The sequence below is a fragment of the Nuphar pumila genome, chromosome 17 (assembly GCF_984573655.1).
Source record: "Nuphar pumila chromosome 17, dmNupPumi1.hap1.1, whole genome shotgun sequence".
In the NCBI taxonomy this organism is placed as follows: Eukaryota; Viridiplantae; Streptophyta; class Magnoliopsida; order Nymphaeales; family Nymphaeaceae; genus Nuphar; species Nuphar pumila.
This window is the reverse complement of record NC_143265.1, coordinates 13,321,994-13,382,941: the sequence shown is the minus strand read 5'-3', so window position 1 is coordinate 13,382,941 and position 60,948 is coordinate 13,321,994. Positions and strand designations below refer to the sequence as shown.

The window sequence follows — 60,948 nt, the reverse complement described above, 5'->3', positions numbered from 1 at the left end:
ACGGTGATGGGCTCAGTCGTACAAAAGCAACCATGCAAAAAAAATGGCGGATGGAGTAGCAACCATCCTTAGCGCATTACCAAGTGACTCATCATGGTGTAACTTTCTCAAGCAGGATTTGGTCAGTAAGGGCATGTTTGAAAGCGAGAAAGATGTAGAAAAAGTTGTGTAAAATGGAAAATCCATATGGATTTTTTTACCCTTCAAAACAAGAGAGACTTTTTTTGCTGAGAGAGCTTTTCTAAAAAGTACATTTTTTGATAGAAAACATTCTTTCATAAGAGGTAGAAGAATGTTTTCTACCAAGAGAATTTATTTTTACACTCCCCACCACCGCCACATATCACCATCATCACCACCCTCCTCTTCCTCTCTCTCATTTTTTCACATTTTCCCACTCTATTTTTCTCATGCTACACAAACAAGCGAAAAACTTTATTTTAGAAAACTTCTCATGTCAAAAACTCTTATAGGAAACACTTTCTTTTCCCACGAGAGTTTTTCTCTCTTCCAAAGGTGTTGTAAAGGCCTTCAAGACTGAAAACCAGAGTCTACCAAATAAGATATCCAAGTCCTAGGGAAAGATAAAGAAGTGACACAATGAGTCTAAGGTATTTTTATCTAATGATTCTCGTCCATGAGTCTATAAAGATGAATTATATGAGCATGCAATTATTATTAATGCATGAATGTAGATTCAATAGAACTTACCTAGGCAACCAACTCTATAGGAAAAAGAGTTGAGTGTTGAATACCTTCACTACTAATCTGCTTTACAAGTTGGCTTCTTGAGGAGTCTTTTTCTTTTATCTCGATAGAAAAAATATTAAAACAGCATGATAAGAAGAAAACAATACAAAAAGAAAGGAAAAAAAGCAAAGCACAAAAAAAAAGCAGTGCATTTGGCTTGACACCAACTCTGAGCCTTTGGCGAGGTGACAGGTTCTAGTCATTAGGTTGCCTTAGGAGTAAAGGTTAGTATAGAAAAATGTGTACTAGAAGAAAACCAATACTTACCTCTAGACCTATGACAAGGTGGTAGGCTCAGATGATATGACCTTTGGAGGCAGAGGTTGGATAGCTAGGGGCATTCCGCGTGTACCGAGAAGCCATAAGACTCATGGTTGTCAGGCTTCATGTCAAAGGATGACAAAAGTGAGGAATAAATCCCTTTCGAGCTAATGGCAAAGACTCTAGAAAACTTACCTAGGGGTAAGATATGTACTTGAATGTATTCTCATCAAGCTCTAGTCCTTCAGGTCTTAGTAGGAACCATCAAACATAATAGAAATACCTTTAAACTTAATCGCATATCCTTATAACTAGTCACTTGAAACCAAAGTAGAATAGAGAAAAAAAATACCAATGGAGCCAAGTGTCACTATCTTAGACCAACTAGAGAGGAGAAAAGTCTCATCAACCTTATTCAGTGAGACCACCAAATGGTCTCAACAATCCAACTGTCCATGCACTGGCACAGACCTCGCTCGACAAGACTACAAAACGGTATTGGCAATCCATTTGTTTTCGAATTGATCTGACCTCGCTCTATGAGACTTAGTCTCGACAGTCCAACTCCTCTCTTGAGATGCTGACACCAACATCGTTCGACGGGACCAAGCACTGTCTCGACAACCCATCTTTTCTAAAAAAAGAACACTCACCCGACCTTGTTCGGTGGGACCCAAATGGTCCTCAAAACCTAGTGGTTTTCAAAAACTGGCAACCACCTTGTTCAGTGAGACTAAGCACAATCTCAGCAACCCAGGTGTGTTTCAAAATTTGGGCATGTCTAGTTCTTTATCATAAATTGAATCACATCAATTAATGACAAATGGGGGCATCTGTAGACACTCAATTCTTTCAAGATGCTCAAATAATAACATTATTAGAAAATGCTTTTTCATATCCTAAGTAGAAAATCCCAAAATTGAGCCATTTTTACCCTAGTGTAGGAAAAACCCTCAAAAAATTAAGTATAACGCTTAGAATTCTAGAAAAATCCCATAAAAATAAAAAAAATACCCAAAATATGTTAAAATCTCTAAATTTTAGTGATTGTCGTCTACCAGGATTGTTGTCTAGTAGAATTGTCATCCAGTATTGAAAATGATAAAATGTCTCTATCGTCCAATCTTGTCTAATCTGCCTCATTTCTACAACTTAGGGTACGGGAAAAGGGAACACAATCTGCTATTGGGGATGACGAAATAGGAGTGTCGTTCGTTATGGGACGACATAAATTCTTTGTTGTCTGTTGCACTGAATGTGTGGATAAGCCATTTGGCTTATCCTTATCTTATCCCTAACTGTCTCTCCCCTCTCTATGAGTTTTCCAAAAATGAAATATTGTTATATATAGGTCTTATCCCCATTTGGGATAGGCCTGAACTCATCTAGCTTGGATCCAGATATGAGAATCCAGTAGTCCATAGCCTATCCAAAAACTATAAATAGGTCACCTTCGCTAGAGCCAGAGGATATGAAAATTATATACCTAAGTGTTGGCCCTACAGAACAAGCCTACTCCAGCTCTGCCTGCACTGTGTCCCGAAGTCATTGGAGAACCATCGTACCTATGCAGAGGTGTTGGCAGACTAAAAAAAGCCAAAAGGAACAAAACAAATCCTTGAGTTCAAAAAAGGTACTTTTTTAGATCAATTTATCCATATTTATTTATTTATTTATTTCAATAAATATTTTTTTTTATTATATTGCAATTTGGTATTTCTCGATAGTGTTATTCATGCTTTGGAAATTGAGAACCTGCCCTGGCTTTACCTTTTCTTTGAGCAAAGGATGATCAAACTTGCATACAACGTCCCCACATTTCTGAAAATAGATTTTGTGTAATCCAGCTAAGTCAAATCTTTCCCAACCTTAAAAAAATTTATGAACATGGCCTAAGTGCACTTCTCTTTCCTTTCTGCATTTTTTTTGGTGCTTTTGTGTTGACATAAATATGAACTTCTCCTTCCTCTCCCTTGCTTTGTGCTTTTTGTGCTCTTTCTCTTTCTTTCTTTTTTTCAATCTTGTGTTTTTTTTTCTTCTTTATTTCATAAATTTTTTTAACATGGTGGTTTCAATACTAGGATTTTAAGAATTCATTGTCTTTTATTTCTTAAGTGTATAGAGTTGGTCATTAGCAAGGTTCCTTGGCAGGCTTACATCAATAGCTCAAAGGTCAACTCGAACTTCATAAATGAGTTGTTTTTAGCTTTAAATTAGTTTGAATGAACTGTGATTCTCTGCTTCACATCGAGTTAAATTTTCCACAATGATGCAATTCATTTGGATTTTGAGTAGGATTGATTGAATTTAAGAATCTTTGTTCTTCGAAACTATAGAATGAAACCTCTTTTCATGCAAGTTGAGATTATATATATATAAATTTTAATAGTTTTCCAAAAGAATTGCTCATACCCCTAGTTGAGGGATAAACTTTTTTCAAACTCGTTATATTGATTGGGTTTAAGAAGCTCATCAAATTGTGAGGCACATTTTGCCCCATATGATGTTGAAACAATTTTCCAATCATATATTTTGATAAGTTTTCACATTCCCTTGAGAGTTTTGAAAGTGCTCAAGATTGCAAAAACTTTTTGGTTAGATTTTGAAAACATATAATGAGTGTCATTGTAAAGATTCAAAACACTTGGGATACTAGGATTTGATTGGTTTTATGAGATTTCTACAATATCAGCTTCTTTAAGTTTTTTTTTATAGATTTTTTTGTATTTCAATTGTTTTTTTGAGTTTTTCAATTTTATTGGGATTTTTAGATTTTTCTTTTTTTGATGGAATTTTTAGTTTTTTTCATTTTTACTGAAATTTTGGGTTTTTATTTTTACTTTTTAGTGATGTTGGGAATTTTCAAGATTTTTTATTTTTAGGGGTTTCTTGTTTTTCAGTTTTTAGGATTTTTGGTTTTAGCATTTACATATTTACATCCCTTTCCCTCAACAGGGTAAAGGGAGATCCAATAATTGACCCAATGGGTCCTCTTAGATCAAAATAAAAAGATGACGAAGACAAGATTCCCCTTCTTGCTTCTAAAGATGAGAGTCCAATCCCTCTCCCTTTTGGGTATGTGAACCCTTGGGCTAAAGAAATTCATACCCAGTTTCCAAGACTTCTGCGAAGATCCAACTTCCCTAGGAATTCAAGAGATTCCCTGTACTTTTTGCTTTCATTTGCTTTGCAATTTTAGCACTTTTTACCGTTGCCCTTATTGCCAAAATGTTGGTTGTTTTGTCAAACCTTTTTCACTGCTAATGACACCTCCTCTTGTGAACATGGCCTAAAAGTGCTAAAATTGCAAAGCAAATGAAAGCAAAAAGAATAGGGAATCTCTTGAATTCCTAGGGAAGTTGGATCTTCACAGAAGTCTTGGAAACTGGGTATGAATTTCTTTGGCCCAAGGGTTCACATACCCAAAAGGGAGAGGGATTGGACTCTCATCTTTAGAAGCAATAAGGGGAATCTTGTCTTCGTCATCTTTTTATTTTGATCTAAGAGGACCCATTGGGTCAATTATTGGATCTCCCTTTACCCTGTTGAGGGAAAGGGATGTAAATATGTAAATGCTAAAACCAAAAATCCTAAAAACTGAAAAACAAGAAACCCCTAAAAATAAAAAAACTTGAAAAGAGGCACTGTTGAATGGGTTAAGATTTGGGAGACTAGGAGCTTGAATCTAAACTTCGTTTCTTGGAAAATGTCCTTTTGTGGATAACTAGGAATTTATGCCATATAGTTTTTAAAAATATTTATACAAATAAATCTTTTTAAATCAAAATTTGGAAAAGATGTAGAAATTTGGCTTGCAAGTTTATTATCTTTCTTTCCCAAAGTGGCCAAAGGTCAACTCTAACTGGACCTCCAATTTGTTGATTTGGTTATTTCTGTATCAAGGACTTTGTACCTTTTTTGAACTCCTAAAATGGAAAACGAGCCTTTAATGGTGCAAGGCGCCACTAAAGCTTGAGACAAACTAGAAAAACAAGAACAACACATGACACATTAGACAAAGCAATTGCAAAATAAAGACTTAAAATGAAATAATAAATGAGAAAAGATAAAGAGAGAGGGCGTTCACCACAGGCTAAGGTAGTCCTCCTAAGATGATAAGGATGAACGTAACATTCGACTACACATCCGCAGAGCGTGGGGTCTAGAAGGCTTGGATTTGGCATAATGGATCCTAAGACAGGTTACTAGGTTTAATAGGGTGAGGGTTCCTAGGTTAGGATAGGCTCTCATAATAGCAACACTTTGACACTCAGGGTCTAGATGTTGTAGGAGAAAGTCTAGCTTTCTATTTATAGTTTTTAAGTGGATTTGGATCCGAATTCTATTAGGTTTGGATTTAACTATCGAGATCTAGTTGTTGCACAATAACCAACACCTAATTGCTCAGATGGTTTGCTATTAGGTTGAATCCTATTGGTTGGATTTTCCTAACTTGGAAATTAAGAAATCTTAGATTGTATGGGTTCATTGAATGACTTTTATAATAGAAATGGTGATTTAAGATGAGGCTTATCTTCATCTCCCACGCGTTTTGGCCAAATGGTGGCAAAATCATGTTAATGACAATTCAATCACGACAAGACATGTTAATAACAAATTGTTAATGATAATTGACAATCTTAATGACAATGTGACAAATTCTAACAACAAGTATACCCCTAGGGTCAAGGATAATGATGATTCATTAAGTCATAATGACAATTTTCAAATTCTTAACGAAATCCTTTTAATTCATAATGACAACATTAAACCAAGACTTTATCAATAGATTGATTTGTTTTGGTCATACATCTCTAACTGGGTGTTAGATTGAGACATGATTTGATATGTTGGAAACCAACATCCTCAACTTTAATTTATTTTTTGATAAAAAACTAAATTCATTTAATTTTAAAGACAAAATCACACTCAAAGTGCGCCCAACCTAAAAAACATGATTTTAGTCAAATAAGTCACATTATTTTGGTCATAACTTCTGGTTTCAATGTCAGTTTGACCTTATTTTTGTCACGCTGGAAAGCTAAGGCTCTCTAATTTAAATTATCTTTTGGATATGAATCTTAAGAATGCCATTTTAAAGGTTAAAAATATAATTAAATAAAACATTAGCTAAAAAAACTGAAATACCTTCTTTTGAATTTGAACTTTTTACGAAAACTAGTTTGGTCAAAATTGGGGTGTCTACACCTTTCAAAATTGGTTTCATTCGAGAAATTTAATGTCCATACTGACCTTTGTCGTAAAAAAATAATTTTTAATGCTATTATTCATCTTAATGTTTTTATCGGGTTTTATGTCAGATGTCAATGTCTGAGCCTCAACTCTCAATGTCAATGGATGACTATGGTTGTTTTGATAAATAATTGGTGGTGGAAACCTTTATGTTGAGGTTATTTAATTAGAGTCATAACTAGGTGGCATTTCCATACTTCCCTTCGCATGGGATTTGGTATGGACAACTTCATGTAGCACTCTCAAGGTTGGTTTTTAGAATTATTTGTTTGGGAATCCCAAATGAATCTTCTAGTAGTAGGATCAGAACAAGTGACATTGGGTTTAAATTATGATTTTGACGCAGGCTCTATCCTGCTCAACAAGATCTTCTTTAGGAATTGCAAGGACATTTGGAGAAGGGAAGTTCCCATTTGATAAATAGTTTTCATCTTGGGAGGAGGGCAATTCAATGAGAATTGCATTCAAAGAAAGACTTTTGTAATTGCAATAAGTTGGTTAGGGAAAGGAAAGTGCTCATAAGAAGCTTCCAGTTGGATTGCAAAGCACTTCAATCAGATTTTAAAAGTTGGAAGTTTCATAAGTAGAAACTTAAATATCACATGAAGAAGGAATTCCATGAGGCAAGGATTTACCAATAATGAATTTATTTTGAAAAGTAAAAGTTTATGGGAACTTTATGAAAATTCACTCATTTATGAAGTGCTTGGAAAAAATATTTCATAATTTGGATTTTCAAAAATGTCACTCGGATTGGATTATTCAAAGAAAATAGAAGTTTCTCTCGAGAAGTTCTCATTAGGAATCACAATTTTATTTTGAGGAAACATTGTTTCAATTGGATTTAATTGGTCTAGAGATTCAAGAATTTCTTCTGTGAGTGTGGGAGTCAAATTTGAGGAAGTAGATTTAGAAATTTTAATTGATTTTGATGAAAAAAAATTGTTGTCATTCAAAAGGCATGACTTCTATTTAAAGAAGGAAGAGATAAGATCTTCTTTGAACTTAAGAATTTCTATTTTGATTGGGATTCCTTAAAGTAAATTTTTGTTGGGGAAGTCATTTTGGTGACCTTTATTGAAGAACTTATTTTCAAATAAGGTTTCTGCATCATAGTATTGACTTGCACTTCTATGGAATAACCCTTATTTTTGTTGTCTCCATCTAAAAAATAATTCCTTTATATAACCCTCTATTCATATCATTTTTTATCCATTCTACCCTTTCCATTAGCTCTTTAAAACTTTCTACCTAAATTGTGCTTAATAACCTTTTGAGAGATTGGGTGAAGTTATCCTAAATAATGATTAGAGCATTCATTTCTAAAATTGGCATTGCCAACTTGTTGTAGGTGGTCCTTCATTTATAAATTAAATTTGTTGCGCTCCCACCCTCCTAATTAATTCAAAAAAGTGGTTAATGGTTAGGAGTGCTTCAACATTGAATCAAAATCTTTCAAAAAATAACTTTGGAACTCCTCTCGTTGGTAGAGTTAGCAACAAGGTCATCCATGGGCTCATCAGCTTGAGAAGTCTCGACACATGCACTGAACTCATATTGATCAACTCTACTGTAAAAAACAACTTGAATGAAAGTTAGAAGGAAGGGTTCTTATCAATCGCCCATAGTGGATATGATGACAGGCATGGAGAAGTTTGGGTGAGTCCATCGCAGAAGTTAGAGCACCAACCAACCAAGACAAGAAACAGAAGATCCAGAATTTTGACGAAACAAGACTGGGTACACAACACATATTAGTATGGTAAGAAGTTCAATTTTGATTGAAGTTAATCTCGTGGGTGGGTCCGAACAACAAAACTGCCATCTTACACAAGATGACAATCTTATTTTTCTGTCTCAAATTTGGATGACAAAGTGAGTTTGTCGTCCAGAGACTGGACGACAAAATGTCTTTGTCATCTATAGTCGAGACGATAAAGCATCTTTGTCCTCCGCAGTCAAGATGACAAAGTGAGTTTGTCATCCACAATCAGGATGACAAAGAGTCTATGTCATCTGTAGTCAGGATGACAAAGTGAGATTGAGGACGACAAAGTGTCATTGTCGTCCAACATCAGGGATGACAAAATGCTTAATGTCATCCAAAAGCTTCATCACTTGTTGCCCTTATCTTTGCTCACCCTTTTTGTTTCCAAAACTGGCCCAACCTTATTCGGTGATAACCAAATGTTCTCAACAACCTAGTTTTTATTTTTAATTTGGCCTTGCCTTGTTCGGCAAAACTCAAACGATCTCGATAACCTAATTTCTATTTTCCAACTAGCTTGACCCCGTTCAACGAGTCCAAGTGGTCTCAACAATGTAGTTTCCATTTTCAAACTGGTCTGACCTCGTTCGACGATATCCAACCAGTATTGACATCCCAATTTTGATTTTCAAATCAACCTAACCTTATTAGATGAAACCCAAACGGTCTCGACAACCCAATTTCTATTTTCAAATTGGTCTGGCCTCATTCAGCGATACCCAAATAGTCTAATCAACCCAATTCCTATTTCCAAACTAGTTTGACCTTGTTTGACAAGACCCAAATGGTATCAACAACCAAGTTTATGTTTTTAAACTGGCTTGACCTCTTTCAATGAGACCCAAACGGTCTTAACAAGTCAACTCCTATTTTTAAGGCCCGACCTCATTTGGCCAGACCCAAACAGTCTCGACAACCTAGTTTTTTTTTTAAATTAGACTGACCTCGTTCGACAAGACTTAAATGGTATCGACAACCCAATTCTCATTTTTAGGCTGGTTTGCCCTCATTCGACGAGACCCAAATGGTCTTGACAACCTAGTTTTCATTTTCAAAATGGGAACGACCTCATTCGACGGAACTCAAACAGTCTCGACAACCCAATTCTTTTTTAAAACTGACCCAACCTTGTTTAGCGAGACCCAAACGATATTGACAACCGAGTTGTTTCCATAATCGAATAATCCCACCTGGGGGTATCTATTTCTTTGTCACAAATCAAATAACATTCGATTAATAACAAAGAGTCATGTGTAGACACCCATTTTTTTTTGCATTGCTCAAACGGTATCATTGTTTGGAAAACAAGTTTCTAAGTTTTAAGGTGAATATCTCAAAAGAAAAACCATAATTACACAAAAACCCAAAATATTTTTTCTTTTTTTCGTGGATGTCAACACTTTTTCATCCAATCAATGGAATGGCAAAGGGCTTTGTCATTTGGTCTCTCGAATGACAAATGACTTTTGTTATCTGGTCTCTGGGATGACAAATAATTTTCCATCAATTTTGTGGTTCAACAAAAATCTTTGTCGTATGGTCTCTGGGAGGACAACACTCTTTGTTGTCTAGTATTTGGGATGACATTACATTGTGTCGTCCGATCCTTGGGATGACAAAACACTTTGTCATCCGTTGTTAGGATGACAATCCGCTTTGTCGTCCATCTCGTCGAATATATGAATAAGTCCTAAGAGACGTGTCCCTATCCTACCTAAACTCCTCATGCGAGTTTTCTAAGGACTCTTCTTGGACGAGTTTTATCCTTCTTTAGGATAAGCATATATTCATTTGGGTTGGATTTGAATCTAGAAAACCTTTAATATGTATTTCATCCTTTATTCATATAAATAGAAGTTGACCCATAGAACCTAAGGCATCTAGAAATCCCATATATGAGTGCTAGCCATAGAGAAAACATATACCTTACACTTGCCCTTATTTTGTCTCTCTTTTGGTTTGATACCTAAACTGCTATACCTACATGAAGGTGCTAACAGAGTCATTGCAACAACTATAGGTATTGCTAGACTGAAAGAGGTGCCTAAAAGATAAAACATACCCCAGAGTCCGAAAAAGGTAATTTTTCTACATCGATTTGATAGTTGTTTTTTTTGTTTTAATATTCTTCACGTTCTTTTCTATTGTTTACCGCGTAAATAATTATACATGTGCAATTTTATTGCATATCTCACAATGCAGGGAGTTGGAATTTTAAATTTGAGTCTTCTTATTGAAAAACTTTGAGTTATAGAGGTCAAAACCGACTTTTGCTTTACCTTCTCGTGGAGGACAACTCAGGCTTAAAATGAATGTTTCATATCTTTTAAACGAATTTGGAAAGGGTTTTGTGAAATTCAGGTAAATCCTATTTTTTTTACCACAAAATTTTTGTTAATGACAAATGTTTGCCCAATATATATATATATATATGTATTTAATTATGTAAAATTATCTAATTAAAACATTCTCAACATCAACAACAATTATTAAATACATAGATATCAAAAGTACTTAAGTAGTAGTAAAAAAATACTTAAGTAGTCAAGCATAATGGCCACGTCTTTTCAAGAGAGAGAAACATGAGGAATTTGTTTTTCAACAATAAAAGACACTCTATGCCAAAGTTTCTTATTTACTTCATTCATTAATACCTTGCCTTGAATTGTTTGTTGATTATTATGTATATTTATGACAATAAGCCTATTAATTCATGGTATATGATGTTTATAATAAAAACTTCATTCTTGATTATATGAACGGGTGTTCCTACTCCCTTATCTATTACCGTTGGAAACACTTTAGATGGAGTTTAAATTTTGAGGGTTTTTCTTTATAAAGTATTTTCAAAAAAATAAATGAGGTAGGAGTGACAGTTTACAAAGATGAAATCGATGCGTTCCTCTCTCCATATGTAAATGTGGATATGAATGACAATAATGCATAAATGGATGAATGATGGACATGCAGACAAATATCCTAGAAAACATGCTCCTCTTTGTCTCTCTTTTATGCTTTATAAATGGATGCTTGGGCATGAATGCATGAACCAATTGCAAACAAAGATGAAAGAATGCATGATGGATGATGAAATGGATGCATGCTTTCTCTATCAATAATGAACATTGATGCATGATGACAACTTGATAACTATGAGAGACAGAATTAATAAGTCAACCACTTATTTAATTCATAACTTTGAAATCTACCCACACCACCACTCACACATTCATTTAGTTTTCAGAAGGTATTAATAAAGGAAAATCATTGAAATTAATGCCGCCCCTTTCATTTACTTTTTGGAAGCCATTAAAGACAGCAACGTATACAAATTTCAATCTCATTTAAACCGTTGGATTGGAAATAATCCAACGGTATATATATATATATATATATATATATATATATATATATATATATATATATATATATATATATATATATATATATATGGATAGTGGCCAGGGTAAGGGCGTCCTGAAAATAGCCAACCATGACGTGACTATCTGACCTCTTTTATGCAGTTTCTCCTCTCCCCCCAACTCCTCTCTCTCTCTCTCTCTCAAGACTCCTTCCTGCAAAAAATCCTTTCCAACCCTTCCTACAAGTGTGCAAGAAACCAAAAAAAACTTTAACAATTCAACTCAAAATGCTATGCACAAATTGAAAGACAAAATAAGCTAGCTCATAATTGGCTTGTTTTGTCAACGAGCCAAGCCAAGCACCCACTAGTCATGCTTGGCTCACCAAGCCAAACGAATTGGCTCATGGCTAGACTCACGAAACATATGGGATGAGCCGATTTGAGTTTCTCGCAAGCTGAGCTTTGCCGAACAACCAGATGCTTATCTTGTTTCTCAGCCCTAGTAAAGAGAATTAGATATTATGTTGGTGAAAATTAAAATTTGGGTCATGTGATTGCAATGTGCAAGGAGGATTTTTTTTTTGTTACAAAAGCCAACAATTAACAATGCACCAAAATTTAGTCCATAAATATACCATCTAACCTACCAATGTGGGGGTGGTGGGGGGCTCGGTTTGTCTGGCAGGAGCAGTTATTGCACATCACCTTGTATTGGCACGTTGCAAGTTCGAATCCCAATAGTATGGTTGTATAATTTGTAGGGGCCGACCTAACCCCCAACTTTCTCTGTCTAAAAAAAGGATACCATCTAAGGTATGATCCTCTTCAAGCTAGTCTCGTTGAACGCATCTAAGGTGTTAGATTGAGTGAGAGAGGTTTTGTTGATCTAAGAACACAATTAATACGTGTGAACATATATGTAAAGATCTAAGCAAGGCACCATATTCATGCACGCTTTGTTCGTACCGTCAACATAGTGACAAACATTTTTCTCGGCAATCTCGCAAGTTTTTCAAAAACTTGCGAGAAATTGAAAAAATTCCACAAATCTCACATTTTTTTGGCAAAATCTTGGCAATAAAAAAATAAATTTAAAAATTATTTTTATAAGAAAATATTAATAAAATTTATTTAAAAATAAAAATACATGATTTTTTTGGTGATAAATAATTATTTAAAACGTAAATATAGTGTTTAAATTGCGGAACTTATGATTTTTTCATAAATCTCGTGATATTTTGAAAATCTCATGAGAAATTGCCGTTTTAAACTTTCTAGCAATGTCACACTGCCGTCAAAGGGGTAATTACGAAATTAATAAATTATTGAATTTAAAAAGCACACTGTATCACGTGGCAACACAAAATTGCAACACCTGTTTTGGAAGTAAAACAATTTTTTTTAAATAATTAGTCGTTGGGCCAAGCCTCTTGTCGTCCACACATAGCCTGGCCCATTTGATCTGAAGTAGGACAAAAGTTTCAAGTCATTTGCCAAAGGCTTGTGGTCCTTCAACTGGTCAGCAACCAACTCAAATAATAGACCCACCAGCTTACGGGTTTGCCCCTTATAACAGGACAGTCTGCGAATGGTTGGGAATATTTGGGACGGTCTGCATTAGGCTTTTGAGCCCATGGTCTAGCCTAGATCACTGGGCTTAGGCCGAACCCATCATCAATATACGTGCCGATTCGAACAGACCCTTGACTATATGACCCATTGCCTACCTTTACCACGAGTTGATCAGATCTCCACGCTTAGGCCTGGATGGCCTGAGTCAAGAGTTTTGAGCCATGCTCTAGCCTAGACTGGGCTTAGGCCCAGCCAATGTTGTTAAAATCGTTCACTAAGTTAATCGGTTTCTTTAAAAAAAAAAATCAAATCTACGTTGAATCAGCCCTTTTTACCACAAGATGACGTGACATTAAAAAATAGAAAATGTTAAAAATATAAAAAAATGAATTTGAATCGACTCTTTTTGAACCTTCTTTGGGCCGAGTCAGACCTATTTTGACAACATTGGACCGAACCCATCAACAATGTATATGCCGGTTTGACTGGGGTACGGTCCATTGACTGTCTGGCTCATTGCCTACCTTTACTCCGTGCTGACCTGATCTCCAGCCACCTTGACGAGTTGGTCTGGTCAACTAACTATCCACAGGACTCAGTCAACGCAGACAGGGTTGGGCTAGGTAAGCCTGTTCTTCACCTCTCTCTTTTAAGTTCTAATTTTTTCTTCTGTTGAACAGAGAAAACTGGTGTCAGGCAGACCCTACCTTACATGGGATTCGAACTTGCAACGTCCCAGCACAAGGTGACGTGCACTAACTGCTCCTGCCAGAGCCTCCTTTTTGTCTTTCAAGTCTTAAATTAGTAACAACTAACCAGAGCATTTTAAGAATCCCTCTTTTCAATAATCAATGCACCTCACTGAATCATGACGAAAGAATCACGTCGCACAAGCACTTTCGATGAGCACGTGACGCGTGCTGCTTGATTTTAAGATCCGACGGCTCCGCTTTAAGATCTTTCGTGAGGTGGTACAAAGTACACATGCAGTTAGGAATGGCAGTGGATCGGGAAACAGGGCTGAAAACGGAGGACATAAAACGGAATGGAAACGGAGATGAAAATTAAAATCATAACGGAGATGGACAAGCTTCCCTGTCTCACCTGATCCTGCTTCACTCTGTCCCCGATCGTCATTAGTAAACCTTTCTCTTTTTCTTAAAAGAATGGTAGTGAACTGAGAGAAATAGGAGCCCCGCCCCGTCCCACCCCGTCCCGTCCCGTCCCGTCCCGTCCCGTCTCATTTGGATCCAGGATGAAGGACAGCGATGACCTTGTTCCTGCCATCGCTTCGGTCCAGTGCCGTCCCTACATGCTCCTGTAACTGTAATCAATCTCAAATGGGACAAAATAATTGAGAAATTTATAAAAAAAAAAGGGTATTGACTATTGAGTGGCGAGTACTGTAGAGAGTGGAGTGTAGGAGGAACATGATTACAGAGTGTCGACTACTGTTGCATGTTGGGCTTGTCATTCAATGAGATCTGGCGCTGCGTGATCCATCTCCATCTCTCCCTTCACTAATCCTTCGATACTACACGGTGGGTAATTGTAATAACTGCTTTGGGTGTGTTTTTTATTTTCTCCTCCTTGGAATCTCCACCACCGTTCCACCTGCCGCCGATGTTATGTCAGTGACAGAAGCTTTTCTTGATCCCTTTCTTCACCCCCGTCCTCGTCTTCTTTGCCACGGCAAGAGAAATGCTCTTCTCCGCCGATCGCCGACGAGTGGCTGGGGCTTCTGCTGCTTCTTGTGTTGCAGGATTTCGATTGATCTTCTGGAAAAACTGAGGAGACTGACTGCGAACTGAGCTTCTTTCGGCTTTCCTTTCAAGGGTTGCTCTTTGATCGCTGGGGGATGAATGATGAATCCTCTGTGCTGTATCGCGCCTGTTTCCCTCGACCGCCAGCGGAGCGACTCGGCCGCGGTCGTTGCTGCAAGAGACGGCTTGCTGGAAGATCCCGGCCTCAGGTGTGGCCGGAATTCGAACCTGAGCGTTAACAGCGGCGGCAGGCACGGCGGTGGCGCTTGCTCTCAGTCTTTTAGCAATGTCAGTTGCTCGGAGAACGGACACGATTCGTGCCGGACGAAGGAGACGGCGTCTACGTCTGCGATGGTGGCGCTGCCGGATGTGGTTGCGATGGAAGGCCGGGATGTGGCGGGGATACTGTACAAATGGGTGAACTATGGGAAGGGATGGAGAGCGCGGTGGTTCGTTCTCGAGGACGGGGTTCTTTCGTATTACAAGATCCACGGGCCGGATAAGATCTCCGTGAGCGAGGAGACGGAGAAGGGTGTTCGCGTGATAGGCGAGGAGTCCGTCAGGCATATGAGGAAGGCGAGTTGGGGCAATGGCGTGCGATCGATCGCCGCGAAGAAGAGGAAGCCATTTGGGGAGATTCACTTGAAGGTTAGCTGCTAGACATAGATAGTTTGTTGATTTAGTTTCTTGTTCTTCTTCTCTTCCCTCGATGTTCATGCAATGCGTCATTGAATTGATTTGCTAATGCTAATGCTAATGCTAAAACCATAGGGTAGAAGGGTGAAACCATGCGCTTCTTTTACGCTCCTGAAATTTTATGAGAAGCTGACTTCCAAATAATGAGGAAGCTTGGATTATCGGAAAAGAAAAAAAGAAAAGCTTGCATTTTTTAGTACTCAATCGAACTTTCTTGATGGTAGGGTGCGCCCTTTTTCATGTTAGAATAACTCTACTTCTCAAAAATTAATGCTTTTATTATACAGAACCTATATATGATGGTAGTTTTTAGGCAAAAGGCTAAAAAACTGCACTTGAATGAAAATTTCGGTATTCATTTATTTTTTATGCCACTTCCTACTGGCTTCTATTATGATTCTTACACATTTTCCCTTATGCTTCCAAAATGCTTCATGCTTCACAATTTGGGCATCACTTCTTGCTCTGGTAACTATGGCTGAAACACAAAGCAAAATGGTTCGCAGTTTTCTCCATAACATGGGCATCTTACATTTTCCATTACAGACATCGACATCAGAAAACCTGGTTGTTTTTTTTGTCAACTCGAATGGAAGGTGATGCATTATGTTTATCGCCTTTTTTTGATATATTCGCTACTAAGCATTTAGATTACTTATGTGCTATATGCCATGCTTAAATTTTACCGATTTCATGGTGAGGACCTTCGCTTGGAAATCATCATGCATATTTCCAGGTACGTTTTCTTACAGCTTTCTTTTGAATGAACATGTGGTTGTATCATAAAAAACTGATGTGGGAAAAAATCTATGGCATGTTATAGTTGAAACTAGCAAAAAATGGATAAGAGATCAATGGAAAAAAATTGGGTCTATGTCCAACGGATCCCACCTACATTGTTGTTGCTGTGTTTTGTATGGAGATCTCAATCAACACATACACATCTCCTAACATTTGCTTTCTATGGCATGACATTTGTTTTCTATGGCATATATGCCAATGGATTAGTTACTCATAAGTTTATTTCGTCTTCCATTCTTATTGTACTTCTTTTTTGTCTTCTTTTGGTGAACTAACTGAGATCGCTTGCAGTAAAAGATCTGCTGTTCAAAAGGAATATGAACTCTCTGTCTCGGTAAATAAGTATATATGGCTCGTTAAAAAGAAATACATATACAACATTGGTCCTTTATAGCACATACAATGATGTAGAACTGTTGGTTGGGGTATTCTGGCGGCTGTTTGAATGCTCTTGTTATGGTACTACCCTAAACAAGATGAATAAGCGAAGCTCATCTCTTTCAGATCATTTTATCAGCCCCATGTGTGTATGTCTGCAGACTCTGCACCCTTGCACCTGTCTTGGAAAATGACCTTGTTGTGTCAAATAGGGACATCCATACCTATGTGACACAGGCTTCTACTGACTTGCTGTTAGGTCGCGCTTGATATGCAGATAAAATATGCACTTTTTTTCCAATGGTTAGATTCCCTATTTTTGGGTATATTTACTCCCCCAAAACACAAAGTGATGGGGCAAATTTTTTACAGAATTTGATATGTAACTGAAAACATGTGAAAAACATCATGCAAGTTTTTTTTACCGTGCCATCAAACACTCCCTTATTGTAAAAAGTTCTAGGGTACGTGCCAGTGAAGTAGAGAATCTAGTTATGTGACACTGCTTTTACCAAAACCGGACTGATCTTTGGTAAGTTCTCTATATGCTCGAATATTCTCCACCTATGGTGTCAACTGCCAAGCTTAGGCACCAATGTCAAGGATGCTTAACTTTTAAACACCTATAGGATAGCTACAGTAGGTTTATTCATCACATGGGCCTTCACATCTGTAGAACATTTGAGTAATCCCTGGTTGGAAAAATCCGTTTTTTTTTGAGAGGGAAAGACATTTGAATCCATGATGCATACTATTCCCTGGCTTAGCAATCTATGGGGTTGTGATCCACTTATTGGAGATTAGACATTGAAAAATATTAACCTTGTAGAGGAGGAACAGTTGTGTGTTAGTCAAGATTAAACTAAGAAACATTCCACTGTGACCATATGATATTATCTAAGCTCATATCTTATCGTATAATAAAATGCGAGTTTTGCATGACCACCTATCTCTGCTTCAATTAAACAACAAGGGGTGAGTGGTGATCCCTAATAAGGACAATGGCATTCTTGAGAGCCTTGAACATGATCTTTCTTAGTGTTTAGGCCCATTCTGGGTTGACTTCATCCATTGGACAGTTAAAATAATGTTGGGGCTGCTTGAACTAGATATGAGGAAGGATTACCAAAGGATCAGTGAATCTTAAGTTCAAACAGGAGTAGCACATATGCCACTAGTCACCGATTTAATGCTGTCTTTAGGATCAATGAAATCTGATATTCTTTAGGAAATTTTAGTTGTTAGGGCAAGGATGGGAGGAAGTCTAAGTGAATCAATTCTATCTTCAAATTGTGAGTTTCCATTGGTTGTTATTTACATAATCAATGATGATTACAAATGCATATGTTGATTGAGATTCATGTTGCTAATTGGTTGTGGTTTCTAGTAGGTGATATGACAAAGGGCTCTCTTTTGAATAATTCTTTTATTGTATTATAACACACTTGAAGGTCTTTTGGATAGTATAGCACATCTGAAGTTATATATCCACAAAAATTTTCTTTGAAGACTTTTGTGCATATGCTACATGTACATAAATGAATAACTCCACTTGGTTTATGGTAGATGTGATATTGGGCTTAACTAGAAAAATGGTGCAGTCCACCATTCCTTGTTATATGATATTGAATTTGCAACTGGAATCCATACATTAACTAGTAGTTTAATTGCTGGTTGATTTTTCTCAAATAATAGCTTAGATGCTTGTTGAGGTAGCAAATGTTAAGCATGAATCTCTCTCTCTCTCTTTGTGTTTGGCAAGACAAGCTGGCAGGCTCCTATGCTCTTCCACAAAAAATGGTATACAAGTTCGATGCGATTAATCCATATTCTTGCATCTATTTACCTATCAAATGAAAGGGGAAACTTTATAGATATAAGCATTCGGCCACTGGAGGGTCTAAATTTCTCTTCTTGAATGGGTGGGTAATCTGGTGAAAAAATATCTAGTATTTGAGGTCATAATTTTTTTTTGTCGGGCCTCAACCAAAACTTGGAAAAAGAAACTTCTCCCATCCTAATTCATCCTTGAACCTTACATGAGGTCTTCAAACTGTTCCTTCTTCAATCTTTTGACAGGTGAGATGACAAACAACATCGATATGTTTTGTTCTCTCGTGATCAATTGGACTGGATGCAATGTGGCTATCTGTATTAGGGCTCACAAAAAGCTTCATAGTCATGTTAGGTCCTCAAGAACCATTTTAGCCATAACACATCACATGCTCCATGAGCCATGGTCTTATTTTTACCTCGGTAGTTGGCTTAGCGACTACATCATGCTTCTTGCTCATTTAACTGATGAGATTAGCTACCTACAAACGCATAATATCCTAAAGTCTGTCTCCTATCCTCTAAGGAACCCATCCAATCAGCTTTTCTAAACACTTCAACATCAAAACATCCATCAATTTGTATGTAGAATTTCTTTTCCTAGACACCCCTTCAAATACTTCAGGAGTCTAAGTTTGACTTGCATAACCACAATGTACTCTATAGTTGGTTTAACAATTGTTGAGTAGATGAGCTTTCCGAGTAATGTTTTGTATCTTCCATCATCTTCAAGTTTCTTGTGCTTCTTAACTACCATAAATTCTTTTGTTCTATTGGTGTGTCCATAGCTTTACTTGCTAACATTATTGGTTTCCTTAAGCAAATCAAATGCAGATCTTCTTTGTAACATCATAATTCCTTTTTCTGGATTGAACTACATCTATCCCAGGGGAACAATATAGCTCTCTCAAGTCTCTGTTATCAGCAACTCATTGCAGACATTTTTTGGAGCTTGTCATTTCCTTGATTCAGCATTTGTTGCAATGATGTCATCTACATATACAATCTAAATGCAAGCCTTCTTTCCATGTTTCACAAACAGTATGATTAGGTGTGCTTCTCTTCTGCCCAAAGTTGATGATGACCTTTCTAAATTTGTCAGACCAAGCTTTAGCAGATTGTTTTTAGTTCATAAATTGCCTCCTTTAGTTGCCAAACCTTTTCATTCCTTTCAACTATGAAACCTAAGGTTTCATCATGCGTACTATTTCATTCCGCTCTTCATGGAGAAATGCAGTTTTCACATATAATTGTAAAGTGACCAACACTTATGTGCAGCAAGGGGTAGCAGTGTTAGTAGAATTGAGATGAACATGATCAAATGTTTCATTATAACGAACTCCGTAATCCATGTGTATTCTTTAGCCATTAATGACTGCCTTCACTTTATAATTGATCCTTCACTATAAATACTTGCTTCTTATGAGCCTTTTCCCTTTAGGAAAATTAGTGTTCTCCCACGTCTCATGCTTCTTCAAGGTATCCACATTTTATTTGTCATGTATCTTTCACCTGATTCATCAAAGCATCCTTCATGGTCTTAAGCATGTAGCAATACACAGCTTTATAGGCTTAGGACACATTATGATAGGAAGCAAAATGAGGGGTGGATTTGAGGTACAAAGTCTCTTACCTTTTTTAAGTGCAATGAGAAAATTGAGATTAAATGGTTCTTGGCCTGAGGCAGAGGTGTTTCAGATGTGGTAGGTTCTTGAGAATCTACTTGAAGAACTACCATGACTGTACCTAGATTGAATGACCACAAATTTTATCTCCCAAAGTTTATAATGTTCTTTCATCAAGGTTATCTTCATCAACATTCTCGAGCATCTGCAGGAAGTTAGAAACCAATGGGCGATCATCATGTGGAAACTATGTCCATAATGTATGTGGAGTCTGTCCATAATGTTGTGTATCTTGAGCCCTCTAATGAGCTTTACTTTCCTAGCTGGGGATAAGGAATTTATAACCAATATTACAATGCTCATGACATTCTTTTCTGCTTTCCCAGTGGAAATTTTGCTCCTACATTGAATAATCAATATGAAATTGTTGCATGGGATCTTTTTTTTTTTTTTTGGTTGGACTAACATCATCTGCTTCATTTGTCTGTGACATTGATAATATAGTGGAAATGTTGTAACTATGGTTTCCATTATCATTCAATTTGTACAAAGTTAGTTTATGTTTGTTTTGCATATGAGACATCCATTGCTCTTAATGGATTATAGAAAATGATATTTGCCAGTCTCTAGTCTTAATGCCTTTTTGTTTGCCAAGTGACCGATCTATTTTTGGGTTTTAGGTTTCTTCCATTCGGGGCAGCAAGTCCGATGATAAAAGACTCTATATATTCTCTGGTACAAAGACAGTTCACTTGAGGTGTGAATCTCGAGAGGATCGAACCTCATGGATTGAGGCGCTGTCAACTGCAAAGGAACTTTTCCCTCGAGCGATTACAAACAATGATCTGTCTCCTGAGGAAATTACTGTTTCAACTGACAAGCTGCGATGCCGTTTGCTCCAGGAAGGGCTAAGTGAGGCAATTATTAGAGATTGTGAGTCTATTATGCTGACAGAGCTTTCTGATTTGCAAGATAAATTAAGGTCTCTTCAGCAGAAACACTACATTCTACTTGACACACTGAGGCAGTTAGAGGTCATTTCATTGCATCCTTGATACTTGACAATTTTCATTTAGTTCCTCAGAATTAATCATCTTAAAATCATATGATTATAGATATTTACATATCATGAGGTTGCTCATATCCTACCATTGAGTATTGTTGGGATCCATGCAGCATCTATTTCTTGGTTAAAATTTTCATACATGTGTGTGTGCATACATTTATACATACACACGTGCACACACACATACATATTCTTTCATTGTTGAAATCAAAATATCTTTTTTTTCTTGAACTTGATTAGAATGTTTTTACCGAGTTAGTTGATAGAATTAGTTTCCATGTCCAAGGGCACAAAAGATTGTTATAAGGGAAGCAGAAGGCCCAATAATTTAATATCTTTGAGTGGGTCAGTCATCCTACACTATGGAGACAGTTTACCTGGCAGAGGTGCAAGAAGAATTTGCAAACCCTGAGAGTACCTGCCTTTTGTCATCCTTTTTTGAATTTGGTGATGCTTCTGAAATCTATTATATGATATTGATGGCATTAGAAGCTGGCTACCCAGACTCATTGAAGTTTTTATCATTCCAACAAACTCCATTATTTCGTTGTCTGTTCAGTTCTCCTTGTAGAGAGTGACCAAGCTCAATTGTCTTCTTTTATTTTTGTTCAGGCTCTAGAGAGAAATTTATCAGTAGAAGGTGCAGACAAAAGGAAATATGTGGAGAGAAGGATGGTAGGTGGAAGGATCAGAAAGGATTGGCTAATGGTTATCAAATCCTACTGAGTTGGCTGGTCCATGTATGCTGAAGGTGTCACAAAACACCAAGAGTTGAGCGGATGCCACTTACGGACGAGCACAAATACAATGACCACTTATGGGTCAATAAAGAGAACACAAATAAGCCAGTTATGGGCACAACCAGGGGCGGAGTTAGAAATCCAAGTTAGGGTGGGGACACACACACACACACACACACACACACACACACATATATATATATATATATATATATATATATATAGAGAGAGAGAGAGAGAGAGAGAGAGAGAGAGAGAGAGAGAGGTTGGGGGGGCGGGGAGGGAAGGGCACAACATTCGGGTCAGGTTGGGCACTACCCACCCTGACAAAAAACCCTTTTATTGGGGATTTCCTGGTCAGGGTGGGCACTCGCCAACCTTGGCCAGTATGTAGCTCCACCCTTGGGCACAACTCACATATAAAAATATGAATTTTATTAGAGGCAAATGCCTTGAGAAAGCATACATAAAGAAGGGGGTTGAACCACTTTATATACACAATAGAGAGGCTCTAAATCTCCCCAAGGGATCTTTTATCCATTTACCTAAATGCCCTTACCTAATATATAATTTACATAATAAAAAAATAAATACAGAAAAAATACATATACAATGACCACTATGCCTTGCATAGTAAAAAGACTAAAATACCCTTATATATCATATGTACATAAATATATATGTGTATATATATACATATATTAACACATTAACACTCTCCCTCAAACTTGTGGTGTGATCACCGAAAGTTTGTTTAACAAAATATGAAACCGTAGGGAAGACACAGAGCTTTGGTGAAGAAGTCCGCAAGCTGATATTTTGATGATACATGTGGCAACAAAATAGTCTTCTTCAAGAATTCTTCTCTAACGTAATGACAATCCATCTCAATGTGCTTAGTGCACTTATGAAAGATATGATTCCCAATAATGTAAATTGCACTCTTATTGTCACAACATAATCTTGATGGTGTCGTCAATGATACTCCCATGTCTTCTAGAAGGCGTCTCAAGTCTCAACCATACAATCTCTGATGTTGTGGTTGCTATAGTATGATACTCGACTTTTGTTGAAGATAAATATACCTTCTAATGCTTTTTGCATTTTCAAGACACCAATGAATCACCAAAAAAACACAAAAACCAGTGGTGGAGCGTCTATCATTAGGATCTTCTATGCAGTCAGAGTCAGAATATGCAATTAATTCAAGAGGGAAAGAGAAAGATAACAATAATCCTTTAGAAACAAAATTTCTTAAATATCTAACAATACACATAACAACACTCATATGAGCAGAGGCAGGAGTGTTGAAATTGACTGGCCGTGTGTACTGCATGAGACATATCTGGTCTGCTAGTAGTCAAATATGTTAAACACTGATCATTTGTCGATATGGAGTGGGGTCGTCCAATGGAGTTTCATCATCTATTTTCATCTTTGAATTGATGACTTCAAGAGTGTCCACTCTTTTTTCGTCAGTGATTCCAGACCTATCAATCATCTTTATAGCAAACATAGATTGGGTTAATAAATATCCTCTGGGAGAATAGGCCACCTTAATCCCTAAGAAAAATCTAAGAAAGCCTATATTAGTCATTTCAAACATTTTTTTGAATATATACTTAATATAATTTACTCCTTGTTTGTCTCTTACAGCTATGATCATGTCATCAACATAGAGAAGCAAAATCATAATACCTGCATCAGATCACTTAACAAATGAAACAATGTCAGTATAACATGAAGAATATTCAAGATTAATCATAACATAACTGAAGTGATCATACCAGGCATTTAGTGCTTGTTTGAGTCCATACATGGCCATTTTAAGATGAAGGACTTTTCCAAGTGGAACCTCATACCCAGGTAGTAAATCCATATAAACTTCTTTCAATTCGCCATTACGGAAGAAATTTTTGACATCTATTTGGTAGATAGGTCATTTCCTAATAGCAGCAACAACTATGAGAGTCCTAACAGTGGTCATTCTAGCTATAGGGACAAAGGTCTCATCGTAATCTATCTCATATTCTTGTAAGCATCCTTTGGCTACTAACCGAGCTTTGTGTCTTTTTAAGGTTCCGTCACTCTTAGTTTTTACCTCGAAGACTCATCTACAACCTATTATTTTCCACCCATATGGTAAGTTGGTTCATTCCCAGGTCTTGGATTTTTCTAATGCTTTTATTTCTTAACTCATGGTATGATGCAGGGCAGGACCCGATTGGATCCATCGTGCCACCCGATCCACCACAAAGGGCAGACGATCGGACCCACGTGTTTGATCCCATCGCAGGTACGGAGCCACGACGCAGGGATGTACCCTTGCGCACCTACTCCAGGCGTGGTCCAGTTCGAACATCACAGAGCCAACAGCCGATTGAAGCCGACCCAGATTACGATTTGGGTCCAAGCCTGGACCCGCAACCCGGGTCCAACAATAGTCTTTAAAAAACCCTCTCCCAGGGTTTCGTGGGGGACAAATTACAGATTTCTTTGGCAGCAACCTTATTGTTCAGTGGATTCCTTTTCTTTGCCTTTACCCATTGTTTTATTCCTTATTGCATTTGTTTACGTAACTTTATCATTCAACCTACTGTCTTTTGTTTATTGAATCCATTATTGCAAATAAAAGAAAACAGGCCCACTGTTTTCCAGTGGGTATTTCTCTCCATTTCTGGGTATCGTTCGACCTAAAAAGTTGGGTCATTACAATTAGTCGACTGGTGTCACGCTACCAGCATCTCCACTGCATCAGAGTCAGCGCCTTTCCCCTCGTTCGCAAGATGGCTTTGGAGGTAAGGGGCGATTCGACGACGGTGATCGAGCAGGAGGATACCGGCAACGCAGATCCGATGCTGCGGATGATGGAAATGATGACGAAGATGCAAGAGAACGTGTTGCGTATTAGTCGGGACGTGGTCGGAATATCACGACTTGATGGGGTCGAAAATAGGGTTGCGAGGATCGAATCACCGACCACGACACCTACGCCTTCTACACAGCGAATGGATCCGATTAGGGGCGGCATCACTGTCGTCCTCGTTGAAGCGGTGGCTGACGATCCAGCCCAACCAACTGTTCAGACTGCCGCACCACCATAAAACACAGGGAGGGAGCTGCACAGGTACGCCGACCTCGTGTCGCCCCACCCCGAGGTACTGATGATGCCCTGTGGCGAGGTAACCACTCGGTTGGGGGAAGAGGGGGGTCCCAGTGGCAATTTGGGTGCACCTGCCTGGCACCGACCCATGCAGCAGGGGCTGCAGGTCAGGCACAGCATGCGTGGCCCGAGCATGATGCCGGACCAGACTGAAGCGGGGCTCCCCAACCGCAGTTTGGGTGCGCCTGCCTGGCACCGACCCACGCAGCAGGGGCTGCAGGGTGGGCACGACCCGTGTGGCCCGACCGTGCCACCTGGTCAGGCAGCCGACACACCAGACTTAGCCCGGGCTGGGGAGGGTCTGTCGACCTTCCCAGCACCTGTGCACGGGAGTAATATCGCAACCCACCCGCAGGTTCGGGGGGCTGATTTTGCTTGGATTGGGCCTGACCTCTCAGGGTTCGGTCAAGACCCTATGTTAATTGGGTCCAGACCCGGTTATCGAGGACCACCCTTTGGGTTCTCGGGAGCAGGTCCGGGTCTCACACCCTCCTATCCAGCCTACCCAGTTGGGTTCAGTTTGCAGTTTCTTACGAATCCGACCCAACCCGTTAATTTTGAACCCCAAAATGGATCCTATACCGACCCGAACTTGTATCGGACCCGGGCGGAGCTCCAGTTTGATTTTGAGCCGGGTCAAAACCAGACCCATAATCGTATGGATCGTGGATTGAGTTCAAACCACGCCTTTTACCCCCACAACTCAATTCCCGATCCAACCTATCCAAATCTGGGTCCGACGAATAGTTTAGGATTAGGCCCGATCCATATCCAGTCGGGCGAATCATCTCAGTCCTATACCAACCCAACTAGATACCCGAACCCAAACCAACCCATTAATCCATTACCGATCCAAACCCAGGTCCAACACCCTTGTCATAACCCAAACCCGTTTTACCCCGTTCCTACCCACATAGAGCCCGAGATCCAACAAACCCGTCCACCTTTAGTACGACCCCCTTACATCCCGATGCAACAAAGCCAGCTACAGATGGCCCCCACCCGCGGGCTAGCCAGGCCATGGCAGATTCAACAGGGATCAGCGCGACCTGAGCGCCGACCACCCATCGGTGGAGTTCGACAGCATCCAGGCGAGCAGTACTGCACAGAGGGCGATGAAGCAGTACGGGACAACGACATTTTCTAGAACGAGTATCCTGCAGGAATGGTGGAGGCTCGCCAACAGAGAGCACCGGAGAACCCCTCCACTTATGGGGTGAAGCTGGATCTTCCGGAGTTTGCGGGGCGATTCGATGCGGAGCAGTTCTTCGACTGGTCTTATGTCGTGCAGTTCTTTTTCGACTACCACACAGTCGCTGAGCACCGTCGTGTCTCCCTAGCGTCTACTCGGCTGAGAGGCTTAGCACAGACATGGTGGGTGGAGTTGCAGCGGTCGAGAGAGTGGCAGGGACTCGAGCGCGTACAATCGTGGGAGGAGATGCAAAGATTGATGCAGTCAAAATTCGTGCCTTCAGATCATGCTGAGAGAGCCTAGAAGGAGTACCTGACCCTGCGTCAAGGCACCCGAACTGTGGTGGAATACACTGCGGAGTTCCATCGTCTTTCCCTGCGTGTGCATATCGAGGAAACCGCCCGTCAGCAGGTCACGAGGTACATTTCTGGTCTCCGTCCTGCTATCTCTGATGATTTTAGTTGTATCACTGTCGAGACATTAGATCAGGCAAGCAGTTATGCCATGAATGTTGATGAAAAGCTGAAAAGGAGGCAGGAATATGGGACCTCCCGTAGTGAACCATCCAGTCGATCTAAGTTGAGTTTCCCAACCAGGGGAGCAAGCTCCTCTAGAAAGGAGGACTCAAAGCCTAGAGCAGATCCTAACAAACCTGACCAGTCAGGACCAACCTTCCATACCCGGTCTAAAGCCAAACCTAGTGAGTCGACCATTCGTTGTTTTAGGTGTCAGGAGTTAGGACATGTTGTATCTAAGTGTCCCACCGTGAGCAAGAACACCCATCTTGTTAAAGGTATTGTGGAGTCAGCATCCGAAAGTGAGAGTGAGTCTTTAGTCGAGGATGAGGATGAGAGGGAAATCGTAGAGTTCGACGACAACGTCGAAAATTTATTGTCCATCCGTCATGTTCTGACTGCACCCCGCGAGTCGACCCCTGCGCAATGGTTGCAGAACAACATTTTTAGAACTAGGTGCAATTGTGAGGGTTACGCATGTGACGTTATTATCGACACCGGTGCTTGTGAGAATATGGTGTCCGAGGGCGTTGTTTCTACCTTGAACCTGAACACCGAGAAATTGTCCCAACCATACAAGATGGCGTGGTTCAAGAAAGGGAACGAGGTTCCCATCACCCAACGTTGTTTAGTTCGATTCTCTATGGGGGAGCATTACCACGACGAGGTATGGTGTGATGTGAAATGAAATGGGGATCTTCGAAACACGAGCTTTGATTAACAAGAGCAAGTGTCAAGAATGACACTAAAGCATAACCCTTAAAAAGGGTATAACTGGAAACAAAATAAAAATAAAAATGTATTCTTTATTGATATGAAAAACCAATTGCTTAAGAAGCATTGGAGTGAAATACAAGAGGGGCTGCACCCCTTTATATACACAGCTGAAAGAGGACTCAATAGAGCTGTTGGGCACAGTCCAACAGCTCTATTGCTAGTCAAGTCTGGACAGGACTTGACTAGCAACAGTCATTCTAGTTCAAACTGAACTAGATGACATAAAGACAAAAAATAAAAATAAAGGAAAAAAAATACAGAAAAGAAAGAAATTAAAAATGTATTTATATATATATATATAATAATAATATAATATTATTATATATACATATATGTACAGTTTTACATTTTAACACTCCCCCTCAAACTTACGGTACAATGAGCGAAAGTTTGTCTAAGAGAAAGTGAAATCGGGGAGCAGCGAGAGGCTTTGTAAAGAGGTCTGCTAACTGATATTCTGAAGTGACATATGGCAGATCAATTATCCCGTGTAGATATTCCTCTCTGACGTAGTGACAATCCATTTTGATGTGTTTGGTGCGTTCGTGGAATGTTCTGTTACTGGCAATGTAGATCGCACTTTTGTTGTCACAACACATTTGTGAAGCCTTTGTTGCTTCAACTCCCATGTCAGCAAGCAGTCGTCGGAGCCAAACTACTTCCATGGTCGTGGTTGCCATGGCTCTGTATTCAGCTTCGGTGGATGAGAGAGATACCTTCTGCTGCTTTTTACACCTCCACGAGATTAATGATTCCCCTAAAAAGACACAAAAGCCAGTGGTTGAGTGTCTGTTATTGGGATCACCTCCCCAATCAGCATCAGTATATGCAATTAAATCAAGAGAAGAGGAGGAAGATAAGAAAAGTCCTCGTGAAAGAGAGGACTTGATGTATCTGATAATACGCATGACTGCTCCCATATGAACAGAAGTAGGAGCATGTTGAAATTGACTTGCTGTATGAACAGCATGTGCTATATCTGGTCTGGTAATGGATAGATAGGAAAGTGCCCCGACAAGCTGTCTGTAACGAGTAGGGTCTGCAAGAAGTTCTCCATCATCAATCTTCATTTTAACATTAACAACTTCTGGAGTGTCAACTTTCTTATCATCAGTAATACCAGACCTGAAAACAATATCAAAAGCAAATTTAGTCTGAGATAATAAATATCCTCTAGGAGAATAAGCAACTTCAATGCCTAAAAAATATCTCAACAAGCCCAAATCAGTCATTTCAAAATGAGATTTAAGAAGTGTTTTGATTGTTTCAACTCCCTGTTTATCGCTTCCGGTGATGATCATATCATCCACATAGAGAAGAAGCACAATGATCCCTGCATCAGAATTCTTAATAAACAAAGCAGTGTCAGTTAAACAGAATTGAAAACCAATATCAATCATAACACGACTAAACCTATCATACCAAGCTTTTGGTGCTTGTTTAAGTCCATAAAGAGCTTTTTCTAAGCGAAGGACTTTACCCTTAGGAATACTTAGACCAGGAGGGGGTTCCATATATACTTCTTCAACTAGCTTTCCATTTAAAAAAGCATTTTTGACATCCATTTGAAAAATAGACCATTTTTTGATAGAAGCTAAGGCAATTAAGGTTCGGACAGTAGTCATACGAGCCACCGGAGCAAAGGTTTCTTCATAATCAATCCCATATTCTTGAGCATAACCTTTGGCTACTAAACGGGCTTTATATCTTTCAAGAGTACCATCACTCTTGGTTTTAATTTTATAAACCCATCGACATCCTATAGTTTTCTTCCCTGGAGGAAGATCTTGAATATTCCATGTAGAAGCCTTTTCAAGTGCATCTAATTCAACTTTCATGGCTTCTATCCATTTGATATCATTTTTTGCTTGAAAATATGTGGATGGTTCTTCATATGAGTGAATTAATGCAATAACTGCCCTATATGTGGGTGAGAAAGACTCGTATGATACAAACTTTTCTGGAGGCCTCGAGATTCGGGATGATTGTCTAGTTGGAATGTTAGAATATTTCTCAAGTGCACATGGAGTATTAGACTCTTGTCGCCTGGAATATTGAATACTAGTATCTCTATGAACTTCTTCATTTTCAACATTAAGATCAATAATTCTTGGATCATCATCAAAGTTACAATCAAGGTCATATTCATCAGATATTGATGTTAGATCTAGCAAAAAGGAGTACTCAGTGACGTCTTTTAATTTTCTAAAATCAAAGAAGCTCTCCTTTTCAAGAAAGGAAACATTTCTAGACACATATAGTTTATTATTTTTGAAGTCAAAACATCTATAACCTTTCTGGTTTTCAGCATATCCTAAAAAAGCACAGGGAATCGCACGAGGGGAAAGTTTATCATTTTTGTCAGTAAATATGAAACATTTGCACCTAAATATTCTTAATCTAGAGTAGTCTGGAGAAATGTTCATAAGTTTTTCAATGGGAGTGATATTTTGTAACGAAGAAGATGGCATCCTATTAATGAGATAGGTGGCAGTTAAGGCAGCTTCTGCCCAAAAGTCTTTAGGGACTTGATTTGCTATTAATAAAGTTCTAGTGGTTTCTATAATATGGTGATGTTTTCGTTCTGCCAATCCATTTTGTTGAGGTGTATAAGGACAAGATCTTTGATGTGTGATGCCATGCAATTTAAGATAATTTTGAAAATCTGTGGATAAAAACTCTCCCCCTGAATCTGTGCGAAAAATAGTAATATCATTTTGAAATTTGTTTACCATATTATGAAAAGTTTGAAAGTATGAAAATACTTCAGACTTATGTTTGAGAAAGTACATCCACGTATGTCGGGAGAAATCATCGACAAAAATAACATAGTAAACAAATCCTCCTTTAGAAATTACTGGTGCAGGACCCCAAACATCCGAGTGTATTAATTCAAGTGGTCTTGAAGAGAAAAAGGTTCTGTTCTGAAATGGTAATCTTTTCATTTTGCCGAGAATACAATCTTTACAATCAAATGATTCAGAGTTACAAAATTTCCCTAGATTTGGAAAATGTTGGATTTTGGCTATATGTGGGTGACCAAGTCTCTTATGCCACAGTTCCAACTCTATATTTTGAATATTATAACAAAAAGCTTTCTTCGGCATTTCCAAAAAATCCATGTAATAGAGTCCTCCTTCTCTATGGCCTTCCCCAATCAGCTTGCCTGACTGGCGATCCTGTACCCAACAACCATGAGAAGAAAAAGAAATATTACACCCATAATCAGAAATTTGAGATACAGATAAAAGATTTAAATTTAATTTGGGAACATGTCTAATTTCTGGAATAAAAAATTTTTTTGTTTTATAAATTTTTTCAAAATCTCCTATTCCTTCTATTTCAAGAGAAGTCCCATCAGCAGTAAAGACCTTTGACACACTTGTTTTATTTTTAACACATTTGGATAGACTTTGATTATTTGGGGTCATATGAAAAGATGCACCAGAGTCAAGAAGCCAAGAAATTTTACCTAAATCAGAAAAAGATGAGGCTGCTGCGCCGGTTGAAGCTTCAGATGAGGAAGAGGCACCTTTGATGAGAGGCTGAAGGATCTCCATTAGTTGGGCCAGGGAAACTGGTGCATCCTGATCTTTAGGCTCCGATCCAGCAATTGCAGCTCTTTTTTCTCTCAGCTCCTTAAGTTTGGGACATTGTAGCCTGTAGTGTCCCGGTTCATGACAGTGATGACAAATAACTTTCTTCTTATCATAGTCACCATTTTGTCGGTTAAAGTGAGGAGGCCTATATGATCGAACATGATTCCCTGGTCTAGACACGGCTAAAACGGAATCATCTTCAATTTTTAAAGAACCTTTCCGGAGACGATTTTCTTCCATTGTTAACTCTTCAATAGTTTCAACAATAGAAGGAATTTTTCCCCGGTGAAGTAGGGCCGATTTAGTGGTTTCAAATTCCGGCCTTAATCCAGTGATAAACTGGTAAAAATGTTCAACATCGAGTTGTTTCTGACGAAGCTCGATGTCTTCGGCACAATGCCACTTTGGTTCTAAAAGGGAAAGTTCTTCCCAAAGTTCGGACAACCCATTGTAATATTCACGAATAGTTTTGTCTCCTTGTGTCATCATTCGAACTTTTTCTTGGAGGTTGCACACGTGTGCAATATCTTTAAGGGAATACATATTCTTAAGGTATTCCCATGCCTTATCGGCATGATCAAATTTGGCAAGACTTGAGCATTTTTTAATGTCAACGCTATTGATAAGCCATGACATTATCTTCGCATGAGATATTCTCCATTCTTTCCATTTCTTCTCGTATGAGGCAATAACCTTGATTTTCTCTTCTTCCGATAGAGGGACGTCTTTATCTCCCTCCTTTTTAGTAAGAGATAGCTTAGGTTCCGAATCGGAACCATCCACAATCCCCCATAAGCCTTTTCCCCATATATGGTGCTTCATGATTGAAGCCCATGTTACATAGTTCGTATCGCTTAGTTTCATAGGCATGATGGTGACTTTATCATTGTCATCCATCGATTACAAGGAGAGAAAGAATAGGGATAGAAGAGAAACAAGAAGGAAAATGAGAAAGAAAGAAAAAAAAAACAATACAACAAGATGTGAAATCTTCTCCAATGAAGTGATAAAACACTTCTCTTCAAGTGGCGAACACTTTTGCAAACGGGCACGGAAACCGAGGCAGCTTTTCCTTAAGATTTAGTACTTCCGCGGCTCTGATACCATGAAATGAAATGGGGATCTTCGAAACACGAGCTTTGATTAACAAGAGCAAGTGTCAAGAATGACACTAAAGCATAACCCTTAAAAAGGGTATAACTGGAAACAAAATAAAAATAAAAATGTATTCTTTATTGATATGAAAAACCAATTGCTTAAGAAGCATTGGAGTGAAATACAAGAGGGGCTGCACCCCTTTATATACACAGCTGAAAGAGGACTCAATAGAGCTGTTGGGCACAGTCCAACAGCTCTATTTAGAGCTGTTGGAATGTGTCAGTCCAACAGCTCTATTAAGAGCTGTTGGACTGTGTCAGTCCAACAGCTCTATTGCTAGTCAAGTCTGGACAGGACTTGACTAGCAACAGTCATTCTAGTTCAAACTGAACTAGATGACATAAAGACAAAAAATAAAAATAAAGGAAAAAAAATACAGAAAAGAAAGAAATTAAAAATGTATTTATATATATATATATAATAATATAATATTATTATATATACATATATGTATAGTTTTACATTTTAACATGATGTAGCCCCCATGAATGCGTGTCACATTCTTTTGGGTCGTCCTTGGCAGTTTGATCGCAAAACCATTCATGATGGGCGCAAGAACACATATTCTTTCCTTGTTAAGGGTCATAAGATTGTCTTTTTCCCTATCAAGGAGATCAGTTTTTCCACCGTGGATAAGCCTGAGCGGGTTCCGAGGCTCACGGGCCTCTCGTACCGGCCTTTCTTAGACCATTGTCAGGAAGATGGCTATTGTTATGCCCTGGTGGCAAAGTCGTTGATTAGCTCATTTGAGACCATTCCTGCGGACGTTGCCCCTCTTATAGAGGAGTTTCGCGATATTATGCTAGATGACCTGCCTGATGGATTACTTTCGACGAGGGTAGTCCAACACGCCATTGATTTTGTGCCGGGATCGAGTCTCCCCAACCTTCCCGCCTATCGCATGAACCCTTCTGAGCATGCCGAGTTATTGAGACAGGTTCAGGACTTACTGAAAAAGGGGTTTATTCGCGAGAGCGTTAGCCCTTGTGCAGTACCCGCCCTGCTCACTCCTAAGAAAGATGGGTCCATGCGTATGTGTGTTGATAGTCGTGCGATCAATCACATCACGGTCAAATATCGTTTTCTCATTCCCCATCTGGATGATATGTTTGATATGTTATCTGGTGCTTCCATTTTTTTCAAAATCGATCTAAAAAGCGGGTATCACCAGATTCGTATATGGGAGGGGGATGAGTGGAAAATGGCATTCAAGACACGTGATGGGCTGTATGAGTGGTTAGTCATGCCGTTTGGGTTATCCAATGCTCCAAGTACTTTCATGAACATGATGACCCAAGTGTTGCGTTCGTGTATAAGGAAGTTTGTCGTTGTCTATTTTGATGATATTTTGATTTATAGTTCGTCTTTGTCCGATCACTTGAGTCACCTGCGTCAGGTCTTAGAAATTATGAGGAGAGAGAACCTGTATGTCAATGCGAAAAAGTGTGAGTTTATGACGTCTAGTGTTGTGTTCTTAGGTTTTATTGTGTCATCTGAAGGAGTTAAGGCAGATCCCACAAAAGTTCGTGCGATTGTCGATTGGCCTACCCCAAAGACTATAGGAGAGATCCGTAGTTTCCATGGGTTAGCTACTTTTTACCGACGTTTCGTGAGAAACTTTAGCACCCTCATGGCCCTATCACAGAGTGCCTAAAGGGTACTAGTTTCCATTGGACGCCTGCTGCTGGAAAAGCTTTTACGATCATCAAAGAAAGGATGACTAGTGCTCCTATCTTAGCTCTCCCTGATTTCAATGCAGTCTTTGAGGTTGAGTGCGATGCCTCTAAAGTGGGAATTGGCGCCGTCCTGAGTCAGAACCGCCGACCTGTTGCTTTCTTTAGTGAAAAGTTGACTCAGGCCAGGTGCCAGTATTCCACTTATGATGTGGAGTTCTATGCCGTGATACAAGCCCTTCGTCATTGGAGGCATTATCTCATTTATAAGGAGTTTGTTTTGTACACAGATCATGAGGCATTGAAGTACCTGAATGGTCAGAAGAAGCTAAGTGCTCGTCATGCCAAGTGGGTCAGCTTTCTGCAAGAGTACACCTTCACGATTCATCATCAATCGGGTACTCTGAACAAGGTGGCTGGCGCTCTTAGTAGGAAAAACAGCCTTCTGATGACTATGTCAGTGCAAGTTATTGGGTTCGAACAATGCAAGGAGTTATACCCGACAGACCCTGATTTCCAGCAAGTCTGGGAAGGGTGTATTTCCTCGGATCGCACCATCGACCATCGTTTTAGTATTCATAATGGTTATCTTTTTCGTGAGAACAAGTTATGTGTACCTAATTTTTCCCTAAGGCTTCAGTTGATTTCCGAGTTACATGAGGGAGGGTTAGCTGGGCATTTTGGACATGATAAGACGTTCGCTCTGTTAGATGAACGATACTTTTGGCCCAAAATGCGCAAAGACGTTGTCAAGTTTATTCAAGGTTGTCATGTGTGTCAAATGTCTAAGGGTCATCGTCAGAATAATGGTATGTATACTCCGTTACCCATCCCTGGGCAACCGTGGGAGCACGTATTCATGGACTTTATCGTGGGCCTTCCCAGAACTCCACGTCGTTTTGACTCAATTCTAGTCGTTGTTTACCGGTTCTCCAAAATGGCTATTTTCGTCCCGTGTAAATGAACCACTGACCCCTCATTAGTAGCTTCCTACTACTTCAAGGACGTCGCCCGTTTCCGTGAGTTACCCCGCATGATCACCTTCGATCGTGACACGCGCTTTATGAGCCATTTTTGGAAATCACTATGGGCTTTATTGAAGACCAAGCTTCAGTTCAGTAGTGCATATCACCCTCAAACAGATGGCCAAACCGAAGTTGTCAACCGCACCTTAGGAAACCTGTTACGGAGTCTAGTGGGGGAGAATGTCAAAACTTGGGACTTCGTATTGCCTCAAGCCGAATTCACATATAACAATTCCATTAACTGGTCGACAGGAAAATCCCCGTTCCAAGTGGTTTATGGTCGGTCACCCACCCATGTCGTTAACCTAGCCCCTGTGTCCGATATCCCAGACCTGGCCTCAGACGCATTTGATGCCATAGAATATATGCGTGATATCCACAGACAGGTTCGAGCCAAACTTGTTGAAAGCTACGAGGCCTACAAAGCTTTCGTAGATCAAAGTCGCCGCGATGTCCAGTTTCAAGTCAGTCAGCTAGTTTGGGTTTACTTGCGTCCCGAGCGTTTTCCCGTAGGCACCTATGGCAAGTTGAGTCCTAAGAAGTATAAACCTTTTAAGGTCCTATGGCGATTGGGTTTGAATGCCTACCTCCTTGAGTTGCCCGACGATTGACATATTTTGTCTATTTTCAATGTGTCTGATCTATATGCTTACTGTGGAGACAAGTCGTCAGAGCCGATTTTCTTCCCAACCAGGGGAGAATGATGCAGGACAGGACCCGATTGGATCCATCGTGCCACCCGATCCACCACAAAGGGCAGACGATCGGACCCACGTGTCCGATCCCATCGCAGGTACGGAGCCACGACGCAGGGATGTACCCTTGCGCACCTACTCCAGGCGTGGTCCAGTTCGAACATCATAGAGCCAGCAGCCGATTGAAGCCGACCCGGATTGCGATTTGGGTCCAAGGCTGGACCCGCGACTCGGGTCCAACAACAGTCTTTAAAAAACCCTCTCCTAGGGTTTCGTGGGGGACAAATTACAGATTTCTCTGCTGCCTTATTGTTCAGCAGATTCCTTTTCTTTACCTTTACCCATTGTTTTATTCCTTATTGCATTTGTTTACGTAACTTTATCATTCAGCCTCCTGTCTTTTGTTTATTGAATCCATTATTGCAAATAAAAGAAAATAGGCCCACTGATTTCCACTGGGTATTCCTCTCCATTTCTGGGCATCGTTCGACCTAAAAAGTTGGGTCATTACAATCAGTTGACTGGTGTCACGCTACCATCATCTCCATTGCATCATGGTATCTCTCCATTCAGGATAATCTTTGGCTTGATTATATGAAGCTGGTTCAAAGTAGGAGAAGATTTTCGTTAGACAGACTTTATATTGAGGGGCAAAGGAGTCATATGACACAAATCTATCGGAAACTTTATGCAGTCTTTCTTAATGCTTAATGTTTCTAGTTTCTCCTTCTTCTAGGTTGGAATATTTTTCTAAGGAATTAGGATGATATCTATCTTGTCTTCTTTTATATTGAATAATTTGAGAGTGATCGTGACCACATGGAGCATGTGTTTGAGGTTCATTATTATTAACAAAATTCTCATCCTTCATCAAATCATTATCACTTTTAGAATCTAATTCTAAAAACATATATTCATCTTCTCTCTTAGGCATATTTTTATCAAAAAAAATTTCTTGTTCCAAGAAAATAACATTTCTTAAAACATGCAGTTTAGTATTTTCAAAACCATAGCATCTAAACCCTGTTTTACTCTCACCATACCCAAGAAATACATAGGGAATGACCCTTGGAGATAACTTATCATTTTTATTGGTGAGCATAAAACACTTACATCCAAAAGTTCTTAGCCTAAAATATTTAGGAGAATTTTTGTAAAGTTTTTCATAAGGTGAGATATTTTGAAGATTTGGAGATTTGAAGATGAAAGTCAATTTATAAGGCAAACAACAGTGAGGGCAACTTTTGCCAAAAATGTTTTGGAACACCTTTGGAAATAAGCAAGGTCCTAGGAGTTTCTATTATATGCCTATGTTTTCTTTGAGCTAAGCCATTCTTTTGTGGTGTGTTGGCACATGACCTTTGATGAAAAATTTCATTTGTGTTCAAATATTTTTTAAAGTCATTTGACATATATTCTCCCACTGAATCAGAACAAAAAATAAAAATGTTGGTTTTGAGAAGATTTGTTACTAATTTATGATTTTTTTTGAAGTTTTTAAATACTTCATGTTTGTGCCTAAGAAAGTAGATCCATGCAAATCGAGAATAATCATCAACAAAAATAATGTAATATTTATATCCACATTTAGACATTACTGGAGAAGGACCCCAGACATCATAATGTATTAATTATAGAGGCTTTGAAGCGGGAAAAGTTCTCTCTTGATAAGAAATTGCTTTCATTTTGGCAAGAATACAATCAATACATTGAATTTTTTCATTATAAAACTTTCTCAAATGAGATACATTGAATAATTTAATAATACTAGAATGTCTTAGTTAATGCCACAAAATTATATCAAACTTTTGTACATTGAGACAAAGTTTTTTTTTTGGATAATTAGCCGATCCATGTAATAGAGGTCTCCTTCTCTATGGCCTTTTCCAATCTGCTTTTCGGACTAAAGATCCTGTATTAAGCATCAGTCAAATGTGAAGGAGACACTACAACCGTGATCGGTGATTTGAGAAACATAAAGTAGGTTTAAATTAAGTTTTGAAACAATTCTTATTTTTGGAACACAAAAATTTAGAGATTTTTTAAAATTTTCAATTCCTTTGATATCAAAAGAGGAACCATCAGTAGTAAAAAGATTTATTCTATTTGAATCAATACTATGATCAGTAAGCATAGAACCATTATAAGTTACATGAAATAAAGCACCAGAATCTAGGAGCCAAGGAGTCATAAGGGGGGGTGATGAAATGAAGACAACAACACAGGTTATGAAAGTACTTTTGATGAGAGGTTGCAGGGTTTCCACTATTTGAGATAGCGACATGTTCCCTATAAATTTGCTTATAGTTCCTTTGTCAGATTGTTAGATATTTACAAACCTCTACCTCTAGACGTCTTTTGTTATCTTTCTTCTCTTCTCTTGAGCTGATTGCTTATTCTGACTCAGATTGGGGAAAATATCCAAATGATCGACACTCAACTACTAGTTTTTATGTATTTTTGGGTGATTCTCTGGTGTCGTGAAAATGCAAAAAACAACAGAAAGTATCATTATCATCCACTGAAGATGAGTACCATGCAATGACTACTACAACGTTAGAGATTGTTTGGTTGTGAAGATTACTTGAAGATATGACCGTTCATCTACAGACTGTATTGTGACAATAAAAGTGCAATATACATAGTTGACAATCATACATTTCATGAGAGTACCAAGCATATAGAAATGGATTGTCACTATGTGCGAGAAGAATTCTTGAAAAAGGCCATCATCTTACCATATGTCACTTCCGAATATCAATTAACGGACTTCTTTACCAAGGCACTTCCGTCACCTCGATTTCATTTTCTTTTTGACGAACTTTCGGTGATCACAGCATAAGTTTGAAGGGGGGGGTGTTAAAATGTATTGTATAAGATTATATGTATATATATATATATATATATATATATATTTGGTTATGTAATTTTAGTATATGGCTAGGGGTATTTTGGTCTTTTTGTACATGTAATAGGTGCTGTTCATTAAGGACAGATTTGGGTTTTTATCTTTTTTATTTTCTATCTTTGTTTAGGGGCTCTCCAATGGTCATAAATATAACCATTGGGGAGTTCCCAATGACTATATTGGGATCTCCCCAATGCCCCCACTTGTATATATGAAGGGGCTGTTGGCTCCTTCTTATGTAACGCTTGTTCTAAGCATTTTGAATAATATTTTTTTGTTTTGTTTTTGTGCTCTTGTTCCCTTTTGTGAGATTTATGTGTTAGCCCTTAGTGGCTCTTTTGTATTTGGTCCATAAGTGGCTTTTGTATTTGTGAATGTACACATTTGTAGCCCTTTTGTGGCATTGTGTTTGTGCACTTGATATTTCATTACAAAATGTACCAGAATACACATTAAAAGTAGAAAAAAAACCTAAAGTACACTTAGGTGTACTTTGGTATATACAAGACAAATACAACAATATAGGGAAATGCTACATATATCTTAACATTTGCCAGGTTTGAATCCAAAACTAGTCTGACTGTACCCATGCCCATGTAATACCGTGTTGGCATATGTATGAAAGGCTCCCAAAATCTCCATTGTTACATAAAACTGATTCACATGCCAAAATAAATGTCTGAAACACCTTGCTTAAATGAATTCTCCCATAAGAGAGATAGACGGCCCTTACTGAGGTGCTTCATCAGCAGCTTAGCACTTATGTTATAATCAAATATCAGCAAACATGTTGGTTAAGGTTATCAAAGTCTGAACCTCTTTTCAGATTTGTACTGGCTTTATTTGTTGAAGTCTTTTGGCAGAATTTTGTTGATGAGGAATTTGGCTCTCACTGCTAATAGCTCCTCTATTATCTATTACGGAGAACACTATTTAGTTGCATTAAGAAAGTCTTTCTTATTTATTACAAAGAACACTGCTATTTTGAGAGACAATGGCTTACATTGAGGAGAATGTTCTGATTCCCTCACATCCACTTCAGGCTACTTTCCTGTTACTTCACATCTAATTTACTTCTGTTTTCTTGTTTAAGCTACCATTTCCAAATCCTGTTATCAAATAATGTCTTGGACCATTCTTTTTCACGAATCACTTACACTATTGACTACTATATTTGGATATACATTTGAATAGATTTTACATCTATTTTCTCATTGGTCATTTAAGTGTTATAACTTGGCCAAGATGTTCACACGTTTGTTTGGAAAACTTGATGTTCTCTTAAATTTTATTAATATTTATTGCGAAGAGAAATTAAAATTCTCCGGGTATCTAGTCTAATGTCTCAAGTAAACAGTTTTTACTTTTGTTTCCTTTCAGACAGAGAAAGTGGAGCTGGAGGCCACTGTAGTTGGTGAAACTAAGGACAGGGACATGGGAACTGTAAACGGGAGATTTAGTGGTAAGTTTTAATGATGTAAGTCATCGGTATCTATGGTTGCTTTTTAACATCATGTGGCTTTTGTGCAGTCTTTTTCATTATTGGTGCTTATCTATTCATTGCATCTTTTACATTTGTTAACCAGATCATACAATATCTTGTTCATGCTAGTTTCCTCATCTTAATGTGTGAAAATGGCAAAGCATTCTGATCATTAGATATATTTGATGTTGCTGCATAATTTTGTTGGTTTTCATCATTGTACCAGTCACTTTCATTATCAATTTAAACTGTGGATTTTATCTCCCATTATCTTTTTTTCTTTTCTTCATTTATGCAGATTTTTATTCAATTCTGTCAGAGGGAACTGGTACGGATTCTGAAGCAGATAATGAAAGTCAAGATGGCCCAGATGGAGAAACTGATGAAGATGATGGTGCATTCTTTGATACAAAAGAATTTTGGGCATCAGAGTCTCTAAGATGTTCATCGACTCGCTGTGGAGAGTATAAAACCCTTTTAGATGGCAGGTATCCAGGCTTCTCAAATGATTCTGATGTAAGAATAACAACTGTAAAATTCCCCTATGTTAGAAGGAGGACCAAATTGCCTGAGCCAAAAGAAAAAGAAAAGCCTGTTGGCCTATGGTCAATTATCAAAGAAAACATAGGGAAAGATCTTTCTGGAGTTTGTCTTCCTGTCTATTTTAACGAACCACTTTCTTCCTTGCAAAAGTGTTTTGAGGATTTGGAGTATTCGTACTTGGTTGATCAGGCATCAGAATGGGGCAAACAGGTTTGACATTCGTTACCTTTTAAATTTCTGACATGTTGATTGATACATGATGAAATTAATTTTTCTAGTCATAAAAAGACCCAGGTACTTCCTAAAGCAGGACGTTACATGCAAATACCAAAACAGTGCCTGCTTTAATGATTTAGAGAATGATTAGAGCTTTTGTAAAATTCAAAAATCTGAAAAGGCTATAAGGAATTCAAATCTTGGGAATATATCACAACAAATATGGTTTTATGAAAGCAAAAATACTTTTCATTAAATGCCATCACATGTTCATGCAGGAGATTGTATTGATATTAGTAGAAATTACAGTCCTGGCTTAGGCATTCCTTCAAGATTTTGTTCTGCTGGTCAAGATCTTCAAGAAACTTATCATTGCTCAAATCTAAAGAACATGGTTAAGACATAAATAAAAACTACTGTGTTATCCATAAGGCAAAGAAGCAGTACTTCACAATGGGTTGCAAGGAATTTTAAAGAATAACACAGTTATATGTCATTTATATGTAAAAGATGTTACCTATGAAAATGTTTTTTTTATTTGCGCATCTATTTAGTATATTCTATGTCATATAGGTGTGGGTGCAGCGATGCAGCACTTTAAAAAAACTTGGGTGTGGGGGTGCGGGGAGGGTATATATATAATTTTTAACAGTTTTAAGTTAACACTGTGTATGTGTGTGCATTTATGGATTTGTATATATAATATAGTTAAAACTGGACTTGGTTAGGGTTAACTAAATCTACTTTTGGACAGAAATGGACCTCAGTGTGATTGACTTTACCTGACACAAAGGAAGCCATGTCCAAGTGTCGCACCCGCATGCGGGTGCGGTGCCCTGTTAGAAGAATCTGTGTTACATAGAGTATATGTTGTGTCAAATTGGACGTTAGTGGAAATGGTAAAGTTCTCCTTCAAATGTATCTACAATGTGCTCCATCCTATGAACTCTTTTGCTTGGTCACTCTGAAAATACATGAGAAATTCCTGTTTGGAAATGTTTTTGATTATGGTATGAGTTGGCACATCAAATACCTAATAGTGCTGTTGTCCTAGAATTAGTGATCAAGTTTTTAGGAGAGTATTTCTGTAAGATGTCTTTCTCTTCCAGGAGCACTTTTTAAGTAGACCTTTGCACTGATTGACATGCCCAACTGATTTGAGAATGGAATCAACTGAAGTATCCATTTTTCTGTGGAAGGAGTCATCTTTTCCTTTGGTTGAATATATTGTTACTTCTCATTCTAGAGAAATAGAGTATAACACTATGTTTGGGAAGAGGTATTTTTAAGGGAAATGGCGAAAATGATTCAAGGGGAGATTGAAAAAATGATTTAGAAGGAACTGGATTTTTTTTCCTGTTTAGAAGCACCTAGTGATTCCTCCAAAGATTAAGCCCATCAATTCTTTTGGATTCTCTAACTTGTTTGGGACACTAGTGAGAGAAATTAGGGATGACTGAAAATAACTGGCTGAAGGAATCCAAGAAATTAAGAATGAAGGAATTGGTGAGGGTGGATTCGTTTGCCTTTTTTTTAAAAAACCAAATCCCTCATGCCAAACAACTAAAAGCGACTTTGGGAGCCCTTGAATGCTGAAAACCACTGTGACTCCCTTTGATTCTTTGATGCCCACCTGCCAGACATGCCCTAAAAGAATTGGATTAATTAACTAATCTATTACTGCCTTGATGGCTTTCAAATGATGATGATTGTTGGTGTCTTGAGATGAAAATGGACGAGCAAATGTACAATAAAAGACTTCTGGTTTATAGCATTATTAGATTGAAATATAATCTATCATGTTTGAAAAAGAATCTGACAAATGAAGCGATATACTCTTTGAAAGGTTGCTGAGGGACATGTTATCTTCTTGTAAGTTATATCAGCAAAGTTTTCTGATGAAAGCAACATGAGTTTCAGCCAGAGCCACCTTCTGAAGATAATATTTGATATTGATGACCTAAGCTTGGTAGTGCTACATGCAAAGCAACTTCTGGTTTCTTAAGTGGCCTCTGGAAAAATTACAATTTGATGGATACATGAATGAGGGATATCATGGTTGTTTCTCTACAAATTATCCTATACAAGGATAATTTCTCTAACAAATTCCTCCCACTATAACCTGTAAGAAAGAGCTCAAATGTTGAGACCTACAGAGGAAACTTTTGAATGCTGATGATACAAACATGACCTTTAACATTGGATAAGTTGTAAACGAAGTGTTATCATCTTGGACACGTTTTATGCTAGTATAAAGGCTTTCACACATGCCTGCTTGTAATCTTCGATGCTCTGTAGCCGGCTATTCTTAATTGTAGATGAAAGTGAGGGAAACATGTGAAGGTTTGGTAATTAAAGGATGCATGATGATACATGTGTTGAAAGGAACTCTAGGTACTTTAAAGACCTGGGCTCTATAATTGATCCAGTTAACCTCTGCATGCATTACATCGGATCATATGCAGGTATTATGTGGCATTCAGGATATTTCATGGGTTGAGTTGTGCAGCCCAGCCCATATAGGTCCTTGTGAAGGAAGGGGTGCTAGACATCTAGTTGTTATTTAAATGACACATAATTGTTCCACCTAAAGAGTGTTCCAGACCTCAAGTTATTTAAGTAGCAAATGGTTGTTTACCTAAAGATAATGTACACTTGGAATGGGCACAAATGATGTGAGGCAATCTAATGTCCTTTCTTTTTGTTGTTCTACACTCTACAGTCTCATTTAGCATGTACGTGTCTGTATATATGTAACTGGCATCTTAAACTTCCTTTTCATGTGAAGATGTGGTCAGCTTCCATATATGAACATTCCTTGGTGCTTTCATTTCTGTATCTATAACTTCTCTCTCCACTAGGGTGTGTTAGCTATACTGCATTTTTCGGATATGACAATTGGAAGTCTATTTTGGGCTTAGTGGTGCCCAATACAGACCATTAGTGACTTGCTGGATAGCTGTTGCCTTTTATCTTTCATGGTAATAGTGATGGTGATCTTATGGTGTAATCAATGGTAGATATGGAAGGGTCTTCCAAGAATTGCTTTCCAGCAAAAAGAAAAACTCACAAGATCGATCTACTGTTAATTAACAGGATAAATAAAATTCAATGGAACAAATGAGTGCATTAATGGTTCCTTTCCCTATGGCTAAGATAGTTGAGCCAACAGTAACTTTTAGACTACCATATTGATTAAAAGGAACATAAGTATGGAAGTTATTCTTTATGCTAGGTGTATGATAATTGGTACCCTAATCTGTAATAAAACAATTGAAATTAGAAGATAAATGAGCAGTCACCAATATGTCTTGGTGTGAGATAACTACGACGGGGATGATGATGACGATGCTGGGTGCTTGATTGGTGTGACAATCTATTTCTGACACATTCAATTCTTGGAACTCCTTTTTAGTTAGTATTCAATATCATTTCTTATAATAGAATTCTCATTGGATGCCCCTCACTTATATATGATAAGTTTGATTGTAGGGTTGCAAATGGGTTAGATCTTGACCCGATTCTGACCTGACCGAAGCTAATCTGAATGGATACAGCTAAAAGAATGCATTCCGTTTAAAAAAATGGATCAAATCCGGAATGGATAATTTTGGATCTAGTCCGATCAGGGTCGGAATCGGACAAAAAATATTTCTGACTCAACTCATAAACTGGCCATTGTAAAGTAAAGTGGGAAATGCAGGCAGAGTAAGGTATTATATAGTAACTGTCTAATAAAATAAAACCTGAAAATGTGAAAATTACAGCAACTGCCACTGCTCACGATTTTGATAAAGGGAGCAACCTTTTCTGCCTTGTAATTACAGAATTGCAACCACTCCAAGAATTTTCAAAGGATGCATTATTTGGACTGCAAATCCAGTAACATGAATGTAGGATCCGTATCCTGTACTCATTCCAAGTCGCATCCGGGTTCGGAATCAGATCTACTAGTGTAAAATCGGACCTAGCACCGATTTTACCTAGGTCCAACCCAGATCCTACCCGTTTGCAACCCTTCTTAATTGCTTATCACATTCTTAGATCTTCTTTATAGTTGGTAATTATTTCAGTCTTGCAATAGCATTTTCCATGGATGCCTTCAATAGTAGTGATTTGAGGACATGGTTGATTTCCTTAACAAAATCTATACATATTGTATTGTTTGCCTATTCTTTTTTTTTCCATGTATCCTTTTCATCTAAACAAATGTGCCCCTGCCATGATTATGACCATTAGCCACTTCAATAAGGGTAAACTTCTCTACCACCGTGTTAGTATTCCTTATTTTTTCTTGGACCTTCTCATTGTAGATGAGAAACATGGTTCTTGTGGAAGAAAGCTGGATGAGATGTTTCCTCTACTAATCTTGCATTGCAAAATGAATCCATGACAATGACATACATTCAAAAACTTTCTTTTGCTCCACTAAAGCTCTATTTTGTCGGACTTCGTAGTGATTCTTCAGCTTGTCGTTTATATCTCCTAGCTTTGCAAGGTGGCCTACTTTATCAATGAAACTTATCCATTGATTTGTTAATATCAATTGGAAATAGCATCCTATAGATCTTTTTAGTGGTGACAAAAAAAGGTTCTATGAATTAGGGATGCAAACGGTTCCAATTTTAGATCAGAAAATACATTGGGGAGTCGGATCGGATTGGATCTGGAACAGCCAAATTTTGCAAAAACCCCATCCTGAATCTGAACCATTTGCAACCCTGCTATTTATTGGAGGTTGTCTCAAGCAAGGCAACCATGACATTAATGTTAAAATATTAAAATAACAAGGTATCTAGTTGAAATTCTCATCAGCTTTATTCTTCTCAGTTATGTACCCTAATTTTTTTCTCAACAGTCAGCTTATCACTGACACAGACCTTTCCAGGTAATTAGTGCCATTAGATTTAGCAAATGATATTTTGAAAATTATGAGTCTCAACCCATATGCACCTTCCCCCACAACAAACTCTTCAGGGCAAGGGCTATACTTCTCCTAAGCCATATCTACTCTTTATTCCTTCTCAAACTACACTACTTCAGAATGATAAAAACAGTGACTCAAAGTTGTTCTTGGAGCACAAAGATTGTAAATATTCATATTCACTGCCCATATCTTTTCTCTTATGTAGGTTCCTAACATCTCTAAGTTTAATCATCCATTTATTTTCATTCTTTGTAGAGCAGGCAACATACTGAATGTAAATATATCTTACCCACATTCCCGAGCATGTGCCATGCTTTCCCATGTTTATCATGCATTTAACTGCATATGTGCATGCACACAAATACTTTACATACTTTGGCTTTCAGTTGTTTGTATGTGCAAGCACAGGCACTTGCTATTAATATTCCAACTATTTTATTCAGTTTTTGTGAACGGAGTGTACACTAATTGCACTATTTGTGAGAATGAATTCTTAACATTGTGAGAGCATACTGCCATCTTAGTGATAACAGGTAATTGGTAATCCTTTATCTTCTTTACAAAAGTTGAGCAAACCTACTCATTGTGTATAAATAGGGGCCACTACCCCCTCTCTTTTTTATGCTAGTCATTAACATTCTTGGTCCTCCATTGTGTATAAATAAGGGCCAATTTCACGTGCTTGCTGTTCAAACTTTTTTTGAAACTGGGCAAAAACAGAAAACAACAAAATAAACCCAAATGTCCATGTCAAATTATATTACAGGACTTATATTTGCTGCAAATATTATATCACAGGCATTGTGAGATGGAAGGCTGTAATTTTTCTTTAGCATGCTTGTTTGTGTCAAGTCATGCACATAACAGTACATGTGCATATCAAGAAAGCATTTGGGACTTTTTTTTGCATGTGCAGGTTTGCATGAGCACATGCTTGTGATGTTCTTAAACTTTTGCTCAACTTTTTCTGGTTGAGAATGTTAATGAGTAGGATAAATAGGGGCCTTTGCCCCCTCTTTTTTTATGCTTTTTTAGCATTCATTAATACAAATTAAATTTTTTTTTTATGTTCTTTGTGTTTTGCTTAATCACTTTGTGGTTCTATGTATCTTGCCCATTAGTGGCTTTATTATTGTGTGGTTAAGATCTCTCTATTAGGTCTTGTGATATATCTCTTGTGATCTCACATTTCATTACATTACCATGATCGAAAAATTCTCCTTCATCAGATCACGATGTGATCCTTTTCATTAACAAATCTAGGAGAAGAATCTGCAATCCATGAAATGTGAAACTGAAATAAGAAACATATTCAGCCTGCATGATAAGAAACATTTGGGTTGTGATTTTTCAGTTTTCTGTTAAAATGAAAAATGCTGTGTCCAAATTATATTTTGTTCTATTAAATACTAATCATCAGATCACGATGTGATCCTTTTCATTAACAAATCTAGGAGAAGAATCTGCAATCCATGAAATGTGAAACTGAAATAAGAAACATATTCAGCCTGCATGATAAGAAACATTTTGGGTTGTGATTTTTCAGTTTTCTGTTACAATGAAAAATGCTGTGTCCAGATTATATTTTGTTCTATTAAATGCTAATGAAATTTTGAGATAGAAGGTCACATTTTCTTCTTTCCAGAGACAAGCTTTCTTAGAATTAAAAAGTGCATGAAAATAAGACCTTATGCATGTTTAAGATTTCTTAGTTTATGCCAGTCTTGCCCCAGTGGAACATATAAGCTGTTCATGTAACCTGAAGCAATCAAATAGATGCAGACTATTCTTCAAATTTTGTTTATATGATAACATAAATCCATTTCTGGCTGTTGTTATGAACACTACTTCTTTGTATAGAAGTGGTTGGTTTTCAGCACCTATCATCATGCAGTTTTGAAGAACTGCTGTAATATATAGTTATTGTTTTTCCTTCTGAAATGTTAATGGAGGAAATTTGGTCTGGTAATAGGTTTGATAGATAATAATTTGGTCTGGAATGCGATGCAGGGGAACAGCCTAATGAGGATTCTAAATATTGCAGCTTTCGCTGTCTCTGGCTATGCATCAACAGAAGGCCGACAGTGCAAACCTTTCAATCCTCTACTTGGGGAGACCTATGAGGCTAATTACCCTGATAAAGGCCTTCGCTTCTTCTCTGAAAAGGTTTGCAATTATCTATCTTCCAAGTTTCGTCAGCATCTCATGTTTTGAGAAGCGTCCTGTCATCTTATGATGTTATCATCTGTAAATGCAGGTGAGCCATCACCCAATGATTGTTGCATGTCATTGTGATGGTAGAGGGTGGAAGTTTTGGGCTGATTCAAACCTGAAAGGAAAATTTTGGGGCCGATCCATTCAACTTGATCCCATAGGGGTTCTTACACTCCAGTTTGATGATGGAGAAACATTCCAGTGGAACAAGGTCACCACTTCCATTTATAACATCATAATTGGCAAGATCTACTGTGACCATTATGGGGCCATGCGCATCAAAGGTAGTGGAGATTATTCTTGCAAGCTCAAATTCAAGGAGCAGTCAATCATTGACCGAAATCCCCATCAGGTATAATGACCCAAAAGATAAAAGTGCACAAGGGGTGAACTAAATAAATATGTTTTCCTTGCCAATATTTTGAACTTTTACAATACCACCACAATATCTGCATGAGCAGATTTTAAGATAATTTTCTGACCAGTTTGAATAGTATACAACCATATAATACAGGAAGTGACTTGTAAAATCCTTGATAAATGCAATCTATCCTCCTCTGTAAATGCAGGTACAAGGATTTGTACAAGATAACAGGACTGGACAGAAGGTTGCAATGTTAGTGGGGAAGTGGGACGAGGCCATGTATTATGTACTGGGTGATCCTAGTACAAAGCCCAAGGGTTATGATCCCATGTCAGAGGCGGTACTGCTGTGGGAAAGGGACCAGTCTATTCCTCAGACTAGATACAACCTCACTCCCTTTGCCATCTCTTTGAATGAGTTGACACCTGGTCTAATGGAGAAGCTTCCCCCGACTGACTCCAGGCTCAGACCAGATCAGCGGTACTTGGAGAATGGCGAGTATGAGATGGCCAATGCAGAGAAGCTTAGGCTTGAACAGTTGCAGCGACAGGTACACTAAGACATCACACTATGTTTACTGTCCATATTTCTTACTGATGCTGCATGGGCTTGGTGGTTCCATATTAGTTGACCTGTATCTACTATTCTGGCTTATGTTTAGCAAACAATGTGCATAGGTTTAGTAAGTAACAGTAGCAACCTCATGTTGTGCCCCTGGATTGTGAATTTTGTGTCATGGCCTTACATAAAATGCTCCCTGAGATGAGGCTCGGTTTGCTGATGTCAGTTCATATCTGCAGGCTTGCAAGTTGGGCCAAACATGAAATTGGCCCTCAAGAGCCCAAACAAAAGGGAGAGGAATATCAAGCATTTTTCATGTGAATTATGCAACTTTGCCTCTTTCTATTCTATGCATAATCTTGTGTACCCTTAATTAGATAAAAATACTTTATTCATTCCTTTTTCCCCTTCAAAGTCTTTAAACCTGTGATGTATTTGGAGAATATGTTGTGAAAACTACCAATATCTGCTGTTTTGCATAGTCATCTTGGTGATTCTTTTATCTGCTATGTAATATTGGTGCTTCTGCACTCTCAGACCACCCTTGTCACACCTACACCTATTTTATATAGGTCTAAAGTTGTCCATGTTAAAAAAAGACATAATTGTATAACTGTAAATGCATATTATATATATGGGTTAATATTTGGTGCTAATGAAGGTACAGAACTATTGAGTAGAAATCACCTTCTCATATTTTTTAGATTTTTTTGTAGATCAAACCCTATGTATATGATCTAGAAGGTCTGTTTAGTAGAAAATGAGTTTTCAATCACGTGATCATGACATATAAGCTAGTTTCTTAAGGGCTTGAAAAATCAAAGGTCCACAATGTATTCAAATTTCACGACTCAAAAATTCATATTTTTACGTCAAAAAAAATGATCCAAGGTTTGCTGAACACATCTATGTGGTCAGATCGAGTTGATACAACCTGAACCTATGATTTCTAGCTCAATAGTTAGGAACCTTCATTAGTACCAAATATAAAACCCTATATATATACCTCTGCAACCAAGTTTTTTTGAAGTTGCTGTGTTGCACCCTTCGCACCTGCACCTATGTAACATAGTTTATCTGGTAATTTACTTGTCTGCAAATGAGTATGGCTCTCGACAGAGAGTAACTGCAAACCTACTACAAGTATTCTTAAAAATATGAAACACATTGCTGTCTCTCGACTTGGGTCATAGCTATTTTTTTCATTTAAAAAAAAGATGGGTCATAGCAATTTCCAGATTAGGCGTTGCCTTTATAATGTTAACTGTTACTTGAAAAGGCAAAAGGTGCCGACATTTTCTCCTTATATGATTACATGGCAAGTGATCTAAAAAGGCTTATGCTGATGTGAATTTATGGCACAGGCACGAAAGTTGCAGGAAGGAGGGTGGCAGCCGAGATGGTTCCAGAAAGATAAAGAGGATGGCTGTTATCGGTATAATGGTGGCTATTGGGAAGCAGGGGAGAAAAGGGCATGGGCTGGAATTCCAGATATATTTGGCCAGACTGCACCATCAGCAGACTGCCCCACATCTGTGGAGCAAGGTATTTAGATTTTCTTGTTTCTATCTTCTCTCTTTCCTCCATGTAATATCTCTACGGTGGTTGGAAATATTTGTTGGCCCATGCAAGAAACATAGATCAATCAAATGAAGATTTTGCCATATTCAGGAGTTCAACCATAATTCTTCTCAAACTGAAGCCATATTAGGTGAGCATCGGACTGAATGTGGCAGTGAGGATGAGAATATTATTGATGTAAAAAGCCATTCTTCCTCTTTCAACAAATAAGGTTTGGGAATGGTTCAGACAAGTTGCATTTCTTCAAGTCAAAGTTGAAAGTAGTTGATACAGTCTTTATAGGGCTGGTAAAGTAGCTGAAAGAGCTGAGCTTAAGGCATTCGAGCTTAGTTCGTGCTTGTGGCTAGCGAGCCAAGCTCAAGCTCAGCATGAGTCTAAGCTAAATGAGCTGAGCTTGAGCTGGCTCGTTTTAAAAAAGGTATATTTTTTGAAAGCTGGAAGCAATAGGATTTGAATTCTAGATCTCTTGAACCAAGCTCAAGCCTCGTTTACAAAACAATTAGATTGTCTCAAAGCTGTAAGCTATAGAATTTGAACTTTAAACCAATTGCTTGCAAGCCCAACACTTTAGCCATTTTTTCTACATATTTGTGATATATACTATTTTTAATATATGTTAATCACTATTTAGCATACCTATATGAGCCGGGCCGAACCAAGCTGAGGCAACACCTGTTTTCATGTTCAGTCTGTCAAGCTTATTTTACAAGTACACACAAACTCTTTAGGAGCCAAGCTCATGTTGAGCCATCCAGCCCTAGATTTGTATGGTGCCACTTTCTAGTTCCCCCATACCTGTTTTTTTTTTCCATTAAACCCATCATGCCCCTAGTATTGTACAGCATCACCAGACTGAACTTTGACTTCTATGCTTTGTTTGCTCAGTACCTAGAACAGTCACAAGTGAATCTCAAGCGCGAGAACGGGTGCCATGCGTTCTTTTTTCTTTACTTCAAAAAATGGACCTTTAGCAGTGCGCACGATCAACGGTGACGGTTTGTCCAACTTATCTTTCAAACACTTTATGTGTTTGAAGATACGGGTTTCTATATATATATATATATATATATATACTTACTTACTGGTAGGGTGCTCTAGGAGGACCTACCCACCTAGTAGAAGCTAAAACTTTTCATAATTATTTTGAGTTTTTTTTATATGATCTACATGCTTTTTTCGTAGATAACTAGTTCTGAATCATGTGATTGTGACGTGCATGTAGGTTTTTAAAGATCTTCAAGAATCAACTAGCTACAATCGTACCAAAGTTTTATGACTTCAAAAATCTTATTTTATGTGTAATAAACATGTTCCAAAGGAATGATTAGCTATCAAACTATGCTCAATATATTTCTGAGGTCTGATTGAGAAGATGCAGTCTACACCTATGGCTTCTACTAGGTGGCTGTAGGTTCAGTAGGCAGACCCTTATCAGTTCATTGCGGAAAATTATGAATATAGTTCATACATCATTGGCCACCATAAACCAGTCCCGCGGTTTGGTAGTCCATAGTTTGGAGTAGCCAATAACACCTATTTAAGTGAACTGACTAGCAATGTGATTACAAGATATGGGTACACGATGAACTTCAAATTTATGAATTGTATGAAGGCATTCCAAAAAGAATTGGTGGATCAAATCACCTTAGTTAAAGAGGAGGCTGGAGATTCAAGAATTTCTTTTGAGGGGGTGGGAGTCAAATTTGAGATAGTAGATTTAGAAATTTCAATTGATTTTGATGAAAAAAATTTGTTGTCTTTGAAAAGGCGTCACTTTTATTTAAAGAAGGGATAAGATCTCCTTTGAACTTAAGATTTTTTATTTTGATTAGGATTCCTTAAAGTAAATTTTCTTTTAAGGAATAACCCTTATTTTTGATATCTCCATCTAAAAAATAATTCCTTCATGTAGCCCTCTATTCATATCATTTTTTGTCCATTCTACCTTTTGATTAGCTCTCCAAAGCTTTCTACCTAAACTGTGCTTAATAACCTTTTGAGAGATTGGGTGAAGTTATCCAAAATAATGGTTAGAACATTCATTTCTAAAATTGGCTCTGCCATCTTGTTGTAGGTGGTCCTTCATTTATTAACGAAATCTGTTGTGCTCTCACCCTCCTACTTTAATTCAAAAAGGAGGTTGATGGTTAGGAGTGCTTCAATCTTTCAAAAAATAACATTGGAACTCCTCTTCTCGGTAGAGTCAACAACAAGGTCATCGATGGGCTAATCGGTTGAGAAGTCTCGACATGTGCACTGAATTCATATTGATCCTCTCCCCTGTAAAAAAAACTTGAATGAAAGTTAAAGGGAAGGATTCTTACCAATCGCCCATAGTGGATATAACGATAGGCATGGAGAAGTTGGGGTTACAACTGTATCCCCTAAGTCCTAAGGAGGCAGAGATCCAAGTCTTGAGGGATGAAGGATGACCTGTTGATTTGAGTGTGAATGCGGACTTAGTTTGAACCCTAGACAACACTAAAAAAATGAGATATTAAAGAGAAGCTGAAAACCAATTAGGAGGGAATGTTGTGTTAGTTAAGGTGATAAACGAATCTCATATGAGTTTTGTGTATATGAAAAAGAGCATGGTATCTTTTGATACAGAAAAATGTCAGCGAGTAGCATGAAGATGAACGGGACTGCATAAGTGATGTCAGAGGACCATGTAGCAGGGACCTCAGCTGTTGACACTCCATCTGATTCAGCATCTCTCGGTGTTCCTGCTGCGACCAATAGTTTTTCTGGTGCCGGGGTTGCTGCTTCTCACTCTCGGGGCCAGGTGGTAGGCATCATTTCACCTAATCAAAACCTTCACAGGTTCTATGATTGAGGAAAAATGCACTATTGTTCTTCCTCAATCTTTTTTGTGGTGAGAAGTAAAAATCTTTCGGCCATTGTCTGGTTTGTAAGTGGGACACTAGGGCAATGAAACGAGAATTTTCTGTTCGTGAGTTTTGTAACCAATGGAAGCTCCCTATTGACCCAATCTTTTCTCCGCTTTCGGACAATGAGTTTCTGGTGCATTTTTCATCGCAAGTAGATTTGATGTTGGTTATGAGAAGATGACTGTGGATGGTTGCTGGCCACATCTTGCTTATAGAAACTTGGGACGGATGTGGCATGCCTAAATTTCATGGTTTAAGGTCTATTCCAGTATGGCTCGGAGTGCATGGTCTTCCTCCTGCCTATTGGTGCAATGATGTCTTTTGTTTTGATGTGTTAGGAAAAACTGATGGTTGTTGATGATAGGGCATCTGCCCAAATTCGCTTGCATTTTGCAAGGATTCTCATAGAAGTTCTAATTCAGAGATCTCTAAATCAATCCTCATTGTCTTGGGTAGGTTCTATAAGGGAGACCTTCGTATTGAAGCTGAATCAAGCATGCATTAATGTGAGGTGTGTAAGGCAAGATCACATGTCTCTGCCGGCGCAAGAAATCTAATGCACCTGGTCTTAGCAAATGGTGACAGCAGCAAAAGCGCAAAGCCAAAAAGGTATGGGTCCCAAAAGTTTTATCCAAAAATCATAATTCTTCCAAGACTTTTGAGGATAATCAGGAGGGGGAGGAGGCTGCTGCTCCCCCATCGCAGCCAACTGAGGATGCTGTTGCTCTTGATGGCACCTCATCCTAGGAAATATCACGTTCCTTTTGTTGTTCAAAATGTTTCTCCTGTGCATCACACCACAAAAGATACCATCAAAGAGACTTTTTTATTCTGACCATGCTTCCCCTTCAGGCTTAAGAGGTTTAGATAGTGGCTGAGGTTTGCAACAGGGATCCAAACTAGATGCACATGCATTACTCCCCATATCAAATTAATGCCCGGGAGTGATAAAAAGGCACACAAGCCAAAAATAACCGAAATTGAAATGCTAAATGTGAACTCCAAGTAATATGCCTGACGTGTTCAAGGATGGGGACCTCAAGACATGTTTAGTCTACAAGTGTAATCTCCATCTTGTTGGCCTTTTACCTATGGGATGTGTGAAAATCATCTCATATAATCACCATCTCATCCTTAGTGATGTCTTATCACTTAGAATCTTCTTGACAGTGTATATGTTGTGTTAAATATTTATAAAATGAGAATGTTCGCCTTTCTTCTAAAAAAAGATACACACAAATGTCAAAAGCATAGTTAGTGGAAGGTTCTTGCTACATGGGAAAATTTGCTTTGCGGGGAACTCCTTGCTTTCCCAAAAAGAAAGAAGCTTTGGGCAACCTGCTTTCGAAATATGAGAAACTCGATTCCCTTTAGTGGGAAGCCCACATTTTTCTCATTTCTTGAATCAATTCCCTTTTTCTTCCTTATCATTTTCCTCTTGCATCCCCCTCATTTTAAATATTTTTCATATTAGAAAATAATAAATTTTTATAATAAACTTGCATGTTAGTTTTATATTGTTTCATACTCGTGTTCATGTCATTTTTTGTTTGCTTTTGCTAGTGCTTCATATTACTTTTTATGTGTTTTCTCTTCAATTTTCATATGCATGCATAATCGCTTCACAACTATATTTTGCTTCTCACTTCATGCTAACTTTTATGAAAATGGCTGTACTGTATAAATAATTTAACCCAATTTTCTAAAAATCCTATAATTTTTTGATATTCTCATGATGTCCAAAATTACAAATATCCAACATTATTAGGATCATTTTACCCTTCACAACTGTGAATTAAGGCATTATTGCAATAAAATTATACCGCCCATCGACTAGGTCCAACTCTTAAATTCAGAATCACAGATTTTTTTATGCGGACCTCACGAACTCGCATAAATTTATTTGCGACTTTTCGGTGAAACTGAAACCACCAACATTGCAAATATCCTACACTTTCACATATATGTCATTATTTTGTATAAATATATTAGTAAAACGCCTCTTACAAATATCTTATTTTTTTGTATATACTTCCCCAAATCGCATAAATTTATGTGTGAAACCACTTATCACTAACTTCACAAATATATTACTTATTCGCATATACTGGACGATCTCACAAAAAGTTATTTGTGAATCTCTTTTTATCGCAAATATCATACTTAAATATTTACAAAATTATGTTAAATTTGCAAACCTGCTGTAGTCTCCAACCTGCTTATTTTTGCATAATATATGTTTTTTTTGTCTTTTGTCCCCAACTTACTTTCCTCCTAACAACTATTTTCGGCAACTATTTCCAATTCATTTGCATATATCATACTTTTTTGCATATATGTTATGTAATCTTGTAAAGTATATTTGTGAAAATCGTATTGATCAACAAAAATAAGACATTTTTGCAAATTTGTTTCTCTATGTATAGACAAGGCAATATGATTAACATAAAACTAAATAAAGTTGGTTTGCAAGAAACCAAATAACTTAAAGTTTAACAATTACAAAGTTAATTTCAATACATGAGCTTCATTACAAAGTTACAGTCAAAGTTTAACTTGATCCATTCAATTACAAAGTTTAACTTGATTCATCCATTTACAAATGTAAGTTTAACTTGATCTATCACAAACGTGCATAATTGTCCATAACTCAGCTAGTTGGATAGACTCTTTCAGCACTTTTCTAATCGATGTCTTCGCATTTTCATTGTCTTTCACACTCTTGAAAGCCCTTTCCTTTATGCGCTTGTAGAACTTGATTATAGGATTTCTTATATCGGTGACATCTTGCTGAAAATAATCCTCTATTAGCAATAACTAACTATAGCAAACATCTCAAACTAGTGAACAACTGACATATAAACACATACATGCATAAAGTTCAGTCTCTAGTTTCTACCCAAGTACTACATTTACTTTATGATAAATATACCGTAGTCATACTTGTAAAAAAAAAATACCAAGTAAAAAACATTTACATGTACGAAATGAGTTACCAAACAAATGCAAAGTAATTACTCATTCTCTTGTTGAGGAATACCCCTTATGGTCTGCACCGTTCAATCTTTGTAACAGTCAAACCCAAATTGCGTTAAAAAAATGTACCTGCAACACATGTATGAAAATTAGATAACAAGTATGCACAAAAAAGTGAGTACATTATTGAGTAAGTTATGTTATAGTACTATTTGTTTGAGGTTTTTCTCTACTAAATATGTGTTCGACATAGAATTATACAGTCTAAAGTCCTTTTCTTTCATGTCGATTTCCCAAAAAACCCAGTGCTCGTTGCCTCAGTTGAAAAAGGAATTAAGAGCTGTAACATAAGTCTAGTGTAACATCATTGTGCACATGAAAATTTATTTGTAAGTCGTCGTGTAAAATTGTGTAAAAACATACATTGTCAACATCAACGAAATGATACAAGTCATTACTCTTCAAGCAGTTAGCTGCCTCATCTCGTTGCCATTTAGTTGCGACCATTTGCTATAAACAGACAAGGTTTACCAGTTAGTTTGTATTAATCGGTAATAAAATAATATAAACATCACTTTTTAGACATAAAAAATATAGGGTAAGATAAAGGGTCTTCAACAAGTTGTCTCTTTCCCTATTCTCATTGTGAGCCATTTAAAGTCTTTTCAGGAATCTTGCTAGATACTACACGGTAAATCTAGTGTCGTAACAAAAAAATAAACAAAATAACGTGCAAACATGATAAAAAAATAAAAGTACATACAAAACTAACACTTAAGTCACTTGCCAAGAGAGTTTCTTTGCCAAACTCATTCTCTTTCGGCTCTAAGGTGTTTTGTTTTATAGTTTTCCTTTCTCATTAACTCTTTCTTAATAAAAAATAAATTATGTATGATTAATAACAAATATACACACATGATTTGAGATATTGCTTATACCTCAGGTACGATCGACTATTTATTATTATTCAAACTTCAGGGTTGTTTGAATTTCATCGTAGTATGAGAATGTGTATGGTTATACATCTCAAACTACCTAGATACACACACACATAAACAATTAATTAAAAAGCACTGGATATACACACAAAGAAGCAATTAATTAAACAACACTGTATATACACACAAAGAAGCAATTAACTAAACAACATTATATACATATTCATACCGTTATTCATGCGTTTACCTATTGTGGCCAACCTTACTACATATACTGCACTTGTATGACACAACATCCTTGTATTATGTTTTCTGTCTATTAACCTTAGGTCCACCTGCTTTGTGAACTAATTTTAGTGGATAGAAAACAATAAAAGTAGGTGGAGCAACGTGTGAGACATTATCCACCATCAGGAAGAATGAATATTGATTATATTCAGCTTGATACAATTTAATTATGAAGAACTTATCACAGTAATCCTCTGTTAAGTTGCCCTTAAAAAAATGCATACGATTGCATGTTTGCAAGGAATCCCACTAACCTGCCACTCTTCACAAGAGCACAAGCACCTCTGAAGATCAACACTATAATCGTGAGATCGGTTGCACGCTTTGTACTATAGTCAGAGGCAATAACTACTTGCATACATATTTGTTGTGGTTTTTTCTTCAGTTCCTCTAGCTTTTCTTTTACCTTCGGCACCACAACGCATTTCATACACTGCCCCACAATTTTTCTTTTCTCAAAAAGTTTCATTAGCATGAGACAAAGCTTTTCAATAAGTGAAATTAGGGGCTTGTCACATATGATGAGAATCCACGAATTGAAGCTCTTCGCTATATTAGATGTTAAACAACCATATCTTTTTGTTGGAAAATGATAATTAGTTCTATATTTCAATTCCACGTCAGTGGCAACATAATTGTATGCGTCTATGCTTTGTTTATTATTTTTGTCAAAATTTAATTTTATTATTTTTTTCGCTGCTCGAAGTGCACTCCAAAAAAAGTGCACTGAATGATGAACCAATTTTTTTCGAAAAGTTCTTCATCAAATTCTTCATGCAAAATCCTACATGACATATAGGCTATATGTGGGGGACAAGATATTTTAAACCAGGATGCCTATCTGAGATAACAGTCAATGCTCCTCTCTCTAAACTCATCAAAGTGTATGAATTCATGCTTTAGACGCTCTAAAAACCATGCTCATGAATCATTGAACTCCTTATTAGCAACTGCAAATGCTACTAAAAGCATCTCACTACAAGGATCAATAATAGTATGAGTCAACAACAATATACCCACGTATCTTTCTTTTAGGAACATTTCATCTATCATAAGAACTGGATGACATCTTTTCAAAAACCCATCGATGCTTGGCTGAAAGGATAAGAACAGTTATTGAAATCGATCTTTCTGATCGATCTTAATATACCCTATTGATCCTCATTTAACCTTATTAGATGATTTAAATATGTGAGAAGCATCTTGAATAACTCTTCGAATGAACCATATAATGTAGCTTTAGTGTGTTCTCATCCATGCCATGCTTGTTTGTATGTAACCTCCATATCTTCCTCGCGATTGATGTCATTCATGATTTCTCTTAAAGTTATCTTCTGGTTATCGTGCATGCGTTTGTGAATAATACCTAAAATCCACTTGGAAGACACTTTCTCTACTACAAGGTTGCCTAGTGATCCACCACATGTATGCTCACTATCATACCTCTTTACTTGAAACAAATCTGCTTTACGTACCTTTGTGCAATAGATCTTCTAGGAATAATCAATTGTAATATAAGCGTTCTTTCTTGTGTATACAATAATAACTCTGTTATTGTAGCTCTTTAAAAATTTTATTTTATAGTTATTTTTGATTATATGATTTTTAAAAAACTCACGCCAGTGCTAGAGACCATTAAATTGATTTTCAATTAATGTAATCAGATCTACGATAGTGTACTTTAGCCCTTTTAGACGCTATCATTGCTTGCCTACAACAACCATGATATTTTACGTTAGTCCTTTTAATGCTTTTACACAGTGAACCCTAGCCTCATTACACCAACACAAGGACAATCAATATTAACTACAGGATCAACAAACAATCATAAATTATCTATAATAATATATATTTCTATGAAAAAATCATAAACATAGTAAACCCTAAACGGTAAATTCGATGGTTGAAAAAGTCAATGACGACACATGAAAATATAAAAAAACACCCATAGCTATAACCAAATACAAATATACATATGGATATTCAATGATCATGAGTTGAATTCGTTCACACCCTTGATTGTAGGCTACCATATTAAACAAAAATACTTATGGGGATACACATGTATATATTGTATGAAATTCACCTTTCGAACCTGTAGATGGGAAAATCGATCACAAGGATGAGACCACAACCTCCTCGAAATGTAAGAATCATCGCAAGAGTTCTATAGAGAAGTCCTTTGCAGTTACAAACAAGAATAAACACTCGAATAAAAAATGAGTATATATATGATTTGACAAAATCGTAAATATTAAAAAAACCATATATAATAATTTTTTTGTAAATATTTAAGTAGGAGATTTGCGATTTTGTTGTTTCCGTTTAAGTGGAGTTTCACTAATAAATTTATGCGATTTCGAAAAGTATATGAAAAAGTAGGATATTTGTGAGAGGTATTTTGTAAATATATTTATGCGAAAGTGTAGGATATTTGCGATTTTGGTGATTTCAGTTTCACTAAAAAATCACAAATAAATTTATGCGAGTTCATGAGGTGTGCATAAAAAAACCTACGATTTTGGATTTAAGTGAGAGTTGGACTTAGCTGATGAAGAGTATAATTTTGTCACAATAACACCTCAATTCACAGTTGTAAAGGGTAAAAGGGTCGTAACGATGTTGGATATTTGTGATTTTGGACATCGGGAGAATATAAAAAATTGTAGGGTTTTTAGAAAATCAAGTCAAATTATGCGCATAGTACGACCATTTTCTGTACTTTTTAACACTCATTTTCGTGCTTCTGCCTCCCACATTGCTTCTAGTATCCATTTTTGTACAATAACTATACCGGAGGCTCAATAAGTCTACCACATATTTGATTTGCCGAGACATCAAAATCATAAATTCCTTAAAAGTAATATTTTTAGAGACCACTATAGATTTTCAATTAATGTAATCAGATCTACGATAGTGTACTTTAGCCCTTTTAGACGCTATCATTGCTTGCCTACAACAACCATGATATTTTACGTTAGTCCTTTTAATGCTTTTACACAGTGAACCCTAGCCTCATTACACCAACACAAGGACAATCAATATTAACTACAGGATCAACAAACAATCATAAATTATCTATAATAATATATATTTCTATGAAAAAATCATAAACATAGTAAACCCTAAACGGTAAATTCGATGGTTGAAAAAGTCAATGATGACACATGAAAATATAAAAAAACACCCATAGCTATAACCAAATACAAATATACATATGGATATTCAATGATCATGAGTTGAATTCGTTCACACCCTTGATTGTAGGCTACCATATTAAACAAAAATACTTATGGGGATACACATGTATATATTGTATGAAATTCACCTTTCGAACCTGTAGATGGGAAAATCGATCACAAGGATGAGACCACAACCTCCTCGAAATGTA

At 37.6% G+C, this 60,948-nt stretch overlaps 1 protein-coding gene across 1 annotated transcript; it reads left to right on the top strand.

Annotated features, from left to right (window-relative positions):
- The first annotated feature begins 14,359 nt into the window (after positions 1-14,359).
- Positions 14,360-50,547, top strand: LOC149811672 (oxysterol-binding protein-related protein 1D-like). Its single transcript, XM_089992709.1, has 8 exons — positions 14,360-15,379; positions 20,745-21,098; positions 39,956-40,037; positions 40,357-40,811; positions 47,755-47,910; positions 48,002-48,310; positions 48,528-48,872; positions 50,248-50,547. Exons 1-8 carry the CDS (start codon positions 14,831-14,833, stop codon positions 50,434-50,436), a joined length of 2,439 nt encoding a protein of 812 aa, XP_089848835.1. The 5' UTR covers positions 14,360-14,830; the 3' UTR covers positions 50,437-50,547.
- Positions 50,548-60,948: the final 10,401 nt, after the last annotated feature.

Coding starts and splice junctions, on each gene's coding strand:
- LOC149811672 (XM_089992709.1), top strand. CDS start 14,831: ATGATGAATCCTCTGTGCTGTATCGCGCCTGTTTCCCTCGACCGCCAG. Junction 40,812..47,754: donor CATCAGAATGGGGCAAACAG/GTTTGACATTCG, acceptor AATGCGATGCAG/GGGAACAGCCTAATGAGGAT. Junction 47,911..48,001: donor TTCGCTTCTTCTCTGAAAAG/GTTTGCAATTAT, acceptor CTGTAAATGCAG/GTGAGCCATCACCCAATGAT.